General features: G+C 42.9%; 1 protein-coding gene across 1 annotated transcript; it reads right to left on the reverse strand.

Annotated features, from left to right (window-relative positions):
• Positions 1–10,810: 10,810 nt before the first annotated feature.
• Positions 10,811–54,807, reverse strand: Kdr (kinase insert domain receptor). Its single transcript, XM_005080774.4, has 30 exons — positions 54,440–54,807; positions 50,635–50,728; positions 48,515–48,711; positions 45,151–45,281; positions 44,748–44,916; positions 44,057–44,196; positions 43,212–43,389; positions 41,752–41,866; positions 41,502–41,665; positions 39,598–39,754; positions 38,576–38,687; positions 37,597–37,705; positions 36,451–36,792; positions 34,259–34,405; positions 33,443–33,574; positions 30,475–30,581; positions 29,911–30,046; positions 29,452–29,556; positions 27,847–27,960; positions 27,257–27,345; positions 26,557–26,710; positions 24,650–24,747; positions 22,167–22,289; positions 21,908–22,019; positions 21,560–21,659; positions 21,084–21,189; positions 19,596–19,747; positions 14,840–14,939; positions 14,276–14,361; positions 10,811–12,595 (listed from the first exon to the last, which is right to left on the reverse strand). Exons 1-30 carry the CDS (start codon positions 54,504–54,506, stop codon positions 12,400–12,402), a joined length of 4,032 nt encoding a protein of 1,343 aa, XP_005080831.1. The 5' UTR covers positions 54,507–54,807; the 3' UTR covers positions 10,811–12,399.
• Positions 54,808–72,089: the final 17,282 nt, after the last annotated feature.

Genomic DNA, 72,089 nt, shown 5'->3' on the forward strand with positions numbered 1-72,089 from the left:
ATACATTGTATACCTTATCAAAAAAAACCCCAAAAAATGAAAAGCAAAACAAAACAAAAAACAATTTCTTATAATAGATAGAGACCGCTGCAGAAAACCATAATTGATCAAAATGCAGAAAGTAAGTGAGTGTGTGGTGCTTAGTCCCAACTGATACATTTACAGCAAAACCTGCACCTAAGGCTTGGGGAATCACATAAGAAGAGGGAGCAGAAAGATTGAAAGAGTCTGGAGTTTGCTGTGAGATTGTGTCTCCAAGAAATGTCAAGAGAAGCCCACCCATGAATTCTTATCCACATGTTGTCTGAACAAGGATGACTCTAATAGACAAGCTAATATGGTACATAGATATACATGCTGGCAAAAACACCCATACGCATACAATTAAAACATATAAAAAAAGGACTATAAGAATATCTAACCTTTCCTAATTGGCATATAAAACAACGGATTTGTTATCACATGTTCACATGTGTGTGCTGTGTACTTTGCTCGTATTCCATCCTATATTACCCTCTCATGTTCACTCCCCTTTCTCTAGAATATCTCCTCCACTCAGTGTCCCTTCCACTCTCGTGTCTTAGGTTGCATTTTAAAATCTAGATCTTGCATATGAGAGTAAACCATGCTATTTATCTCTCTGAGTCTAGATTATGTTTCTTAACATGATGATCTCCAGTTGCATCCATGTTCCTGTAAATGGCAACATCATTCTTAGCAGAAAGTTTCCACACATTAGTGGTGAACTGCAGGCTTCATGGAATTCCATCCCAAAACCCAAAAGTTTAAGCTCAAAGCGGTGAAGTAACCTATTCAAGACCACACATCTGGTGAGCAGCACACAGTCTTCCTTGGACATTAGATGTTTGTTACAACACGGAGCTGAGTGTCTGTGCTTAGTCACACATGGTGGATTTATCTTATAGATGAGGCTAACTTAAAGATAGTGATTTTGAAGCCAACACAAACTAGTAAGATACTTCATGATACCAGGTCATCTTCACACATACCCTTCATGTGGTTAGTTGATTAATCATTATAGGGTAAGTCAGCTCACCATTTTCCATCAAAAACAAAGATCCCAACCTGGTTGTTCAAGTGGTCTCTGAGTTCTTCAGCAGACTGGATTCCTAGCATGGCGTTGCCTGCTGAGGTTTAAATCTTAACTGCCAGTCTTCACTTGTAACCTACTGATACACATACCTAATGCAAGGGCTCATTGCCAGGATTTAATGAGCTCATACATGAGGCTCAGTACCTGGCACATCACATGGTCAGTGATCAACAATAGTTCTCTGCCTTTGGAACTGCTCAAGTCTGAGTGACTACGTAACTGCTTACATGTCTATGAAATAAACACAATGGAAGTTAAATCCACAATCTACAATTATCCAAAAATTCTGTTATGCCATGATATATATGTCCACTCCAAGTTAATACTAATTAGTTAGTCCATTTATATTTATTTATTTTCTGTGTGCATGAATGTGGGTATGGGTGTGGAGGTCAGTTTGTGAAAGTCAGTTCTCTCCTTCCAACATGTGGCCTGAGGGATGGCATACAAGGTCATCAGCTTCACCTGTTGGGCAATGTTGGCTCCTTTGCTGTCACTTTTCATGTGAGCATTATTATCAAATTCTTTAAGATCTTATTTAGAAATGGATTCTGGCACGACACCTTTATCTTGCTTCTCTCAGCTTTTGCTGGTACAAAAGGCTACAGACACAGATGCTGGGCAGAGAGTTAACTTTTGCTAAAGAATTAGGTGATAAGGAAAAAAAAACATTTGTTGTTTTCTTCTCTGTCTCTTCATAACAGATCCTCAAGGTAATTTGTCCAACTATCAGACAGAACAGATGTAGTATGATCTATAACACTTAGACTAAAGAAAAACTCAAGTTCACTATGGAACCCAGGTGCCTACTGCCTAAAGGACTTCCAAAGTTATGTATACAAAAGTGTATATTATTTGGTGAAATAAATGTATGCCAGAAAAGTTGCATGCTCCCTGAAAATACTTTGAAGCTACCAAGGAGAAACTATTATATGAGACTTTCCCTATTGAATTCCTAGTAAAACTAATGACAACAGTAGATCCTATTTTTTCTGTATTTTGGATTTTCAACTTCTGGAAAGGTTTAAAATGCAAAGCAGTATATGAGTGACAGCTCTGTCTTATCCTAACATCAACAATTCCTACTGTGTTGCAACTCTGCCAACATGGAATTTTTATAGTTTCATCTTACTTTACACATAATGCAAATTTGCAACAGAAGGTGAGCCAGGCAAAAGGAAACCCAATTTTCTCATCCTTCAGGGAGAAATTACTTACCATGTGTTTCCTGACTCTAAAATCAGCTAAGGGCAATTGCAATGACTGAATTACAACCCCTAAGAAAACCCTGAACTCAGTCTAAAATGAGAATAAAGAACAACTGAACCGAAGATGAGACACAAAGATGCACAGAGTTGAAGAATAAAACTGGAATTCTCTGTGGTGCTGTTCATAACCTCTAACCCATGCAACTAAGGAAACAACACAGGCCCTACCTGTAGGATGTCTGTTTATACAGTCAGTCCCCCTACCTGTAGGATATCTGTATGTATAGTCAGTTCCCCTACCTGTAGGATGTCTGTATGTATAGTCAGTTCCCCTACCTGTAGGATGTCTGTATGTATAGTCAGTTCCCCTACCTGTAGGATGTCTGTTTGTATTGTTGGTCTTTGGTAAACACTGTGGAAACCATTCATGAGGGTTATCCCCAGTTATCCTCATGATCAATACTGTGGTGTTAGGGTACTATGGTGGCTAGTTTTCTCAACTTGATGGAATTTAGAATCAACCTCTGGGAAAGATTTAACTAGAGAGGGACACATCTTGAATGAGAGCAGCACCGTCCATGAAGTACCAGACTGAATAAAAAGGAAAAAGTGAGCTGAGTACCAGTGCTCATCTCTCTCTGTTTCCCGACTGCAGATCCAGTGCAGCCAGCTGCCTCGCACTACTGCTTCCACGCCTTCCCCTTCATGATGGCTGTATCATCAAACTCTGAGCCCAAACCCACTTCCTTCCTTAACTTACTACTTCCCAAGTATTTTTTCGCAACAGTACATAAAAAAATTGATACAAGAAGCTGTTACTTTAATGAGTTATTAAATGTTTGCCAGGACTCGGGGATCACCTGCCCTGGGGACTGCAGGCAGCTTGACTGCGGCCCCTACCCCACCTCTGCAGACAAAGCAATACCGAGTCTGCTGATGGCACTGTGCTAAGCCAGCTCCCACCCACCAGGAGAGGAAGTGCCTCAGACCCGCCTGCATCCACCATGAGACCCATCAGAGTGTTAGACCTAGTGGCACCCACCAGAAGAAAATCTTGGACACGTACCGACCAGGAGAGGAAGAGACCCCACTTGTACCCACTGGGAGAGGGATGGGAAAACAACAATATAAGAATGCATTCAACAACAGAAAACCAATATGATACCACCGGAGTCTAGGGGCTGTACACCAGCAAGACATGAACATCCCAACACAGATGAAGCAGAAGAGAATGGCCTTAAAAACAACTTCATGAGGATGACAGAGACCCTAAAAGAAGAAATGAGAAAATCCTTTAAAGAAATGGAAGAAAAGACAAACCAAACATTGCAAGAAACAATTCAAACAGTGCAAGGTTTGAAAGCTGAAATAGAGACAATAAAAAAACACAGTCTGAAGGAATGCTGGAATTAGAAAAGGTAGGTAAATGACCAGGAACTACAAATGCAAGCATAACCAACAGAATACAAGAGTTGGCAGAGAGAGTCTTAGGCATTGAAGATACATTGGAAGAAATAGATTCATCTACCAAAGAAAATCTTAAGTCCAACAAATCCTTAACATAAAATATCCAAGAAATATGGGACACTGTGAAAAGACCAAACCTAAGAATAATAGGTATAGAAGAAAGTGAAGAAATCCAACTCCAAGGTACAGAAAACATATTCAAAAAAATCATAGGGGAAAACATGGCAATGAACATACAAGAAGCCTACAGAACACCAAATAGAGTGGACCACAAAATAACTCCCCTCAGCACATAATAATAAAAACCCCAAACATACAGAATAAAGAAAGACTATTAAGAGCAGCAAAGGAAAAAAGCCAAGTGACATAGAAAGGCAAACCTATCAGAATCACACCTGACTTCTCCATGGAAACTCTGAAAGCCAGAAGGTCCAAGATAGATTTTTCTACAAACACTAAGAGACCACGGATGCCAGCTCAGACTACTATACCCAGCAAAGCTTTCAATCACTATATATGGAGAAAACAAGATATTCCATGACAAAACCAGATTTAAACAATACATATTCACTAATCCAGCCCTAGAAAGTAATTTAAACAGAGATATAACTCCTAATGAAATTGAAGCAATCATCGAAAGTCTCCCAACCAAAAAAAAAAAAAAAACCCAGGCCCAGGTGACTTTAGTGCAGAATTCTACCAGAAATTCAAAGAACAGCTAATACCAATACTCCTCAAGGTGTTCAACACAATAGAAGCAGAAGGTCATTGCCAAACTCTTTTTATGAAGCTACAGTTACCTTGGTACCCAAGTCACACAAAGATACAACTAAGAAAGAGAACTACAGAACAATATCGCTCATGAACATTGATGCAAAAGTACTCGATAAAATACTGGCAAATCAAATCCAAGAACACATCAGAAAAATCATCCACTATGATCAAGTAGGTTTCATCCCAGGGATGTGGGAATCTGGGATGCAGGAATGGTTCAAAATACGAAAATCTATCAATGTAATCCACCATATAAACAAACTGCAAAAGAAAAACCACATGATCATCTCACTAGATGCTGAAAAAACCTTTGACAAAATTCAACACCCCTTCATGCTAAAGGTCCTGGAGAGATCATGGATAACAGGAACATACCTGAGCATAATAAAAGCAATATACAGTAAACCAACAGCCAACATCAAACTAAATGGAGAGAAACTCAATGTGATTCCTCTAAAATCAGGAACAAAACAAGGCTGTCCACTCTCTTCATATTTCTTCAATATTGTACTTGAAGTTCTAGCTAAAGCAATAAGACAACAAAAGGAGATCAAGGGGATACAAATTGGAAAGGAAGAAGTCAAACTTTCACTATTTGCAGATGATATATGATAGTTTACATAAGTGACCCAAGAACTCTACCAGGGAACTCTTACAGTGGTAAATACCTTCAGCAAAGTGACAGGGTACAAGATTAACTCAAAAAATCAGTAGCCTTACTATATACAGACAATAAATGGGCTGAAAAAGAAATCAGAGAAATGTCACCCTTTACAATAGCCACAAAAAAATAAAAAATATCTTGGGGTAATGCTAGCCAAACAAGTGAAAGACCTGTATAGCAAGAACTTTGAATCTTTAAAGAAAGAAATTAAAGAAGATACCAGAAAATGGAAAGATCTCCCATGCTCTTGAATAGGTAGGATCAACATAGTAAAAATGGCAATCTTGCCCAAAGCAATCTACAGATTCAATGCACTCCCTATCAAAATACCTGCACAATTCTTCCCAGACCTTGAAAGAACAATAATCAATTTTATATGAAAAAACAAAAGACCCAGGATAGCCAAAACAACCCTGTACATTAAAGAAACTTCCAGAGGCATTACCATCCCTGACTTCAAGATCTATTAAAGAGCTAAGTCTTGAAAACAGCTTGGTATTGGCACAAAAATAGACAGGTAGACCAATGGAATCGAATTGAAAACCCTGATATTAACACACACATCTAGGAACACTTGATTTTTGACAAAGAAGCTAAAATTATACAATGGAAAAAAGAAAGTATCTTCAAAGTGTGTTGGCACACTGGATGCTGGCATATACCCAAAAGACGGGCATTCATACAAGGACATCTATTCCACTGTATTCATAGCAGCATTATTTGTAATAGCCAGAACATGGAAACAACCTAGATGCCCCTCAAATGAAGGGTGGATAGAGAAAATATGGTACATTTACACAATGGAGTACTAATCAGTGGGGAAAAAAAGCAATGGAATCTTGAAATTTGCAGGCAAATGGATGGCAATAGAAGAAACCATACTGAGTGAGGTAACCCAGTCACAAAATGACAAACATAGTATTTACTCACTCACATATGGATTTTAGACATGGAGCATGGGAGTGCCAGCTTACAATCCCACTGCCAGAGAGTCTGGGAAACAGGCAGACCCGAAGAGAGATATGCATGGTACCCCAGAGAAGGGGAATGGGACAGGATCTCCTGAGTGGATTAGGAGCATGGGGGAAGGGAGAGAGAGCTGGGAGAAAGATGGGGAGAAGAGAAGGGGGAGGGGAGGACATGGGGGAGCAGGAAGGTAGAGTCCGGGGAAGAATAGAGGAGAGAAGAATGAGAGATACCATAATAGAGGGAGCCATTATAGGTTTGAGGAGAGATCTGGCACTAGTGATATTTCCAGAGATCTACAAAGATGACACCAACTGGCAATCTAAGCAACAGTGCAAAGGCTATCTTAAATGCCCTCCCCCCAATAATGAGATTGATGACTACCTTATATGCTATCCTAGAGCCTTCATCCAGTGGCTGATGGAAGCACAGGCAGACACCCACAGCTAAACACTAAACTGAACTCCTGGAACCCAGTTGCAGAGAGGGAGGAGTGATGAGCAAAGGGGTCAAGACCGAGCTGGTGAAACCCACAGAAACAGCTGACCTGAACAAGGGGGAGCTCATGGAACCCAGACTAATGGCTGAGAGGCCAACATGGAACTGATTCAGACCCCTAAATTTGGGTGTCAGTGAGGGGTCCTTGACAATCCATGGGGCCTCAGATAGTTGATCAGTATTTATTCCTGGCATACAAATAGACTTTGGGAGCCCATCCACATGGAGGGATGCTCTCTTAGCCTGAACACATGGGGGAGGGCCTAGGCAGACTTTGGATATAGCCCATAGCCCTCCCTGGGGAGTGGAGTGGGGACTGGGTGGGTACTTGGGAATGTTGGAGAAGGGGAGGGAGAGGGAGCTGGGATTGACAAGTGAAGCAAGCTTGTTTGTAATTTAAATGATAAAAAGGGGGAAAATGTTTGTCAAGATTATCTGGTACACTGTAAGCATTGTATAGATAGAGTTGAATATAAACAAACCAACAAAAGATTACTCATTTTAAGTTTAATATTAAGGACTGAGTTTGGAGCCTCTTTTATTTTGATGAGGATCCTTGTTTTACATCAATATATGCTACAGGATACTATTGATACTGTACCCTGGGAAATATTGTAGGTTATTACTGCTTCTCTTCAATCTAGCCTTGTCTCAGCTTCCCTTTGATCTAGTCTTGTACTTGGGTTTTCATTCCCAGTTATATTTCCTCCATGGAATGTGGAATGTCTTCAATCCCCTTTATCAGGATAAGATATTTTAGCTTAGAGAGAGCTCCACTCTCAGCACTAGGATCCTATTACACTTCTGCTGGCCTAGAAGCTCCGAGGACTCCTGAATTGTGAGTCTGTGCTTCGTAATCTGTGAGCTGCACACAGCCCCAGATTCAACACTCTAAGGATATCTTCAACTGAAAAGTCCTGCCCACCTTCCTGGATTAATTCCCCTACTAGGGTTAATATGCTCTCTTAAGGTTCATGCGTTAAAAACAATGAATAAATAACATCTAATCCCCAAAGTCACATGGTGATGATAATTGGAGGTGAGACCTTCTGAAGCAATTGGAATGAGGTGAAATCATGAAATTTGGGCACTGACAGATTGGCGGGAGGTGGAAGAAATGTGTGGGCTAGGATATTTGCTCTTCCTTGCCTGTGATACACCTCCATTACCTTACCATGCAGCAACAAGGCCATCACCAGAGGGCCACACTTTGGTATTAGGCTTTCCAGCCCTGCATCATGAACAAAGCAAATGCCTCTTGTAAACCATGTCTGTGGTGTTTAGCGCTAGCAACAGAAAATAGATGGGAGGTCCTGTAACATACCATCTACTATAAAAAGGTGGAGCAAAACTAGAGACGAGGCCAGTTTTCTTCTCTACCCTTTCTCCTTGGCGAGGGCTCTAGAATTTGAGAAATCACAGAAATAATGTGTGACATTTTCACCACCGAGTTAACACACCCGATGTTATAAAGTATTTTTATTAAAAAAAAAGAAGTTGGAAGAAAACATTATGATGCATTTTATCTCTCTATTCCTTTATTTTTAAACTTAAAAGAAGTGAAACTGCTAAGGTTGATGTTTTTGAGGTACCGAGAAGTTGGCAGTTCCATGCTAGAGAGAAGAATCTCAGGTATAACTCCATGTCTTCTAAGGACATTTACTTGATGTCCTTAGACAGTTTACTGCAACCTTTGTGTTATCAGTAGTTCTGGCGTGAACACTTTCTCCTAACCCCATGTCCTTATCTCGGAGTCAAGCTTCTCCTGGGTTGGTAATTGTGTGTCTACCACCTCAGCTCCAGAACATCAGAACATCGGGTCAACCCGAATGGGAAAGAACTCTCACTGCTCCTCCCAGATTCCACCACTTTCAAAAATAAACAATTTGATTTCACCTTGCTAATTTCTTTATCATGTAGGAAGATTCTCCAGCTTTTCCCAGAAAAGGGCTTCAAGTCTCAAAAAAAAAATCGTCAAAATTTTGCTTATGTCTACCTCCTTTATGGAAGAGATTCATTTAAAAGTGCAGTGGTTTGTTTTGTCCGTGCGCGTGTGCGTGCATGCGTGTGTGCGTGTGTGCGTGTGTGCGTGTGTGTGTGTGTGTGTGTGTGTGTGTGTGTGTGTGTGCTATGTGTTCAGGTGTCCTCAGAGGTCAGAAGACATCACGTCTCTATCTAGGATCTGAAGTTATCGGCCATGGGTGCTGTGCTATCAGACACTGAGTCCTTTGAAGGATCAGCAAGCACTCTCAGCCGGTCTCCAAGCATGGTTCTACAAAAGTGGAATCTAACCCCTTTTGAGCTGAGCTCACTGTCTATCCAAGAATGTGGACGTGGCCATTACTCCTGCAATGCAGACAGCTGTGGAGGAAAAGTGCCTTTTCCCCAAAGATTTTCTAGGTTTGCAGACAGTTTGCTACCAGAGGATACATGTCCGACTCAGAGGTAGAAAGGAAGATGCTAAGAGAGATGGGAAAGTTGGGTTAAGTTAACTCCTTAGAGGCAGTAGGCTGTGGCTTTTCCTTTTCTCCTCTCTTTTCATAGCAAAGGACAAAAGAGTGTGCATTGCTGGGAAGCCTGGCCAGGAACTGGAAGCCTGAACCTCCCCACAGCTCTCTGTGATGCTGTGGAGCAGTACAGGTGGAATGCGGACTAGAAGGGGACTGGCGGGCAGAGGAACGGAAGTCGAGCAGCAGAGGACATTGGGAGGACGTGAAGGAAGGAGGGCACAAGCCCCCGGGGGTACGGGCAAAGCCTCACTTCAACATATCAGGTGCCTCCAATTAAGACGTGGAACCTAAGACCAAGCAAGAAGCACTCTAAAATGCTACTGCTACTTCTTCAATGCAGGGGCAGGAGAGGAGAGAGAGAGCAGCTAAGCAAGGACATATGGAAGACAGACAGCTAGCGGGGAGGCAGAGGCCACTCCTTGCCTCTGATCATCCTTCACAGAGAAAAGCACTCTTCACCGAGTGCAGAGTTTCACTTGAATCCAGACTCCTGACATCAGAAACATGCCAGGAGCCACCTGGGAGAAGGGAAACCCCTTTACCCCCTAAAGTGAAGAAGGCTCTGTTTTTCTCTGGTCTTTCTGTCCTGACTAGCCTAGGCTCTCATTCCATTCATTTGCTGAAAGAGACCAGAGTATGGGAAGGGAGAGGAACTCCCTGCATGGTCCCAGTTCATGGATCCCAGTCCATGTTGCTGGCTGTTAGGAACACACACATGCACAGCTACTTTCTTCATCATAAAGCTGGGGAGAAGATCTCGGTAAGATGGTAGGAGCTGAAAAGTAATGCAATCAAGATAGCTCTCCAGCTTCAGGGAGGAAGAGTGATAGCTCACAATGGAATTGCCATGTTTGACAATCTGCTTGCCAAATATCACCCAAACTTAGACCTTGTATGAACTTCAGTCATGTATGAAAAGAAAGTAAATGAAAATGTAATCAAAGAGGAAAAAAACAAAAATTTTGGTGTTATTTTAGATTTGAGAAAGAGTGCTTAAGATAAACCAAACAGAAAATCTTATAAGCCATTTAAAAACATGGCCATGTTTGATTAAGTAAATATTTTAAAATCTTATATTTACAAAAACGCATTGATTGAATCCAGGTATGGTGGTGCATGCCTGGAATCCCAGCATTGTGGGGGTGGAGGGAGTAGAATCATAAGTTCTAAACCATCCTTGGCTGCATAAGTCGGGCGATAGCTTGGGCTAAAGACCCTGTCTTCTCAAAACACAAGCAAAGAGCAGCATCCAGCGTTGCTGAAGGTGGAGATATGTACTGGCACTGGGGATTTGTTTGCTCTCTGAATTCGGGTAAAAGTAGTCATTAAAAAGTGTTAACAGTGGCTCACCCTGTCCACTGCACCTCAGCTAGACAGTGGAGCCGGGTGGAGCAGCCGCTTCCTGCCTTCAGCTCTGCCTCACCATCTCCCATCCCTGACTTCTGAGGTTCAAGGGGAGACCATGGAACTACTTGTCTCAGTCCATGTGCTAACAGTGTCAGCAGTGCTCGGGATGTGGCAAGGCTGTGTTTCTGTATGAATCGTGATTGTAATGAACACCAAGTGGGAAGAGGCCACGGAACAGCTGTGATAACACGATACCACCGTGTCTTTTTACTCGGAATACATTTATTGGTTTACAAAGCATTATAAACATTTGATGAAAATACTCTTTGTAAGAATAGAGAACAAGGAAGATTCCACCACACTCACACTGTATCTGGTTCCTCCTCCTCTGTTTGAGATGAGAAAAACGATAGGTATAGCTGCGCATCTCCTGGGAAAGGATTCCGTTGAGTTCCTCAATGTTTTTAATAAAACAACATCAGCTGCTGAGAGCATTATAACCTTTGTCATGCTACATAATACTGATACAAAATGTGAATGGTACAAAGTTCATTACATATAATATACAGTTTTAATATATTACATTTGTTCTACATAACAGACTATAAATATATGTGCCATAGCATGTTTTATAGTCATTGTTCCCAGCTTCTCATACTATGGTACCAAATGAAAAGTAACAGTTTCTTGTTGGAAAACATAAGCACAAGGGCAAAAACCAGTAGACATAGCTTTATATGTTAAGATTCTAAGTGATACAGTAGATGCTATTATAGCCTTGGCTATAAGGCAATTTTGAAATCTGGCTAATGAGTATTTATCTGGAGAGTGAGCAAACCGATTCAGAGTTTCCGCCATAAACAGGCCACAAAGCTAAAGTACTGAGGACTGGGGGGTGACAGTGGGGTGGGGTTGCAGGGACAACAAATGGATACATCCTGTCTGAGCTTTTGCCACCACAACTTGACACAGAACCCACTGCGCTTGGCCTCAGACACTGCCACCAGGGCAGACATGTGGGTATCCATCCAGCAGAAACCCTGAGTTGCACTGTGCACTTCAAGATGAAAGGGAGCCTCTTTTGGTGTTCCGAATTAAGGCGCGGCCTGGGAGATGAGGAGCAAGCTGCATCATTTCCTTCCTGGAGTTAGGCCAGCAGACACGTAAGAGTGCGGAAGGAACTCTCATTAGGAGTAGGAAACAGCCCAGGGAACTCGCCTATAGCCCAACTGCAAAGAGCACGCAACCTTCTAAAACCAGAAACCTTGCCGGCTGCCTTTGCATTTCCTGACAGGCCACATGGCCACCTCCACCAGAGCCAGCACAATGCATCTGCAGGCTCCAGCCGCTCTCCAAGAGAGCTTGCGCCTTCCTTCCTAACAGTCCACATCCCGCACTTAACACTTGGCTCATAGCCCACATCCTCAACAATGCCTTTTAGGTAGACTCAGCCATTAGACATCTCACCCATCTTCAACACACAAAGCATTAACACTGCCCATTGTCACCCAGCTTCACAGAGGTATCCTTCGTCCTGGTATGGCTACTTCTTGGAGGACAGAGCCACTGTTTGAATGTCTTTTGTTTTAACTGGCAGTGAGACACACAGCAGGGCAGAGTATACATAATTTTAAAATGAAAGGGAAAGAGAGTACAGTCAACACATTCTTGGGTCACGGGTCATCTTCTCTGGAGATGCCCTGAGGACTAGCTCCTTGCAGTCTGAGGTCCTTCTGAAATGAAAATCAAATGTGGCTACTTCCGGGTAGTGGAAAGAACAACACTTGAGAATCTAAGCAGCACCTCTCACATGATTTCCAGGACTTGGGGGTAGGGTGGGAGCACCTCCTTTTACACAGGAGGTGAGCACAATGTGGTCCCAGAGTCAGGGCGCACTGCAGCTTCCATCAGCTTTAAAAGTTCTGCCTCCTCGCTGGAGTACACAGTGGTGTCTGTGTCATCTGAGTGGTACCCAGACTGATAGCCGCTGGTCTGGTTGGAGCCTTCCGAGGCCACAGACTCCCTGCTTTTGCTGGGCATCATCCCACTGTGGAAGAAATGGCAACCAGATGAGTTGAAAGGGAGAAGATGGCCCCTTAGCTTTTCACACTCACACAGTCCCCAGCTCCAAGGAGGTGGAATCTTCTCCAGAAACATCAGCCCCTATCTCTCCCTATCAGGTTTACTCAGACAAGGTCTACTTTCAGGTACTAGCATGAGTTAGTAGTTGCAGATAAGTCCTCTTATGCAGGTCCAAGTCTTTCAAGCCTGAGATGAGATAAAAGGAGGTTCTGCTGAGGTATGCAGAGCCTCCAACCAATGGAACAGTTTTACGGCCTTGATGATTGACAAGTTTGTATACAGTGATTGGAGCCAAAGGGTCTCTGTCATGATATTAAAGGAAACTGGGATGGTCTGAAAGTTCATTTGTGTTTTTCCTGTTCGCTCATTTTGAAGACTACATGAATTATGAAAGATTTAATTAATTTGTAGAGAAAAAAAAAGCCTGGAAGAGTGTGTGCAGTCAAGCCAGACATGTCAAAAACTGCTTTTTACTCATCAAAACCACATTCTTTGGACAAGTTGGGGATTCAATCACTCAGCAGCAACTAGAGAATATTTCAATGACATAGTAATCATGTCAAAACTAACAAATGTAGGCTGTGTGGACCGAAAAGTTCAGGGTTTGCCCTTTCAGGGCCTTAGCCTCATTATTCATAATAAAAACCACACAAAAAAGAGTTTATTTATTCTGTGTTAAGATAGGGTTTAAAGCAGGTTCAAAGAACTAGAAATACATTTTTCCCCTTTCAATCCACTCCTCCCTCCCCACACCAAAGCCAATTCGTGTCTCAAACAATGGCATGAAGTTGGCCACTTAGTAGTTCTGGGTAAGTATGGTTGGAATCAATGAAAGAAGCGTATGATTGACGCTCATGATTTCTCACTGGGCCTTAAAAGAAACAGCAAAATTTACTGTTACCATTGTTACTATTGTAAAGGCATTGCTCAAAAAACCCACGGGGATTCCCATCTCATGCAGCAATGCCATTATATGTAGATCAAATCTTTTGTATTCCTACCTAGAATAAACAACCTATCAGCACATAAATAACTGCTTTATTTTATTATTCTCTTAACTATAGACTCTCATAAATTCATATGTTTAAATCAGGTACTCTTATTCAAAGCAACTACACATTCCTGTTGAACCATAGAGAGATGAATGACTCAAGATCAAATTTAACACTTTTCCCACAACTGAAAAGGCAATGATTCAAACAATAATATTTAAGAATATTAAATAAGTGACTATGCATCTACTTACATATCATCTTTCTTGATTACAGATAAAGCCAGCTAAGTTCAGGGTTAGCAATCCTTCAGATTGCAGTTTCTTAACTCTTCAGGATCGTGGTGTCTGCTGATGCTTGGCCAGGGCCACATAAACTACTCATCACACCCATATCAATGTGCCCAGAAGCTCTAGCACCTTCATAAATTTGGTCACTAGAAATTGACCAAACCCTCTAACTCACTTCAGATATTTTTCAGATCTATCAATTTCATTGTTTGGCATATTTCAGTCCTTTATGCTAATTTGGGGTATTAATGCCATCAGCCTCCAAAGACACATAAAGGGAAACATCATATACACTGAATGTCTTTATTATGTCCTTTCAGAAATTCCTATTGAAAGGGTCCTTTGTACTTGGCTGAGTCTTACCCAAAAGATGGAGATAATTTATTCCTGTCTTCCAGGGTTTTCAGCTCTTCGGATGCAAGGACCATCCCACTGTCCGTCTGGCTGTCCTTTTTAGGAGACAATGAGATGACACAGTGATTATACACAGGACCAGCTCCTTTAAACTCATTTTTCAATCCATCTAGCAGACAATATGATTCAATGCCTTGCCAAGGAGGGTTAGGGTATGGCAGCCAGAGACTGTGCAAGCCACAAAGGAAACAACTGCTTCCAGGAAGTGGATTTAGGCCAAGAAAAGACGAGAGATGTGCAGCAACCAAGGATGCTGGGGTCTCCTTCTCTCTGCACAGTGACACCGTGTGCAATTGAGTGAAGTTGAGCATACACTTGGACTATCTTGAACCTTGGTCCAGGTGCTTTCCTGTGGCAAAACCAAAGATCCATCTCCATAATGACCCCATGGCACATACCCTCAAGAAAAGCCTTAATGGGTTTCCAAGGCTCAAACACTTAGGCTAATATTTATCTAGCTAGTATTTCACCCTGAGTATTATTTCTACGACTATTTATAAAAGATGTACTTACATCTGGAATTACTTTTACTTGTGGTTCTTCCAGTGGGATATCTTCAAATGTTTTCACACTCACTGGCCGGCTCTTTCGCTTGCTGTTCTGAAGGTACTGACTGCAAGAGAGCAAATATTTATTTGTGTTTGAGTGGTGGTATATTTGGCTGTTGGATGCCTCAAGTGATACCTAAGTTCATTCTCGTTCAACCACAAGTTTAATAGCAACCTTCAAAACATCCTTTGGAAAGAAGAAAAACAAAATCGTTCTTTGCTAGCACACATGGAAGGTTTAATTTCCTGTTGAGGTCCATTTAAAAGTATAATAGAACTGAGAAGAGTAAGAGAGACCCTGTGACTGTGAATCATGCTCCTGAGGCCCAGTGCTAAACTAAGATCAACGGCAGCTAAGTCAACCGTAGCTACTTACGGCCCTGACTCGATGGGATTCCTCTAGTAAGCCCTGGCTGTATTGTTGCATCCTTTCCATTTTTCTAGCCATCTCCAAAGAAAGCTGTTCTACACAGTGTTGACAGGGCAGTCTGGGCAGAGGAAACACCTTTTATCTCTCTAAAGGATACTGTGCTAGGCAGTAATCTCAAGTCAACTTATTCCTTCTCCATGAAATACAGATCTAGGGCACAGAGAGAGGTGGGCTGGGTCTGACTCAGCCATGTTTCAGTCTCAAGACACTCTGTCTAGTTCTGAGTGTAACATTGAATAAAGAAATAAAAGTCATGGCTCTGATGCTCCATTTTAAACACATATAGGTAATAGCCATTCTTTCCAACTCACAAGGTGATTGGAAAGGTGAATGGCATGGCAAATGTCCAGTTTGCTGTTCCAAGGAAGCACAAAACTCCATCAGCCAGCATTTGTTTTCCTCTTTTGAATTCCAAACACCTTCAAAGAAAGAGACTCGAAAGACGACACATCACTTCTCCCTGGAGGTTGCTCTTCCTTGCCACTTGACATTGGGAGTCAAAAAAATCCTATCCAAACCTCTTACAGCCCAAATGGGGGGCAAGAGAAGTCTTTTTTACAGGAAAGGTTCACGGAGACAATAAACATTCTTCACTCTTGTCCCTTGACAAGCAGCCTGCTGGCACAGTGCACTGATGGGTCAGAGTTGAAGACTGGGAGCTGAGTGCCTCTTCTCTCCCCCAAGAGGTCGTTTCCTCCCGCCACAGAGGGGAGAATGAGGTTCCCAGTGACACCCTCCCTCAGGGGACTCCACAGGAAAGAGGACAGGCAATCTAGGGAACAAGCAAAGCCCATTTCCTACTGACTCCGGTCCTTGAAAGTAGTGACGGTCAAAGACGGCTGGGACCATGACTATTCCCTCAGTCAGGAAGACCTTTGGGGATCTACCCCAGGTCAGGCATTGAGCTGAATACTCTTCAGACATCACCTCATGGTGTCTTCATGGTTACCCCTCCAAAATCCACTGGTCCAACACCACACAACTAGAATCTTAGACTACAGTTGTGAGGGCTACTGAAAATTTTCAAGCATGGGAGTGGCATGATTGCATATGGTTTTTTGGAAAGTTGGCTGCGATTGAGAAGGATACGACCAGAGGCAGGAAAGCCAGTTAGAAGACTTCATGCTTATCTAGCAGGAAAGCAGGGAATCTGATTAAAGAAAGGGGATGCAAATGAGGTTTGAAGCAGTGCCTGAATTCCATAGATATCTGAGGGGGGAACCCAGCAGAGTGACAAGGTGTGGATAGCATGTATCTTCCTTAGAAGACTCAGACCCTTGAATTCTGAGCCCAGTGATTTAAAAAACAGTATGGTCCTACAAATGACAAAGTATTTCCCAAGATCTCCTTGCATCTGCCCCCCACAGTCTCCCACACAGATCTCCCATTATCTCCTTCCTGGAGATGAAGAAGCCAAGGCTCGATGAGAAAATGGCAGATGAAGGCTGGAACCAGGACTCACACTCAGTTTGCAGGCTCTGAAACCCACATGGGGTTGCTTTCCCTCACTCTATTCCGAACGACTCCCTTGGAGTATCAGGATGGACAAGAAAGAAGAGAGTCAAAGACGTGGTGCTCAAATCTTCATTAAACGCCTACTGTGTTCACATCACTGTCCTGGTCCCCACCTGTGCACTGACCTTGGGTGGAGTCAGTATGGAATGCTGAGTAGATGAAAGGAAGAAAAAGAATAGTCCCATTTCAAGTCGTCTAACGTGAAGGCCAAATCAAGGAAAGGTTAGACAGCCAGCAGGCTCTCCTGGACATCAATCCACCATGGGTATTCAATTACCACTAGCAATTAATCAGAGTGAAGAAAACAGTGTGTCCTGAAGCCTCGCTCTGGGAGAGAGCTGCAAAGTAATCTCTGTTAAACTGCTTGGAATGGGAGGTGAAACTCCCAGAGAAAATGACAAAGCAACCACAGTTGGTGCCCACACGGCCCTCCAAGAGAGACGAGCCCAGGGAATATGGGTTTTCTTGTGGGAAGTATGCACACTCGAGGCCAGAGAGGATCCATGGGGAAAACTGAAGACAAAGCTAAGTCTAGTCGTAAGTGGCCCACCCCGCCCACACTTCTCTGCCCCTTCTCCACATTACTGTTGAACAAATATTTTAAAAATAGTTTTAAGGGGCAACAAATCAAGAGGCTGTCTCTCACAGCGATATCCCTGGCCAGCTCTATTTATAATATAGAGTTGAAGAGCATAAGGGAGAAACAAAGCCAGAAAGACTCGGCTTTTCTGCTTGTCTGGAAGCATGGAAATAGACAGCACAGGCCCTGGAGGTGCCCCAGCCTCGGGGTGCTTTCCCCAGAGAAGCTGAGCAACACGCGAGTCCTTCACTGCCGCTACCGCGTGTGTGAGCACTCACACCCCTACCTCCATCGCCTTTGCTCAGATCACAGCAAGGTGATGGAGGACTTTGTTGTTCAGAAAAGGAAAAATAGGGGAGTTGAGAGGCGATGCAAACAAAAGCTCCCAATTTCTGTTTAATTTTTCTGTATATGGGTAGCTGAAAGAGAGCCTAGTCTGGGAAGACTCCTTCAAAACTCAGAGGCAGAACATCTGAGCCAAGCCTGGCTGGGCTAAAAGCATCGTGTCACACTGGCCCACACTCCTGGGGATAAGAGTTAGCAAGCACTTTTCTTAGACCCAGCCTCACACTGGTACTCCTTTCACCCAAACAGGATTTCATCTCCTGTTTATCACATTCCAAGAACCTAGCAAGTCAAATGGTCCAGTCCTGAACTCTCCTCTGCCACAGGACACGAGGAGGACAGTGAGCCATCAAATGACTCTCTGACTAAGAAGAAGGCAACACAGCATAGTGGCAACAATGGCCAAGCTAAAATGGACTAGGACGTTGCATACATGGGAATATGGGGGCTTCACTTCAGGATTCTTCATCTCTGAGAACCTCTCCTTGGAAGGAGACAAAATGGCCCTAAGTCTGGAATCAGATGAGGTGGATTCATCTCCAAGGCAGGACAGGAAGCAGCTCTCTTAACCGCTGTCCTTTATGAAGTGCCTTCAAGTGCCAGGCACTTAGAAATACATCATAGCTTGCAATCCTCCAATCGGCCATTCACAAACCGTGACCATGCCTTCCTTCACAAATAAACTAGGTTGGAGGAGGGGGTAAATATGCTACACAGCTGCTAAAAAGCAGACGCAGGCATCATATCTGGTTTTACCAAGCTTTCATATCTACATCTTTAATCACAATATTTTGCCCTGCCTCAGGTGGTAGAGCTAAGACCTGTGGTCAGCATCCAACCTAGATGATAGTTTCCTTCTTGCCTAAATCTAGAGTTCTCTCATGACAGAAATCTGATAATATACAGAAAAATTCTTCAGGAAATCCTCACTGCTCTTGTTATAAGAGGAATGGTAGCTTGCTGGTTGATATCTAATCAAGTCTCTCAGTCTCTCTCTCTCTCTCTCTCTCTCTCTCTCTCTCTCTCTCTCTCTCTCTCTCTCTCTCTCTCTCTCTTGCGCCTCCTTAGCCTCCTTGCAGCATGACAACCAGGCCACTGCCTCCCACAGGAGACAGCTGCCCATTCCTCCTGCAGCTTGGGCAACACTCAGGAAGGCACGCTGCACCAGTGCTGTCAGGGGGTCTGCTTGCAGAAGGGCAATACTCAAAGTAAAGTGAAGTTGTCTTGGTCTTAAGAAAACCAACGCTAACATCATCGTATTGTGGAAACCCCATGAGCATTTTCCTCAGGCCCAGGTATTAGGCTGCAGAACCCTGCACAGACCAAGCCTGGACTGCATAGCATTTGTTCTAAGTAAACCCAGGCGCCCCGTTAGGTAAATACAATGCTGAAACCCAGACAGGGGACAAACTTCTGTAGTGTACAGCCCCATTCAGGACACAGCCTGTAGCATGCTGTGTCCTCACCAGAGAGCCCTCAGTGTGTTTCCTATTTGCACAGAATTCTTCCTTCCTGAGTCTTTCCTAAGCCATTTAATTCACCTTAATGAAAGGGTACACGGGGACGATTTTAATACAGATGTCTCTGTACCATGGCTCTCTTTTTTCTCTGAAGATTAACAAACTGTGGCATTTTAGTTATTTGCTCCCACAAGGCTTAGGATTCTTAAAGGCAGAGCTGTGCCAGCAATATGGGACACAGATGGGAGGTGGATCAACCCTCCAGACCCTCTTTGGGTAGCATTGCCCTGGTTAGCTAGAAGTAGCAAGTGCAGCCTAACCAAATGTCTTCCTCCCACCCCCACCCCCTGAGGCAGCCTTGAAGTCCCACTAGGAGATGCAGGCCATATACCTGATTCCTGCTGTGTTGTCATAATGGAATTTGGGGTCACACACTTCCTCTTCCTCCATACAGGAAACAGGTGAGGTGGGCAGGGAGAGTCCAGAATCCTCTTCCATGCTCAATGTCTCTGCCATTGGAAGAACAATGTAGTCTTTGCCGTCCTGAAACAATAAACACAGCATGCTATTGTTATGGCTGCTATCCTTCAAGGGCCTTTTCATGAGAAACAAAGGGCAGGGGGGCGTCTTGGCTGTGTGCGCCACTTTCATATCTGAGCACAAGACTTCAAGAGTGCGTTGGAAAAGGGTTGAACGAAACAAAAAGGCACTTGAAAGGGATGTGTGGAAGAAGGCTAATAAAGGGACTAAGTAAAAACCGGATTAGTGAAGGGACAAGAGGCCACGGTTGCCATGAAGGCCAAGCAGGCAATGCTGTGGACGAATGTGAGAGCCCAGAGCCCAGGAATCAATTCTCCACAAAGACCTCCACAGGAGCCGGACTTTCAAAGCAGACTGCCTCCAGTCAAGCCTCCACATTCCAAAGCAGTGGAAAAATCAGAAGGCAGTGAGGAGAAAAGCAATAAACAGCAGGAGCGCAGGGATTCTGGGTAATGCAGTCTGAAGAGAAAGAAACGACAAGATGATCCAATACACTTAAATGCTTGCAAGGTTTGTTGGTGAAAATAGACGGCACCCGCAAGTGTTCAGAAGGAAGAAGAAAGCAAGTGGCCCCACTGGGATAAGGGACAGTGAGCACCAAAAAAATCTCTCTAACAACAACAAAAAGAGGGACACAATTCCACTGTGGAACTGTCCCGACAGCTTGACATTTTACCAAGAGGGGCCAAAGTCACAGTTTTGCATAATTTGCACGTTTGTTTTGTTTTGGCCTCGCCTGAAGTATTGACTAAAAATTACTTGAAATTCCATCCATTTCTGATAATCAGTAAGTCAGTCAGATTTGTTTTTGTTGTTGGTGGTGGTTTTGTTTTGTTTGCTTCTTTTAATTTTTGAGGTAGCCTTGCTTTGCTGCCAAGGCTGACCTCAGACTTGTGATTTTCTTGCCTCAGCCTTAAGAATTCTGGGATTACAGATTTATACCGTCACACTCAGAAGATTTTTTTAAACTTTAGAAGAACATTTGAAGACAAAACACAGAAACAAGTGTGTGAGGAACTACAAGATGACTCAGTGGGTAAAGGCATCATCAAGCAAGCCTTGTAACTTGCGTTCGATCCCCTGGACATGCAAGGTAGAGAGAACAGGTTCCTGCAACTTACAAACAGACTAGACTTGTCTATTCCCAAACTATGAATTAGGATCCTATCAGTCAAAAGAGCAATGGTGGCTTTTAGGAAGCATTCCTGCCCAGAACTGAAAGACAGAGGCTCCCTTGTCAGTGACAAAGAGGATAGCATGGTGCCTTGTGAATGTTCAGGCAATAGAGTATTATACCACAGATCCTCCACCTGAGAGCTCTTTGTAGAGGGTTACCAACCTGCTGAGCATTCGCTTGCAGGAGATTTCCCAAATGTTCCACCAGCTCTGAAAACGAGGGTCTCTGATTGGGGTCCTCATGCCAGCAGTCCAGCATGGTTTGGTACCTGGACAAGCAAGACAATGGCTTTATTAAACATGCCATTCTTCTAAGAGCGAATGGTCAAAGTAATACTCCAGTGGGAAGCATTTGTAAAGAGCCTAGCAAGAGCTGAAATGCTAACTAGAGATAGAAAACTGTAGGACATCCAACTATCTGTAAACTAGTCTTCTTTATCACACCATTAATAAAAGCTTTCTGGTGTAGATAATACGGTAATGTGATGACGGTACTTGAGGTAACCAAGGAAGGCATCGAAGAAAAGAGCCGAGCACAAACTAGGCCATGACGCAGATGCTCACAATGGAAGGCCCTCTGGCCTTCTTAGCGGGAAGAATTTGTGAGAAAACAAAGCAGCATGTTTTTCAGAGTCTTACATTTCTGGGGTGGTGTAGTCAGGGGCCCTCATTCTAGTTCCTTCTTTCAGTCTCCTACAAAAGTCTTCATCAATCTTGACCCCAGGATATGGGGAAGCACCTAGAATAAGGCAGCAAGGAGCACTGTGAGCTTTGAATTCGTCATAAAAAACCCTTAAGCCTGATTCTTGTACATCCTTGTATTCTACAGAGCTTTTCTTCTTTTGGATTTTTACCATATGAATCTAAGAAATTCTACTTGATGGAAGGCAAAATACAGGGGAGGAAAGGACTTACAGGGCTTGTCAACTATTAGCATCTTCAATCCTGAACCCCCACCCAGGAGAGGGTCAAAGAGAAGTGACTTACCTAAGGAAAATATTTCCCAGAGCAAAACGCCAAAAGACCACACGTCGCTCTGAATTGTGTATACTCTGTCAAAAATTGTTTCTGGGGCCATCCATTTCAAAGGAAGTCGGGCCTAAGTGGATGATAGATAGCAAGGCATCAGAACCCAAATTGACAGCTTTCTGAAGAAAAAAAATGCTTCCCTCGCTTCTAAACACAGATCTGCAAAGTCTGAATTCTTCACCTGAATAGACCATGAAGCTCATCTATGGATACTTACATCCCCTTTTCTGACATAATCCGGGTCTTTATAAATATCCCGGGCCAAGCCGAAGTCACAGATCTTCACCACATTCTTCTCTGATAGGAGAATATTCCGTGCTGCCAGGTCCCTATGGATACACTGTGGAAAGAACAGTGTGTGTGATAAGTCTCCACACAGCTAATCTCTTTTTCATCTGTGGTGACCTCATGTTTAAAAAAAATTCAACATCAGAGAACCAACCGATTAACAAGGACTGGGGTGTTTTATACCAACAGGTCAGGAAAAGGACCTGTGTGTTTCATTGAGACACATCTGCTTATTCCATAAACAGTCCTGTCCTTTGGAGTTTAGATGATTAAGTTACAGTCTGATGATGGACGGAGTTTAAAAAACGTGCCTCTGATCACACCCACAAATCCTTTGGCTTGGCACCCCCTGAGGCTTAAACTGGGTTATTCTAAGGAGATCCCAGAATAGATTTGTTTGGAATGGATGTGTAGAAAACAGAAGCAAGGGTTCTTCTCATTGGTTGGGTGTACTTGGTGGGCTATCTACTTTGTTTGTCACTGAAGCTGGGCTGGATCTGGAGGCTGTACACAGTGGTACTCATCCTACTTCAAAGTATTTGATATTACAGTAAAGGTCAGTCCAGGCAAGGCTAGCCATCACATCACGAGAGGACTAGATTCTGTAGGGCACTGGAAAGTGCCCCAGAGCCCAGCTTTAAGCCTTGGGATCTTCAGTTCCTGTCCTCTAACTTGACCTGACATTCAGCTATGAAGCGGCTATGTCACCCTGTGATCAGCCAAGTGCCTAAGCACTGCCGGAGAGGGACTAAGAGCCTCAAATAACTTTAGACAAGAATGAAAGGCTCCCATGAGAGCCCCGGATCAGCACAGGAGTGACCATGGGAGCTGGGAATCACTGCCTCTACCCTAGTCAGCACCTACGGCATTCTCCCCTGCACCAAAATATTCAGGGTCAAGTTGCCTAGCGTGAGTCAACAAAACTGTAAAAGCCACAAAGGAGACAGCACCCCTACTACTCAAGCAAAGAGCTTCCTTTTTCAGCTGGAGATTTCATAAATATATATATTTATAAAATGTATATATTCACAACAAAACCACCTGGTGATTACAGGAGAAAAAGAAAGGATTCTAGCTGACCACTCTCCAGTCACTATATTAATTCTCCCTTATAGTTGCCAAAATTACTTGGTCCAAGAACAAGCTCTGGCCTTTACAAAAATAGCAACCCTTAAAAAGAACTCAAAGCCCTTCTCTTTGAGATGATGCTGTAGGACCTTGGTTATCCCCTTCTCTTTGGGAAATAAGAGTATGAGAAATATTCAGAAGAATTATCTAATATCCCATGGTTCTGGAAGCTGTTAAGAAACTTTAAACTTCAGTGGAGAGAGGGCTAAGGGACCTTACAATGATAAGGAAAACAAAAGAAATATTAAAACCTTTTGTTCCCCTAGGGACCTGAAGCAAATATACTTCGCCCACTGAGAGCTTTTCCTGAATATAATGTGAACCTTTCTTACCGAATATGAGACTACACATCTCCCCCTTCCCAAGGTCACCAAGTGGTGTTTACAACCTTTGGGATATTTGTCACTTGTCACGTCCCACCTCAGCCTTTGTTTGGCCTACTTTCTAATTTTAGCTGTTTTAATCGTCCCCATCTGAAGCCTGGCCTTCCTGGCTTCTAATTACACAAATAACAAATAACATTTTGATGGATGGTGATGAATGTAAAATAAATTAAAAATAGACCCCACTACACCAAGATATCTACAAGACTCCACTCCTCACCTCTTTGAGGCTCAAATGCCATATCCTTAGTAAAAGCTTCCTCATTTAGCTTGTATAACATTGTAATATACACATGTAAGCATGTGCACATACAAACACAGCATTTCCGTTCATTCTGAAAGTCTTTCCTGCTTTACTTTATCCCACAACATCTATTCCTACTTAACCTTCCTTATATGTTATTTGTTTATTGGTTGTTTTATCGTCACCAGCGTTGTAAGCACCAGAAAGCTGCAGAGCTGTCCTGGTTGGTTCACCACGATGGCACTTAGAAGTCTACCTAGTCAGCTGGGCTGTGGTGGCATGCCTTTAATCCCAGCACTTGGGAGGCAGAGGCAGGCAGATCTCTGTGAGTTCAAAGCCAGCCTGGTCTATAGAGTGAGTTTCAGGACAGCCAGGAATATACAGAGAAACCCTGTCTTGAAGAGAAGGAAAGAAAAGAAAAGAATTAAAAAACAAAAAAAAATCTAGCACTTAGTAGTTGGTCAATGAGTATTAGTCAAATGAATTAACTTCATGAAACCTCTAGCCACCTTTTATTAGCAGAAGCACAGCCTCCCCGGGGGAACACACTTAAGAATCCTAAAAGTGGTGCATGACTTTCCAAACAGAACAAGCGGATGTCTCATTTCTAAGCCTGTGATCTGAAGAGAAAGCTTCCTCCCCCTTGACCTGTCATACCTTCCTCGATGCCAAGAACTCCATGCCCTTAGCCACTTGGAAACTGTAGCAGATGAGGTGCTCCAAGGTCAGAAAGTCCTTGTACAAGTCCTCAGCAGCTGTGAAGAGGCAAGAGGACACGGTTGAGTATTCCCACCAGTCAGTAGCCCTGCTCTAAGTCAGCCAGAGTGGTAGCTTCAAGACAATTTCAGGAGACAGAAGCAGAGCACCTGCCCATTTGCTAAACCCCAAGTTATTAACCTTCATCTTACTCCTTGGGGAAAAGGGTGCTTTCTCCATTTTATTCAAATTGAGCCACTAAACCCAGAAGGGAGAATAGAGATGAGATCAGTAGAGACTGCAGGAAGAGAAAGAAGACCTTTTAAATTCTACTATCTCAAGCTGTTGTTTTTCCCCAATGAATTCAGAGGGAAAAACAATAGCTCATATTAAGAACTCTAAAAATAAAACAACAATATTGAGGGTCATCAAATCTTTTCTCTCCGGGCTTTTGTCTCCTGGGATAAAGACCAAAGTTCAAACTACAGACTACAATAGATAACTAAAAATACCAGAAAGAGATTTATTTCTCTCACTTTCAAACTTAGGGCATGCAGTAAGCACATTAAGTCTGGCCTGTAGAGGAGACTTTCCTCTAAGACTAGGAGTGAGTGACAACAACATGAAAGAGATGAATTTACGTAAGTTGGTAGTATTTATTACAGCGCAACTGGTAGACATAAACACTGAGCCACTCGTGGGTATTTTGAAATGCTCTCCTAACTTAGATCAGATAAGATATGGCTACTGTCTCTTTCCTGGACACGAGACCAAAGTAAACACAAACTCAGTTGCCATATAGCCTTGTTACTACTAAGAAGGTTAAGACTTCTTCCTCGATGACTTCTAATTCAATATGGCTAGGAACAGTGAAGCCCTCTTCATTTTCCAGATAAATACATAGAGGCAAAGTCCAAGCCTGCAATTCCAAGCCATTTACACCTCAACCCTTACCCATAACTCCTTGTGTTTCTAGCTCACTGGCTACCATGTGTGAGCAAAAGGGTACACGGCCCACTTAGTCGCATACCTTATAACAGCAGGCCTAGATAACTTTCCTATGCCCCTCTAGCCCAAGCCCTAGCCACCAAACACCTATATAGCTTCCAAGAGAAAGAAGTCAGATTAATATCTATCAGTTGGCTTATGGCAGGGGAAGCAGAAGTGGGGTTGGGTTTGTCTAAACTCACACTCCCAAGAGCACCAGGCCTCAGGCATCCCCATCACTTTGACCACACAGCTGTGTCCGCTCCTTCTGATTGAAGCAGACATATAGTGTGTCCTGGAGCTGATTGAAGCATTGGAGGTGAGGCTTAGATCCAGCTCCACCCAAACGTACCACTAAAATATCATCAAGACCATCAAGCATGGCTAAAAGGGGAATGTGAGAAGCCAGTGGGAGTGGAGTGAAAACAGCAGGTATGTCCTAACCCATTTTGGAGAAGGTCAGGTAGAGATAACTGAGGGGCCCTCTGCGTGCTCCTGAATCTCACTGCCTACCGGGTCTGAACCACTTATGGCAATGAAGGCTAGCCAAACATCAAAAAGCTCCCTTCCCCTTTCTGAACATAGCACTCAACCTCAACTGCCAATAAATTCTGATCCAGTATTGAACCAGAGTGTTGAGTTGATTGCTAGTGACAGTTTAGCGCACTGAGTTACCTAGACGTCTCAGGATAACCCTGCTTTGCCTCCCAAGGGAGTTCACTGTCTACTTAGGGATTTCATACTTTAGTTAAGTTTGACCGGATTCTACCTAGGAATTTAGATTTCTTTCATACATGAAACTTCCCCCCATGGCCGAGTATCTTGTCATCGTCTCTTTCTACAGGAGGGTGTGCATTAGGCACAGGCAGCAAGGCAGGTACCTTCTTCTTCCTCTACATCACTGAGGGATTTCTCCTCAACAAATCCAGAGCTGGCAGAGCTCTGACTGCTGGTGATGCTGTCCAAGCGGCGTTTCAAATCCACAGAGAGCTCTCCAACGTAGTCTTTCCCCTGGCGGAACCGTGCCCCTTTGCTCTGGAAAAGAAAGGAATGTGTAAATTCCTCGAATACAGAATGGGTCTCTAATGCATTGCAAGGTCACAAACAGTCGAGATTATTAAAAGCAAACAAGAAAGACAACTCTAGGATTAAAGTCTCTGAGTTGAAATGTGGTGTGAGTTTTAACAGCGTTCCTTCTTTAACACCAAGCTCCTTGTCTTCAGTGTCAAGTGCTAAGGGTTTTGTCTCCAGGACTACTTGGACACACTTCCATTAGTGTCCTCTTTACAGAGGGACATACCCTCACGGAGCCAAATATGACTGAGGTGACAGACTATCTAGAGACAATGCTCCCTCTGCCCTACTCTTTCCATAATCAAATCTAGCACCATCATAATGAGTCAGGAGATTAAAGTCCTAAAAATAAAGTGTGAGAAGCATACAACCCCCAGAAGATAAAAGCGGACATTAAGACAACCAGGGAAACGTGCAAAGAATTGCAACTAAAAGACACATGTGAGTCAATTTACATTTTGCTCTGCTTTCTGTATGACCACGCTCAGGTAGACAACAACGGCATACCTTATAGGGAACAAATTCATTTCTCTTGCCCCGTAAGTAAGTTGATAGGTTTCCAAACTTGCAGAATTCCACAATCACCATGAGAGGCCCTGCAAATAACACAGTGAGTTAAGAAAGGAAAATGCATTTCACGAACAATTCTCACTATGTGTTTAGCATACTGATAAGCCCAAAACAGCCCTAGAAGAAGGCTACATATAACATTTTCCTTGAACAGGGTGGCAGACATTATCTGACACCAATCCTTCCTATTATAATTTTTCTTTTTCAAAAAGATGATTCTACACGAATAATCCAAATATCAGCAATCAGCTCAGATGACTACGGGAGGGGAGGAAAAGGAGATGAGGCGAGTTTCTTTCCTTTCAAGGTCTGGGGGATGTTCCTTTTTCCCATCTAACAAACCGCCTCCCCATGATGAGACCATTCTTTAATTCAAATGATGCTGCAGGATCATTTGATTATAGTGTCCACTACATGTCTATGAATTGTAGTGCATTTAGGGTTCTTCAAAGTATTGCTTCCTTCAAATGCCAATGGAGGGAGAGCTGTGAGTCACACTGGCAGGCAGAGTTGTAGCAGCTACTTACCTCCCGGCTTGGTGCAGGCACCTAGAAGGTTGACCACATTGAGATGGTGGCCAATGTGGATGAGGATCTTGAGTTCAGACATGAGGGCTCGGTGCTCACTGTGTGTGGCTCCCTCTACCAATTCAGAACAAAGACAGAAACTGTTAACTATGGCCATTGCCACTGGAAGATGGGTGCACTTAACCGCACAACTTGCTCTCCGGGTAGAGAGCAGCTATAGCTAACGGAGCAAAGAGTGTGTTCCGAAAAGTCAAATGCAAACTCGGTTTTCTAATGAGAAAGCAAGGCTTTACTTTAAGAAAACCCTGAATGATTGGTATTTAAAGGAATCTAAGGTGAGTTTCTTATAAAGTTGGAAATATATTTGCAGTGGGATCACAGTTAGACTCTCTATACAAAACTGGAATTTTCTATTCAGGCTTAATAGGCTGCTTAGGGCATAATCACTTCAATGACTCCTCATAGGGAAGGGTCCCATACATTAAATATTCTCAGATCTAGAGACCGGTGATTGATTGGGTGGGTAAAGGTGCTTGCCACTGAGCATAACAGCCTTGAGTTCGAACCCTGGGCCCTTAGAACCAACATGGTGGAAAGAGAGAGCTGACTCTTGCAAGTTGTCATCTCTCTCTCTCTCTCTCTCTCTCTCTCTCTCTCTCTCCATTCCTCCATCCCTTCCCCCTCTCCACAAACACACAAACACACACACACACACACACATTCCACCATGCACACACACACATAAATGAATGTGACAAATTTGTTCTGGTCCATACTAATATTCCAATTGATCTGCACCAAATAAATAAGTTAACAGGACCAGCATACAAGCAAAGCTGCTTGCACATGAGCTTAGTGGGGCTAAGACTGCATTTGATGCTGTATGGACAGCTATACTTCTCTCTCACTCACAGCTATGGGCTTCACCTCAGGGCCTGATGACCCATCTTTACACACACACACACCTACCTTCAGCCTAGAGATAGAAAATGCAAATGGAGGAAGAGGGCTTTGAAAGGCACAAGACCTACTGGCAAAGGCCAAGCAGCAGCAGCTCCCTCCATGGAAGCAGGCACAAATGGGGCAGAAACTTTCCCTACATCGCCTTTCCTCACCAGAATATCCAGCCTATAGCTCCATTACTAGCCAAGCAGCAGCAGCTCCCTCCATGGAAGCAGTCACAAATGGGGCAGAAACTTTCCCTACATCGCCTTTCCTCACCAGAATATCCAGACTGTAGCTCCATTACTAGGAAAAGATGCTGATTCTAAAATCCTCTTCTGTCTGCGTAGCTACTCTTACTTTGCAAAACACCTTCACAAACTAAGTGGAGTTCTTTGGCATGTTCTACATGCTACATCATAATACATTGAGATAGTTTCCCCCCCATATAACCAGGACGACTAAACAGAATTGTACAAGTTGATCCTTGCTCCCTGGTCATGTGCCCTTGCATGACACCTTTAAGGAGGGAACTGTTTCCAGTTTGTGCAAAGGCATTAGAAGTCAGGGGCCTTCTGGCCCACCTATGCACAGAACCACCGATGCAAGCCTTATACCATGCTTACTGAGGGAGCCACATCACAATGCCATTTTGATTTTTACCTTTCAACATTTTGACGGCCACTGTTTTGCAAGTTGCTGTCTTGTCAATTCCAAAGGCATCTGCCTCAATCACTTGGCCAAAGGCACCACGGCCAAGAGGCTTCCCTAGAATCAATGATAATGGCAATTACAAAAGTTGATTGTTATGTCACACTATCAGAGGACTCTGTGAAGATTCTAATTGGTTAAGGTGATGTTGTATTCCATTTAGACCCATAGCCCGCTTTACTTTCTCCTTCTGGCTTTTCCCTTCACCCTCCAGAATGTCCTGCTTTGAATGATTGTATGGCTTCCTTACTGCTAGAAGGCTATATGGATGAATACCCAAAGTCAAGAGATAGAATTAATATTTATGAATCAGAATACATCATCTGAATAGACTAAACATGTCATTGTCTTAAAGGAGAGTCAGGTGGACTGCTAAAGCCAAAATCAAGTTAATCCCAGTTGACAACTCACCTAGTTTCAGTCGGTCCCTGGGGAATTCCCATTTGCTAGCATCATAAGGCAATCGTTCACAACGCTCATCCAAAGGCAGTTCGTCTGGATCCATGACAATGGACAAGTAACCCGTCTTCAGTTCCCCTTCATTGGCCTAGAAAGCACAAACCCTTCCACTCACACACAGATCCTGTTGTTTGGTTGTTGTTTTGTATACTTGTTGTTGTTTAATAGGAGATCCATTCATGGTGTCTCATTTTCCAATAAGACTCATGAAGTTTGAGAGAAGTCCTATTATAACCCTACTTTTAGTGCTTCTTTAGTTTCCAAAATGAGTTCAGAATAAAGTTTCTAAATCTTAATTACAGTGGACATTCCAAACCCTTTACCCCTCTAGTGGCTTCCATCAATTAATGCCCATAGTTCAGCCAAAGAAAATGGACAAGAATGCAATTGTATTGAAGTAAAAATGTGTCCATTGAGCCAATAACAATGGGAAGAAGCAGCTGAAAGAAGCCCAGTCAGGTTCCATTAATCACAAAAACCAACATGCAAGGGACAGGACAGACATTATGTTGTTACCCGCTTAACGGTCCGTAGAACGATGACAAGAAGTAGCCAGAAGAACATGGCAATCACCGCAGTGCCCACGAGAATAATGACTTCCAAGTTGGTCTTTTCCTGGGCACCTGGAAGACACACATTTGAGTGATCAGCAACTGGAAGTCCATAGCCTTTGCAGAAGGTGATAAAACTATGACGTGGGAGGCAGGACCTCAGGCTCATCCACTTTCAAGACCTCTACAGTCCAGCAGCCACAGACTCCTTATGTTGGACAGAGTCCCCAGCATCTCAAAGAACATGAAAACAACCGGCAATGAGATTCTCAATGAACTATAGGTGTACAAATGGCTTAAGAGATGCATATAGGATGTGTTTGGCGAGAGACCTCTTTTGAGCAAAAAACAAGTTACTTCTATTTGTGGGTAACACAGTCTGGTTTTGTGCTGATGGACAATGTTTTCTCTTGTGTGGCATGGGAAAGGTGATTGTTTGGAAAACTCTACAAGTAAATAAGGGAATCCCTTTACCAGACAGCTGCTGTGGTCACACACCTACTATGAATTTGTTGCTTTAAATACGTCACCCTCCTTGGCTTTTTCGGTATTCACATTGAGGGAGTACGATTTGAAGGATTAAGCTACTTGTTTGAGAGACACACGAAGTTGGTGGGTTGTTCAAGGGTTATACCAGGTCCATCCAAATAGAGCTGACCAATATTTCACCCTGCCTCTATGTGGCAGAAGTGTGAAAAGGACCAGAGAGAAGAAGGGGATAAAAGGAGAGAGAAAGAGGGGAGAGGGAGGGAGAGAGAGGGAGGGAGGGAGGGAGAGAGAGAGGGAGGGAGAGAGAGACAGAGACAGACAGAGAGAGAGACAGAGAGAGGGAGGGAGGGAGGGAGGGAGAGAGAGAGAGACAGAGACAGACAGAGAGACAGAGACAGAGAGAGGGAGGGAGGGAGGGAGAGAGAGAGGGAGGGAGAGAGAGACAGAGACAGACAGAGAGACAGAGACAGAGAGAGGGAGGGAGAAAGAGAGAGGGAGGGAGAGAGAGAAAGAGAGAGAGAGAAAGAGAGAGAGGGAGGGAGGGAGGGAGGGAGAGAGAGAGAGAGAGAGAAGGAGAGAGAGAGAGAGAGAAGGAGAGAGAGAGAGAGAGAGAGCAAGAGCGCTGGCATAAGGGCACTGATGTGATATGTGAAAGGAGAGGAGAAAGGCAAAGCTAAGCAGGCCACAGAGAGCTGCAGACTGCTCTCCAGAGTGTGTTCCAGGAGAATTACAGGCAGAAGGCTCTTAGCACCAAATGATTAGGAGGGAGGTGATTAGGACACAATTATCACTTGGGGTCTCTGTCTCTCAACTCACACTGTGCAGTATGAGTTGAAATGAGCCGGGAGCTGGCTGGGGGGAGGGCATGGGGGGCCAGAAGCCAGAAGACAAGCAATTAATTAGTTGGTGAAACAAGAGCTACCAGTTGGGAAACAAGCTCTGAGTGCATCTGTAAGTGGATTTGGTTTCTCTGAGGTTCCCAGGGAAAGAATTTTCTATCTGTGTGCAAAGATTTAGAAGCCTATTCACATGACACAGAAGAAAGGTCAAAGGTTCAACTGTCTCTATCAGTTTATGTATGAGTACTCTCATAGTAACATCTGAAAGCTGAACATTTTGCTATTGTTCCCAGGTGAGTCTCCACAATACCCATGCCACTGTGCCCACTTAGGTGGGGTAATAACCTAATGCAGAAGGCTAATGGAGGGAGGTAGAGTTCCAGAGAGAACTGATGGGTGCACCCCCTTGGGATGAGCACTAAGATACGACTGTCTTTGGAGATGATGGAACTACCATGCCATTGGCATCTCCACTTGCAGCTGCAGTTCGTGGAATCCTAACATTCTTACATATGTGAGAACATGATGGTAGCTCTAGATGCAGTATTCGACAACATCAGATTGACAGATTAAAGGGACCAACACCTAGACTTTAGAGTCTGCCACACCTACCTCCCTAACCTCCCTCAGTCATCACCCTGCACATCACTCCTTCAGTCACACAATACAGTTGCATTGTTCTCTTAGTAGGTTACAAAAGAAAAAAGAGGACTCAGGCATGCTCTTCATAAGTTGAAATATTCTGTCATAGGATGCTGGCTGAGAAAAAAGCAGTTTTCACATCAATCCTGCACACATACGTGTATACATACGTGTACACACACGCACACACACACACACACGGCAGAAGGAAAGAGGTTTCCTTTCATTTTTCAATAATAACCCTCAATTTCCCACGTCACAAAAGCAATCATCTATTGTTTATGAGTGAATCTTGTCTCAGCTCTAGTGAAAATTCTGAACCCTTGTCACTAATTGAATAGCAATGTCACCACCAAATCTAATTTTTCCCAAGTAGATATCTTTAAGTTAACTTGGCCATTCAAACAAACTGAGAACAAGGGACAGGAGGCTATTCATTGCTCCTGGCTAAAAGCTTTCTCACAGTGAGAGCCGCGTGGATAGAAAATGTGGTACAGGCTGACGCACACCTCCAATTTTGCTTTCTGGTTAAAAGAACACAAACCCATTGAAGACAGAGTGTGAAGAACAGGTGGAGAATCTCCAACTCAGAACTCCCAGAGGACCAAGATCAGAAATTTTGTGAGTGCTAGTCCCTTACGTCAAGTGACAAGGCACAGTCAAATGGCAGATGCACTGAAAATACTATGTAAAATTACCTTCTGGCCATGTGTATAACGTTTACATGACACCTAAATGGGTTTCATGCTTGTATGTAGGTCCCCTCCGCAAAATATCTATTAAACATATGAAAAATTGTACAACCTAGGCTATACGTGTTCCTAAATATTTTAGATATGAGCCACTTAACCACCATGAAGAGCATAGTCACCTACATGCCACCCTACTCAAAGTATTTGAGTCAATGAACAACTCAGACTAATCCCAAAACATCATCTGTTGGGTCTATGACATCCCACTGACCTTCTATTATGAAAAGTGTCTCTGCTCTTACACATCCAAGGACATTGCAGGCTTGACAAGTGTAGAGGCCTTCATCCTCCTTCCTCACCCTTCGGATAGTGAGGTTCCGGTTCCCATCTTTCAGTACGATGCCTAAAAGAGGACGGAATTGATTGTTTTGTTTCTGATGATGCGATCTGTGCTTGATAAAGACAATTTTTAGAGTACTTGCTGCTGCCCTTCATCTCTGACTATTATTCAACTCTAAAGAGGTGTATGGGATTGACTCCTGTCTTCCATGGGATCCTCATATGAAATCAACAGGGCTCCAAATATGCTGTTTCTGGTTCTGAATGAGCCAGATAGACCCTTTACCCAAATACCATTTTGTGTGTTTGTGTGTACATGTGTGAGTGTTGGGGGGGGCATGTGCATAGAGGCCAGAGGTCAATGTTGGGTATCTTCTTTATTATTTTCTACCTTCTTTTTTTGAGACAGGGTCTCTCCCTAAATTTGGAACTCAATGATTAGCTAGACAGGCTGGCAAATGGGCTCCAAGGATGCAGTTATTTTCCACCCTGCCTTCCACACACACACCCTGCCCCTTAGCACTGGTATTACAGAAGGATGCTGAGTCTAGTTTCCTATATGGGTTTTAGGGATGTGAATGCAGGTCCTCAAGCTTGTGTGGTAAACATTTCTCTGACTGAGCTGTCTCCCCAGTCCCATAAATACTGCTTTCTGTCAACTTTGAAACAAACCAAGAAATGAGAGCAGTCTTACACAGCATCCTTGAAAAAAATTCTACCACTGGAGAAATAGACAAGTTTCACTCACCTGAATCTTCCACGAGTGTCTCATTGTCTTTGAACCACGTAATGAGTGGAGTAGGGTTTCCAGATGCTGGGCAAGCAACTTCAATGGTTTCGCCAATCGTTGTCGTCTGATTCTCTAGGTTGCCCGTGATCATGGGTGCCATACGCTCTATGAACATTAAAAGGAATCCATAGAGCCCATGCTTCCAACTATGAGAACACCATTAGTGTCCTGTGCCTATTGAACAGCCTAAACTTAAGAAGCAGTGGCCCGTTGATGAAGCGAGCTGAAACTGCCCAGATAGCGACCATTGCTGGAGGAGTGAAATATAATAAAGAAGTGCAGTTCTGACAGGCCATGACAGCCTTTAAATGTTCAAAATAACCACCCCACATGCAAATCACAATTCAGGAATCTTTGGGGAGTATTTTCATATTATATGTTTCTTCCCCCCTACAATCACACAAGGATTTCCCCAAGGGAAACTCCTCAGCAAGGTTGTAGCCACTAAGAGCACATGTTTTCACTTGGGAAGGGCAAAACTTCAGCACAAGTACCTAAGGAGTGACTTATATTTATTGGATGACTTTGCATCATTTCTAATATTTACTATCAGTCATATATGATGAAAGCCAGTCCATTAGCCCTATTTTTAGGTGAAGTGATTGCAGTTCGGGGATCTAGGTATCTCACCCAAAGCCCTGTAACTAAGTAAACAGTTCTGTTAATAATAGAATTTTGTGAGCCTGAAAATCCAGTGTATTTTCCACTAAAACCCAAACAACAAACAACAATATCGTATGAAAAGTCAAGGACCCATGGGCATTTGTTTACATGCACAGCAAGACAGGAGCTTTGCCCTCCTCCTGTAAGTCATCCGACTGCTGTGGAAAGATCTTATCCAAATCAAAGGAGCATCAAAAAGAATTACATTGAAAGAATCTACTTCAACACTTAGCAAAATGTGATCATCTTCTAGAGTGCATTACATCAGAGTTTAAACAAATGTCCTGGGCTCTGATCTGTTTCTAAGAATAGGCTTTGGTAAACAGAACAAGTATTCTTATAGCAGCACACCTACTGACTGTAATCCTGCACTTCCTGGTCATGGTTAAGCCAAGAGCCTCCTTCACATTTCTTTCTAAAGTCTTCCACAGCTGGACCAGTCACTAATGTCACATAATGTAACTGGTCCTATGCGCCATCGGTGTGATTTCCAGGGTCTTGGGAATGACTTGACTCAAAAACAGCTTTCCTTATGTCCCCAAGTCTTCATAACATAAAGTATTACACTGGTGTCTATTTGGAGGGACCTTCAGAAATAAGCCAAAGCACTCAACAAAATGATGTTGGTATAAAATTTTGATGTAGGTACATTAAGTTTCTCTGCTTTGCACTATAAAAGGGAGAAGAACCTTGAAGTGCACAGCAACGAAAGGAGGAAATGAAAGGAAAGGGAAGAAAGGGAAGCCCCTAAGTTCACCTGATCTCCTCAGAGACTGAACGAGATTGTTCAGGTTCTGTGTAAAGTACAAAGTTAGACAAAACATAGAGTACATCCCCATAGGGAATGCAAAAGGCTTTCTAATCAAAGATTTATGTTACTGAACTTCAGCTACCCTAGACCACGTGGGATACCACATAAGTACAGGCAACGAGTGTAGCACGCTTTCCATAGAATCTTCTAGATCTTAAACTCACCCCTTCATCACACTGTTTGTGAAGCAGGTATCACACTGAGCACCTAGTATATGCCACTGTGTTCTACAGTTAAAGCTACAACCTAGTATATGCCACTGTGTTCTATGGCTAAAGTTTCAGTAAGCAAGTCCTGATAAATTGGAGGCCTCACAATGCGTTTGCTTGTCATCTCATCCTGTCCATCCTTCTAGGTCCACATTATGAGTTTCTGGCACTCTTTGCTCACAGCATTACACAAACATTCTGATTTAAATCATTGAATGTCCAAAGATGCCAGAGGAACTTCCTGGATCAAGCTAATCCCTTGCAGTGACTTCATCCATCATAAAGGTTACGAAGAGCGGAGCTGTCTTCTAATTTTAATGCATCGCCTCAGCACTATTAGCTTTATTCTGCTTCTAGGGATGAACTAGCCTACTACGAAAGCTACCAGAGTCCTGTACTATTGGCACAGCATCCCAACACACTGCTTTCAAAGCATTGCAACTCATCACCCAGAAATGCCTCCATACCTAGGATGACGAGCTGTTTGACTAGGCAATGTCTTTTCTTGGTCTTCCTGTCTTGAGCAGAGCAGACATAGTCTCCTTGGTCCTGCAGGGATGCATTCTGGAATGCTGCAATCAAGACGTCACTTGTGCTATTTGAAAACAAGGTGGCATTCAGTTTCCAAAGAGCATCCAAATTCTTGCACACTGGCGTGAGTGGTTCACCCATGTGGACTGATGTTGCCTGTGAGCCAAGCTTGTACCAAGTGAGATTCTCAAATATATTTCTATCAGCAATGCACAAGAGAGACACACTCTCCTGCTCGGTTGGCTGGGTAGTGGGTTGCACAGCAATTTCCGGACCCCCTGAAATGCAAAGCCATAGTTAGAGGATGGTGACTTGAGTTGGTGCATGACACCACTGTTTTCTTGTTACTGTGAAGAACTTAGAGACAGGTCTTGCCATCCCCAGACATTACTACAAGGACAAAGCCAAGCAAAACAATTCATTCCCCAAAATTCAACATTTGGAAATGTGAATTAATTTTTCCCAAGTATTTACTGCACTCCACTTTGAGTTCTGGACATGGTTTTCAAATTGAAAAAATAAAAACCCAAAGCAAAGCATTTATAATCATCATGTAGACACTTTAACAATGCCTTCTTGTTAATGCATGACAGTAAAACTACATTTAACTCAAGTAATTATCTCAGGATGAAATATTTGAGCCAGTACAGTCAGCTCAAGTTTACACACCAAACCAGGCTGCATAGACAAAATCAGGAGCTTTGGAAGGCACAGTACGTGTGCTCATGCCATTCCTCTCCCTCCAAAAGCCTCAGCCTCATTGCTGCTCTATAACAATCCACAGATAACATCATGAACCCCAGCGAGTCATGAGTCACACTAACTGGTGAGCAAGACAAGTCACACACAAGCTGGGGGCTTACAGCTTGTAAAAGCATTCTCAGACCAGTGGCAGCGCATGAACACTCATGCAAGCCCAGGGACTACCTGAGCAGTTTTAACTTCTGTTACCTTCAAGTCCTAACTGCACACCACACTACTCACACAAACCACAAGGACAACAGAGGACCTCACAGTTTAGCATGCACATTCTAAGGGACAGAGCCCCCTCCCCACACACACCCTCCAGAGAGTTTACTCACTGATCACATGGAAGGAAATCACTCTTTCGCCTTGTCCAGCTTTGTTGACAGCTTCACATTTGTACAACGCTGACACATTGGCAGCTTGGATGACCAGAGTACTTACAGTCTGTGAACACACAAGTCACAGGGCATGAACAATGCAGGCTGAGTACACACACTCACTCACACAAACACACACACACACGCACACGCACACACGCATGCACACACGTACACACACACACACAGCCTGAGACTAAATTCATCAGCCCCCACACCTGCTAAAACCTGCCTTTGCTATTCACACTACACGTTGCCCACCTTCCAAAGTAAACAGCTCTAACTTGGCAGTTGTACCTGGGATGCAGACATGCTTTGGAAATCCTTAAGGATTTTCTTTAATGGGTATTCTGCACACTTTTCATTTTTCATGTGCTCAGAATCAGAATTCCCTTTTGACAGGTGTATACACTGAATGGCATTGAATGATTTGCTTCTCTTCAATGAACTGTTAGTAAGCTATGTGTTTTTTCTTCTCTTTTTAAGTTAATAGGTATTAATTGTACAAAACAACAGGCTTCATTATGACATTTTTTACTTAATACACTTAGATTATATTCTTTCCCAATTACCCTATCTGTTCCCCCCTTCTCTTCCCAAGTAGCCCTCTCTATCTGTCTTTTTCAATCAATTTATATGAGAGAAAAACATATTTGCACCTCTAAGTCTGGCTTACTTTAACACAATGATCCGTTTTTCTGCAAATAGCAACCATTTGTTCTTCTTTAAAGATGAAGGCACCTACGTGTGTGTGTGTATGTGTAAAGCTCACACTTTCTTTATCTACCTAGGCTGATTTTATAGCTTAGCTATTATGGATGGTATCACACAGACTCTTTGATTAATAACCTCCAATATACCTTTATATGTTATTGTATGTCTTCTATGCATAAGTGAGAACTAGAAAGATATTCAAAATCAAGAACTTCAGACTCACTTTATTTTTTCCTTCAATTAGGGCATATTGGTTTTTGGTGACTTCGATCTTATTTCCCCCCTGGAAATCCTCCACGTGTCTCCATTCTTTGCAAGTATATGGGTTTGTTTGGCTGTACAACGGAGAAAGCATAGCATGTCATGATTTGACTTCTCTTTCATTCGAATCAATAGGACAGGAAAGGGTCAGACCTTGGCTATCAGACTCTCAGTGATAACTTTCAAGACAGGCTAACACTTCACAGGACTTGGCGCCAATTAAAAATAGATGTCAACAACAGTGGAACGGTCCAAGGTGGTTGACTGAGGATACAGGAGGGAAGCAGCTATTCTGGGAACACATCTCCATTCATAAATTGGATCGACAAGACAATTCAAGTTAATTCAGTTCAAAGGAAGGTAAGGAAACATTGAAAGCTACTGGGCTTCTCAAAGTCATCTCTCTGGGACTGTGGCTTTTGTTTAGGAAATGACCAGCAGCTGAGGGAGAAACCAGTGTTTGCTATTTCAAAAACAACAACAGGAAATGGGATGCTTGGGATGGTAGGTTGAAGGTGGTGGCTGTTGTTTTCCCTAAGGATGTCTGCGCTTGTGGTCGAACTTGATAAGCTGGACCTAAGGCTCTTGAGGCCTGGGCTAGGTTTATCACTGCCTCCCATCCATCAGCACTTCCTCTGAGAGATGAACCTTCCCATAGATAAAGAGGAGCAATGTGGTACTCTCCAGCTCACAGATAGGAGGAGATTCAAAGACTGGCAATTAGCAAACTAAGCAAACAGTGCTCATTTGGAGAGGTGGACATCAGGGCTAACTAAGAAGAACGCTGACTCTCACAGTGGGATGCCCCAACCTAGGGCGTCTGTTAAAACTCAAGCCACAGAGGAAAAAAGGAGAGTTCAAGTACCATTCAAAGGGTAACATCTTTAGAGATAGCCTTGTAGGTTTAGATGGAATCATGGCATTGTCAATTGGCAAGAAGGAATACAAGATGGGAAGCAAATCAGAACGCACAGCTCTGCTCACCTGGGCTTGTAGGAGCATGCTTCTTCTAGCTGCCAGTACCAGCGGATGTGGTGCAGGGGAGGGTTAGCATAGACTGTGCATGTCAATGTCTGCATGGTACCATACTGGTAGAAATCCATGGGAGAAATCAAGGCTTTCTCACCGATCTGGGGTGGGACTGGACACAGAAAAGACAGTCTGTGAATTGTTTGATTGCTATGAGGAACAAGGAGAGGATTTCAGTCACCAGATCTGCCCTTCGTACTCAGATGGTTTCACCTCTGCTTGCTTTCCCAAAGGAACAGCTAGACTTGGAACCTGGATTCTCATGCTATCATAAAACTGAAAACCAGTAAGCTGAGTGACTTTAAGCTAACTCCACACGCCCATGCCTCACTCACTCACTCTACATTAAAAATGTTCTTGTTCATGTCCTCCAGCCTCGCAAGAAATAGAGTGGGAAGCTACAGAGAGACAATCATTGAGCCAACACAGCAAATGTATTTCTTGTGCACTCGGTCTTGTTGAGGTTCTTCCCAATGAGTTTCAGTCCTCATAACTGTGGCTATGGCCCTCACTCTACACATGAGGAGAAACAAGGCAAACATTAAAAGACTTGTCCAAGGCCATCAGTTAATATGTGGCAAAATCCAGGACAAAGGTAGACATTCCAGCTTCTGAACAGAAGCCAGACTTCACATTTTTGTTTATTGCACACGGTGAGGGAAACGTTAAGGTTCACTGTATGTGGTGACTACATGAAGCAGAGTGATGGGGATGCTCACTGTCTCTCTGTCTTTGTGGTCCAGTCATTTTCTTCTAACTGTGTGTATCACCCTTTGTGGTCCAGTCATTTTCTTCTAACTGTGTGTATCACCCTTTGTGGTCCAGTCATTTTCTTCTAACTGTGTGTATCACCCTTGTCTTCCTCCCCTCTCTTGAATCCCCTTTGCCCATGCTGCTTCTAAGCAACCATCCCAAAAGCGGTTATCTTTAAAACACTCCCTAAAGAAAAAGGAAATGAAGCCATGCTCAGCAGACACACAGAGGAGGATCAAGACATGTGGGAAGCACATTGCTGTTGTGAGACAAGATCTTGACGTTTTAATGTGTGGTGCCAGTAGGGAGCATGAAGAATTACACTAGAAGCATTTCTCCAACTGCGTTTGGAGCAAAATATTAATGCAGTCACTGAGGGAGGAAAAGTGCTCTAGTCAAATAAGTTAGTTAAATCCCTGTCTCTCTCATTGAAGAGCAATATTCGTTAGCATAGTGAAGATTCTAAGAAGTCCTATAAGGAAAAAAAAAAACAAGTTGGCAGTAATGGTGGTACTTCTACACTCACTTAATCATAACACCTTCCTGCCCCCACCCCAAATAACTATAACGTTCACTTTGGGAATGTAAGTTTAAATCCTCCTTAAGTCAAAAACTTAGAATCTTTCCTGGACAGACTCAGGATATGTCCCCTGAGTGGACAGCAAGTCAGCCAATGGCGTTAGTCTCCACAGGGTTCCTGTGTGGAGTTCTGCCATGTGTCTGGAGTGAAGAAGATAAAGCTTCAGACTAAAATGCCACACATAACACAAGGAGAGTCTACCAAATCTTCACTCGATGTGTAGTTCTGTGGACAGGAGCAATGTGAGCTCACAAACCTTAGAGTGACCCCAAAGGCCACCTTGCATGTGACCGCCAACAGCACATTTATATGACTTGTCAAGGAAGCATGCCCAGAATATCCCATCATACTACATCTCATTTCAGATTCACCTTCCTGGGTCATTTTTCATTTTTTAAGCATTGGCCCAATTAATGATGTGGGTGATGCAACAGGAAACAGAAGAAGGATGCCTAGGGAATGTAGGAAGATTCATTCTCTCTCTTCCTAGTAAATTTTAGGCAGAGGAGGCATTGAATGAACTCACCATTCACGACCAGGGAAACCACATGGCTCTGTTTCTCCATTGAAATGGGATTGGTGAGGACGATTGTGTAGTTTCCTGCATCTCGTTCACTCACTTCCATGATTATGAGTTCATCGCCCACTATCATTGTGTAATTGGACTCAATGGGTCTTCCATTTCTGTACCTGAGGAAGTCAGTCCCAGGAATCAGTACAACGGGAGGATTTTATCTCACGCAGACCAATGCTTTGCTTTGCTTTTCAGTAGTTACCATTTGATATCAGGAGCCGGGTAACTCAGGTGCTTGACAGGGATTCGGACTGGGCTGCCCACCCTTGCTTCCACCAAAGATTCCATACTGCTATCAAAAGCAATAAAAGGTTTTGCTAGAAGAAAACAAAAGCAATGGTTCTCATGAATGCCAGTTTACTGAAAATGCCCTTTTGGTTTGGATTTTTAGTCAAGTGAAAAGTTAGATGGTGGGGTACAGGTATAAACTGCCATTCTGAGGGTCTCCACACTGTTTATAGCAGCCACATTCCAGCTCCCCTCTTGCCTTTGTCAGAGTCCTCTCCTCACTATGCTCTCTCCCACGAGCCTTATACTTCCATCCTTCCACACAGCCTTCTCTAAGTCCCCCACGGACCAGCAGGCACACCTTACCCTCTTCTCCCATAACGCCCGCTACTATACTCCAGCTGTTGGCTGTCACAACACTCCCTCCTCAGACCTCTCTCTTTCTCTGCCTCCTCTTCTATCCAATCTCAGATTTAAAGCATCTGTCATATACAAAAACTTTCGACCCCTGCCCTGACTTCTCTGAGTTCCAAGTTTACGTATCAAACATCTGGATGTTTAATGGGCATCTCCAAAGGAACTCACTCAATGCTGTTCTCCAAATCCCATCCCACCTGGCCCCCTTCACTTAGTATCACCAGTTCCACTACTTGTGTTAAAGCTCAGGCCATCTCTTTATGCTAAAGCCGTTACCACAGTCAACACATCGGCCAGCAAGTCTAGTTGACTATGCCTTCAAAATAGATCCAGGTCCTCATGTCTTCTACTTCCTCCACAGATACCCCTGTCCAAGTCCTCTTGCCGTCTCTCACCTGGATTTGAACAATCAGCCCCTAACAGTTCTTCCCTCTTCTGCCTTTACTTCCTTAAAGTAACACAGTGGTAGATCACTTGCCTAACATGCGCAAGATCCTGACATCACAAAACAAACTATTCCACGTAAGCTGCGAAGTAACCCTGTAAAAGTATAAGCTAGAGCTGTAGCAAAAATAAATTATCTAAACTGAGACAGCTTTGTAAAAGAGGGCATAATTGAGAATTTGGGTGATTTACCTAAAGCCACAGAAAAAGCAACTGAATCTGGGTTTCCCCAATTTGAGGGGCGCTTGCTTCTTTAAATAAGCCCTTAGCCTCCCTTACTGAAATCTTTAACAGCATACCATCACACATACTAGAACTCTACTTCTAATAGTAATTATAATCCCAGAAACTGCTCTAACAAATAATGCCTAGTGAGCACTTACCATGTGTCATTTCAAAGTTGAGGTTTTGAACACAAGTCCCTGACTCCAAAGTTAAGCTGTTGACCTCTAGGTCTTGTGTCCTCATTAACAAGAACTTAAAAGTATCTTGCAATAAACAAGGTAACCTAAATTGATGTAAGTCATCTCACTCTCCCAGGCACAGTATATTAGCAAGAAAATGGTCGCTTACTATGAATTTGGACATATGTGCTGTTTCTCTTGGTCATTCGCCCACTAAACGCTGTGCAGATGTATAGTCCTTGGTCATTCCGTGTCACACTGTCGATTATCAAGGTGCTCAAAAATTTCTTTGTCACGGTTCCAGGAAGGGGTTTCAGGTCCCGGTTTATAATCTTCTTATGCTGATGCTGAGAAACAAAAAGATTGTAGTGAATGTTCACAGCCCAGCTGAACACTAACCATCCAATAGCTCCTAGAGACCCACAGAATCAAGTCCTGTCCCTTGATGAGAACTAATACTAATAACTGAGACTTTAAACACCACACCGACAACATATACATTGGGATTCAGGATAATTGAGTAGACATTGAAATACTTGGAACTGAGGAGGAACTTTGAAGACTTTAGCTAATGAGAATGAGATGTGTGGAGTGTAGATACAAATACAATTGTTTAAAGAGAAATGTAACTCAGATCACCTCTTAAAGGGAAAAACAGATCAAGGGCTTCAGAGAACAGAGAAATAATGCAATGTCAAAAGATTAATAATCTAGTGGAGACGAATATGCACAGATCAACTGCAGCAGGGTGGGTTGAGTTTTCTAGCAAGGTATCTTTTCATGGTTCCTATATATTCTGCCATACTCCTATAATACAGTGTGGGTGCACTGGTGTGTGTGTGTGTGTGTGTGTGTGTGAGAGAGAGAGAGAGAGAGAGAGAGAGAGAGAGAGAGAGATGTTTTAAAGCCTTTATAATTTATCTGACCAGAGGGAACCCTATATCTCTTAAGCAAACCTCATTAGGGCTTATTATCAAAGAATTTGGAGGCCTGGCTCTGAGCTGTTTGTGTTACCTTTGAAGAAGGGAACTGCCAGTTGATATCAAGTCCCACGTTGAGCTCAGTTCTTGCTGTACAGTTTAAGACAAGCTTCTCTCCCGCAGATAGCTCGACTCTATGAGGGGGGCTCAGGGTCACATCATAAATCCTATATCCTGGAGCAAGTAAATGATAAAAACAGAAAGTAAGATGGAAAAGACATCCAGAACTTGGAGCACATCTTTTAAAGTGGTGCGAAGTGTGTGACGTCGCTTCTTTTGGGGAGGACTCACTGCTTCTTGATGGCTTTTAGGGAAAAGGGTTTATGGTGATTTATAAATCACTATCTTCAGCGTTTTCAAAAATATTGTAACCTGGTGAATAATAAGACCTAGGCTAACGGGGCCACTTGAGTAAATTGCTGAACTTTCCATAAGATACAATTAAAAGAACTGGTGCCAAGCGGTGATCTGAATATTGCATTTTTCATAACATGAGCTCTTGTGGTGACACTTTTTTATTCTTGGTCTTGCCCCCACCCCCATTGCAATGGTTTGTCTGATAGAGAAGAGCATCTATAAGGAATTGACCAGCCCCATATCCTGAGCTAATATCTTTTTCCACACCCCTTGACCTTCACCCTACACCTTCCTCTCCAGGATCTTCATCTAGAAAGCCACTCTTCATTAGATGGTATTAATGGCACAGAAAGAAAACAGCCACTTACCTACAACCACAACTATGTACATGATAGACTGGTAGGTTTCATCATTGATCTTTGCCTCGCAGAAGACCATGCCGGCATAGCTGATCATGTAACTGGGGATAGTAAAGCCTTTCTCACTGTCCCAGGAGATTCTGTTTCCATCCGGAACAAACCTCTTTTCTGGATATCTCTAGATAGCAACAAGAAACAGTGACTATTTAACATGGTGCTGTTGGAACTTGATGACCCCTGAAGGCTACATCTTACTTTAAGAACATAGGTTGGTTTTATTTATTGTGCTGCTGGCTCTCCCTAAGGACCTATACAGTTCACTACTGACATGCTATTGGAAGCAGGAAGTGCATCTGCAAAGAGGCTTACAGCCCTGGAAACTTAGGAAGTGACTAGAAAAGAGGCAACTCACTGCACAGAGTGACACGTTGAGGCTTGAAATTGACCCTCGGCACGGAATCACCACAGTTTTGTTCTTATTCTCGGTGATGTACACAATGTCATGCTGATCACTCACAGAGGCGATGAATGGTGACCTATAATCTGGAAGAAAAGTGAAGTCTCCCAGTGAGCTATTAGCAGGACAGTTGGTATTCTTAGGTCCATGAACCCTAACTGAATGAGTGAATGATTGTCATTGACAACTTTCATGAGCAAAGATGCCCATAGGTTAATCTGCATGTAGATAATGGCTCCAAAGGTATGGACAAGGAAGGGAGAGAAGCACACACACACACACACATACACACACACACTCTCTCTCTCACTCACACACACTCACACACTCTCACTCAAACACACAGAGACAGAGAGAGAGAGACAAACACACACACACACACACACACACACACACACAGAGAGACAGAAAGAGAGAGAGAATCTGAATGAAAACTCCAAAAATGAGCTTAATTTCTCCACATGGAACATTAACAAGTAGAATCTATTTTAGATTCTACACTTTAATAAAATATTATTATTTTATGAAATAAACATTTTAAATTTGATTCCATACACTGAAACGTTGAGTTTTACGATGCTAAATATTCATTTCCTTCAGTAGGCAAATAATATAAATGCCCTGAAAAGAAACTGAAATCTTTAAACTAAGAGCAAACAATTAGATGATTCAGTAATTCAAGAGAAAGATTTCTATAATACCTTAAGACTGTGAGCACTGAAGATAAGACTCTTTATGCAATGATGTTTAATAGCCACTACATCCAGTTCAAGATTTAAGACTTATTAATATATCTCTGACAATGAATATTTGGAAAGCCATAATGCCAAAAAGATTGAGCCAAAAGACAGAGTCATTTTGATATCCTTCAGAGAGTATTCACACAGCATTAATACATGACTGGGGATTTACTCCATTCCCCAGAGACAGAGGACATGGTCTGGAGTCACCACTTGAAATCTCAGAGATAACATCCCAGCACCTACCCCCCACCCACCCCACACAAATCTGACCAAGACTTTCCAGAGGTGAAGAAAGAGTTAATGAAGCCAAAGGGAAGAAGAGTAGCTAATTCCATTCAACAGCAAAAATCTGATTTCCTCCCCAGCTGGAAAGCATAGAAATGCAGCTAGCTTCGCCCCCCACATGCCATAGCCATTATCTTATGAGGCCAAGGCCAGCTTCCTGGCTCCATCCACTGCTAGATGGGTCAGAGGACAGAGGAAGTGAGGTGGGGACCAGAGGGGGACATTAAGGACCTACCCATAGGGAATAATGCATTCAAAGCTTTCTTTCCTGTTATTCAACTTCATGACCAAACTCATGGATAATTCAGCTTAGAATGCTAAACTGAGGCAGGAGCAGAATTTCATGATGTATCCAAAGGCACCAAGTATACCGGCAAACAGTGCTAGAGACCACCGCTTGTTGCTATTGCCTACCTCCACGCACATGTTAATGGACTATTATTACACAACTTGCTTCATTCAGAGCCTGGAGAAGCTAAATTAACCTCTTGACTTAAGACTAAAATTATTTGGTAAATCGGTTCTATCTCAGTATCCCTAAAGAGGAAATAAACAAAGGAGCATTAAACAACCACACATCCTCTCAAAATAAAATATTTATTGTAACTCAAGAAACGACTTTTTACATGTCTCCAGGTTTCCTGACTCAGGGAGAAGGAAGTAACGAGATATTGTGGGAGAGGCTCATCTTGTAGCATTTCCAGACAGGCTGAGAGCAGGAAATCCTTGCAATCTTCTGAGAGAGCCACATCTCCCAAGACTGCCAGATCAAAAGGAGCCAGACATTCCCCAAGGTCTGCTTCCCTCGGCTCTGCAGAGTGAGGAGGAGGGCACAGACCTCCATCTTAGACTTTGCTTACCCTGGGCGAAAAGAATGCCCAAACTACTGAGCAGCCCCAGAGTACCGCGTGTCATTTTGACAGCCTTCCATAGACTATCCCTACTGAAATAGAAGGTCACATCTGTAAGGGTGCTGTCCTGATAAAGAGCCTTTCTGTCTGTTAATAGTGACTTCCAGAAAAAAATCCATCCTTCTCAGAAAGAAATGCAGCACAGTATGCCCATGTCAAATATAATGCAACCCAGACTTGGAGAGATGGTCCAGCAGTTGGGAGCACTGGCTGCTCCTGCAGAGCATTTACACTCAATTCCCATCATCCCAAGGTGGCTCAGAGCCATATGTAACTCCAGTTCCCATGGGGGTCTAATGCCCTCTTTTGAGTACACAGTACACATACATACATGCAAAACTCTCATTCACAAAAATAAAAACAAATAAATCTCTCTATATAATGCAACCTTTACATTCCTGAGAAGTGCATGATATTACAGGCGTCTCATAAGTGAAGACGGGTTTTTCACAAGAAAAGGTGGTGTGCCGTTTTTAAAATATAAAAGAGATCATAATTCATGCTCTAAATATCAAATACATGTTGCATGGTACTCTTTATTACAAAGATGCTAAGTTACACACCTTGCTTACAGAGCTAAAGTAACCCTTTGATGTGAGACAAAAGCTAAGCTAATGCTTTGATGCAAAATGAAAGGTGTTTTGTAAGTCAGTCCTAAACCATTAGCCTTCAAGGTGAAGTATACAAAGGAAGCTCACACAGCTACCCATCTCCTCAAAATAAATTCCTCGATCTAACTATCAAGCAACTTTTCATGTCCCTAGGCTGCATCTTCCTGGAGTCGATTGCAAACTTCAAGCCCTCCCAGAGCACACGAGCAAAGACAAGAAAAGCAGTCTTCCAAGGGTTCTTTGGAGGTGGTGTTGTGCTTTGCACATGGGTATGTGGGTTTTTTTAATAAAGTGTGAATCTGGAAAGGAAAGATCTTATGGGGGAGGGGGAAAAACACAACCTCCAAAGTCCTTGGCTATTTTGCTATGCATTCCTGCAAAAACCTCCTCCCTGCTACAGATAACCTATCTCACCACAGAAACTTCTCTATAATTCACCTCCAATCTCCCTCCATTTCTAAGATCTTAGGATCTCGAACATGAGGAGGTATTTTATGTGTCCCTACAGCCCATGGTGGGTCACAGAGAATCTCAGAGCACCATAGAGAAGGGACCAGGACTGACCTAACTAAAGACAAATGCAGCTCAGACCAAAGCCCAGACTGTCAGTGAGTCCCTTCTCAAAGGAAGCCTGAGAGAGAAGTTTTTATATTCTTTTTGTCAAACAGCCTTTCCATTAAGACGCCTGTTGGATTCAACTTTTCTTGTGCCTGTTGTGTTTTAGACCTAATAAGTGGATGTGAGAAGTACATTCTTGCCCACTGCTTACCTTGAACATGGACATAAGTGATGGAGGCCATGTCAACATCCCGATAGAAGCACTTGTAGGCTCCAGTATCATTTGCCACCACCTTTGGAATGGTGAGTGTCTTGCAGAAGACACTGTCACTGCACTCAGTCACTGACACCCTTTCCTCAGAACCACGATGATTATTGGGCCAACGCCAATCCAGGTCCCTCTGTCCCCTGAAAAAAGTATTTCAGGAAGGTATTAATGTGACACCCCGTGGCATAAGGCCCTGACTAAGAGAACGAACTGAAGGTTTGATTCTCACATGCATATAAAATGCTCAACAGGCACTTAAAGGCTGACAGACACTGATGATAGACAGTCTGCATGGACATGCCACCAAAGATCACACACTCTATTTCAGAAATCACCCACAGGGTCATGTGTTTTCTGCTAGTTCACACATTCATTCTTTCAGTAAATGTTTTTTAAGTATATATAGCTAATGAGCATAATTAAGGACAAAAACCAGTGCTTTGAGGGACCAAAGATATGATGCTCAGTGCTAGAGCACTTGCCCAGTGTATACCAAGAAGAAATAGATCAGTGTCTTTATGGAAGTTCACTCTAACTGGGGGAGAGAAAACTAGGACGTACGAGTCATTGTATAAAATGTGTTGATTATAAGAAGCAACAAACAGGGAGGAACGTGGCCAAGCTGGCCCTATGCACATGACGAGGGACAGCATTTCAAGCAGAAAAGGTAAATGTGAGGGACAGAGCTCAGTGCACATCTGGAGTGGTGGGGAAACAGCAGGGAAGCCAGCATCATCTCGTAGGTGTGGGGGAGGAAGAAGAGAGGGCACCGAGAGAAGAGGCTCATGGTACATCCTCGTCAGGGAAAAGTTAAATAGACAATACTTTTACTGCCTCATCTCCACAAGGCAAGTGGAAGGTAGTCAATATGAATTAAAAAATGAGGCCCACTGAGCCTTCATTCAAAAAGCTTGAAACTCCCATGAACGACATCACAGTATTGACTGTGCCTGTTCACTCCAGGGTTCGCTCAGAACACAAGAAATGTTTCTCAAGATTCTTTTAAAGGGAAGAGGACCTTTGCAGATCTTAAGTGGCCTTTGTGTCTGAGACTAGGTAGAGGGGAAAGTCTTTGGAAATGCCGTGACTTATCAAAGATAAACAGCTCCTGCTATGGCTTTCTGTTTTCGTTTCCCCCAAAGGCTGGGTATTGGTGACTTTGCAGACCTTAGATAAGAGGCCCTAGTGTCTCTCCACATGCAACAATCTAAAACAGACCTGAGTTATGCTGTGGACCACTTGGTATTCTTCAAATAGGACGCAACGGCCACAAGCTGCCAGGACTATTTGTGGCATCAAGCACTCTTAGATGGCATCATTGCCTGGATCTATCACCATTTCTACCAAAACCACACTGGTCTGCAGAGACCTCTGGGACATTCATGAATGAGCATCATATCCACCTATACCTCCTCTAGGTTTCCTTTCTTGCCTCTTGGTTGAAAAGCAAAATTCAAAGGCCTTCTCTTGTCCAAGTTCTGTTTCCCTGACTATCCAGCATCGGCAGCATGGCTTCTTGCTGGCAAGAGGGAAAGAGGTCCTGGATATCAAGCCAGAATATGAAGTTCATGTTTTGAGAAGGACATATGGTCAGGAATATTGTTGGATAGAGATTAAATTTCTACTACAGACAGAATTTCATTTGTAGAATACAGTTCTTATAAAAGGCTAAGATGCTGTTCAAAAGTCATTCAGACTGACATGAACATGGCTCAGACTTCAACTCTATTTCACAAGGATAAGCCCTTAACTTTACCTGATTCATCAATAGTCATGAATGTCTATCACATGTCAGTTTTTGGCGTGCATGCTTGTGTGTATGCATGTGTGAGTTTGCATTTGTATAAAATGCTTGTACGTGTTGAAAAGGCCCAGCAAAACAGTACAAAAGTTTGAAGAGTCCCTTCTCATTGTTTCGCTATTGCATGAGTTCTTAGAAGCCTCATGACTTATAAACAATTACAACAATACTATTATAATTCTGCAGTAATGGAAATTGTTGTGACCTCAGTTAACAATGAGTCCTTTCACACAGGAAATCTGCATCTACAATGAACCCTTACCTGCAAGTAATCTGAAGGGTTGTATTTACCAAAATTGTAAGTACGTCTTTTTGTGTGCTGAGCTTGGGTGGATGGAGGGAATCATCCGGCAAACCTAGAAACAAATTAGATAAGAGTCGGGCCCAATAGGAAACACCATCAACAATGCACACTCCAAGTTTTTAAAGGCCTCTTCAGCAATTCATCATATAAAAGTGGAATCTGCTTTGCCCCATTCCCAGTAAAAGTTCACAAGCTCTGTCATAACAGGAAGAATGGGCAGATGGTCACAAACCAACACAACAGTTCTGCAATTCAGAGCGCTAGGGTGGAGTTCCTGTTTTCCTGCACTGCCAACTTCAAGGTCTTACAAAAGGATATGGGACATTGAAACCCGGTGAGCCACCATCTGATGATCTCAGGCCCTTGGGAAAGCATAGGATGCACACATCTGACTAAATTGCTGATTAATGAAAACTCCCCGGACAGACAGCTATACAGCTCATCTCCATACCCCCTAAAGGGGCAGGAGGCACTGTTACCTTTGTCCCATTGTCTTTTATCATGCTGTATAGCAGATTTCCTTTGGTAACTGAGCTGAGGTAGTGGCTCCTAAAGACGGCATGTTTAAATGAAGGAAAAGGAATTGAGGAAGAGAATCATCTCTCAAGTTCATGCATACATGCATATTAATATACTTTTTCTCTGAGCAAAACTTAAAATCAGCTACAAAGGGGGGGTCTCAACTGATTAATTAATTAATCAAAGCTCCGAGCTCATCTTGACACAAAGCTCCAGACACAAGATGCATGTTACCTAAAGAATTAAAATGCAGAAAAACATCAAGAGAGATACACGTCTCTATAGGTCACATCACAGCAAGATAACTGACTAGGTGTCAGTCACCCAAATGTAAAGTGTTACCAGGCATGTTAAAAGTGTGAGAAAAAGAGGAGTTGCCCGCCATGCTAAGGGACATCAAAATCTTCCAGCTCTCAGGGTGAAAAGCAACTGACCTGCCTAGCCTGGTGGTGCACACCAGGAAGCCCAGCACACAAATGAACCAAACAAGAGAACTGTAAGTTTGAGGCTAGCCTGGGTCACATAGTGAGACTGTCTCAAAAGAAAAAAAAATAACTAATACCAGGCAGCTACCCAGACTTTCTAATTCACACAAGCTAAGAACAGATGACTCGTAGGGCCTCGGCTGGCATTGACCTTGTTGGGCAAATAAGTGAACGTGAACAAATACGGGGCTATGTGAATGAAGAGAGTATGAGCAAACAGCCAGGGCAAATAGCCAGTGCTTTGACACTGTGGCCCCTGTGTGAACAACTGGAGTCAGGTGGCTAGCTAACAGCACGGGTTCTCACACAACCTACGCAGATGAGAAGAGCAACCTTCAGCTGCACCACCCCAAATAACCCACCCTAATCAGATGAGCACATGTGGCTGATATAACTATAGATTTACTGACTGATGACATCTTTTCAATCATTGGAAATGAAATGACATGAATAAGCCTCAGAAGCTAGTTGACATCACCAAGTGACTGTGTTTGGGCAGTGGTTCTGAACTTTATGTGGTGTTTGGTTATTCCTAGGTCTGCAAATATACATTTTAGTGGTATTTAGAGTGACTATGTCACAGGTGCTCTGTGGGGCAGCCTGAGACAGCTACAGAACTAGGTAGGCATGTTCAATCAATCATTGTAACACTTTTCAGTATGAAAGAAGTCATTGCCCTTAACATGGGCAAGCAATTAAAATGTTCATAAACATGTCTTCCAATGATGGAATGCTACTTGGTTTGAGAAGTGAAAAATACAAACAATTTGTTTGATAAATAGATTTTAAACGTAACTGAGAAACATTAGCCCAAAAACAATAACTGGATACGACTCATGTGATGAGCCAAATGAAAAAGAAGCCATTGGTTGGGCAGATGTGTAAAGGAAAATGTAGTAGTAAATAACTAGCCATTCATTAAGTTGTGTGCACTCCACCTCCACAGCAAATGACTTCTATTCTTCAGTGCTTGGACGCGAACCCAGGCCCTCCGTGCTCCACCTCTGATCTACATGCCAAGGCCACTGAGAGCCTCTTGACTGTCTTTGTACTAAAGTACAGCCAGAGATTATCTTAAACTGCAGGCACATTAGCTACATTCATCTTTAAGAGACGTCCCATTCGCAAGAAGCCATATATAACACCACGCTATTCTAGGGATGCTCCACAATCAAACCTAGTCAACAAGGTTATCAATAATAACTGAAGAGTTACATCCATGACTAACACTCCCCGCACCCATTAAACTTCATTCATTTTCATTGGCAAGTTTGGGTCCTCTCCCTTAGAAAGCTCATTCTGACTGTAAGAGGTACATATGCTACTACACAATAAAAGCCTTTTATGTTCAAATCCCATAACCAACACTAATTAATTTGTGCACTGTTATCCTTCCTGCTCGAAGACAAGAAGGAAAAACAACAGCGCTTCTGTCTCTAGACTTCGATGGCACCAATTATAGTCCAATCCAATTAAGCAAGTCACACACTCCAAAAGGGCAACCTCCATTTTATTCAGGGAACCAGGCTACTGTTAAACTGCTGCTCTAGGAACACCCCAGGCTTCAAAGCAACTCACTTCTTTGTGGGACACAGCGCAAGCACATGTTCCAGACTATCTTTCTCTTCCCAGAAGAGGGGGAGTGGGCATTTGTCTGGGACAAATGAACAACCATGATGGAGCTGGTCTGGTGAACAGAGTCATTATGAAGAAAACTTAATAACTGTAGACAGATGATCTTAGTACTGTATGACAGTGCCAGTGTTTTTAAGGCATGCAGTTCTCTTCTGATAAAAGGAATATTTTTACAGGATTGACTTTTTTGTCTGACTCTTCCTCCATTCTCCAACGGTAGAGATTGGGAAATCTGCAAACTGGCTACAAAAAGGAAATGGAAGAGAAATAGAGGAGGGGACAAGAGGGAAGAGAAAGGAAGGGAAGGGGAGAGGAGAGGAGAGAAGAGAGAGAAGAGAAGAGAAGAGAAGAGAAGAGAAGAGAAGAGAAGAGAAGAGAAGAGAAGAGAAGCTGTTGCACCAAAAGCCGAACGAAGAAGAGAGTAATTATAAGCGACATGAAAAGTGGCTCTATAACTAAGTGCCAAACCTGAGAGATTTCTGAAACTCGGTTTTATGTGAGATTACCCCAGGGCCAAACGTTTTGGAGTATTAGGTGGATAGTTACTTTAAGACACCTGGAGTAGCTGTCACAGAAGGGGGGGGGGCACCTTTTCTTCCTGAGAGGAAGTGGCATTCTCCACCAAAGAAAGTTGGAGGAGCAAAGTTGCCCTAGGAAGAGACCTCACCTCTCACCTCTCACCTCACCTAGAGGGAACTAAAGGGAAGCAGTGCAGAGGGCGGGTTCCCTGCTGCACTCCGCGGAGGTAGCACGGAGGGCAGGATGCCACGCAGGGCGCCCGGCTTGCGCTTGCTTCCAGGCGTTTTACTGCCTGTTCTTGCCTGTGGGGGCATCTCCTGCCCTTGCTGGGAGCGCCTTCCCACTCCAGCCTCCCTAGAGCCCGAAGCTGTGTCAGGTACGCACAACTGGCTCCAACTGAAGCCCGGGGGAGATTAGAGCTCTGGGAACCATCGACTGGTTGGGTCGTTTCGGACTAGTCTTTGAACCTGTTTCCCCGATGATAATGAAAGAACACCAAAGAGTAGGTCGCTAGTTCTCTCCGAGTTAGGTCCTCTTCTCTCGCATCCCCGCTCTCCGCCCGCACCCTACTTCGTCGCTTTACTTTCAGAAAGTGGGCTCCTTACCCACAGAGGCGGCCCGGGTCTCCACGCAGAGCCACAGAGCGACAGCTAGCAGCGCCTTGCTCTCCATCCTGCACCTCGCGCTGGGCACAGAGCCCAGTTCTTAGGCACAGACTCTTTCTCGGTCCCTGGCCCGCAAAGAAGTCCAAGAGGCGATACGCGCCCTGCAGCGCAGGACCGCGGAGATCGCGGGGCAAGGGCACCCGGACTCCGGCCGCAACTGCAGGGGATTCTGCGGACACCAGCAAGCCAGGTTATCCCGGCTGCGGGAAGCAATCTGAACTTTCTATCGTGCCAGGTAGCGCCCCCGCGCAATCTAAGGAAACAGCCTACTGCTACTCTTTCGGGGTCCCGAGGACTCAGTGCAGACCGCGAGCGCAGGCTAAACTCTAGGGCATGGGGGCGGGACCTTTTCTGGGAGGGGCGGGACTCCCCGCGTCCGGCCACGCCCCCCACTGGATACCAGGTTTGGATTTCCCGGTTTCCCACGCCCACTCCCCCACTAGCCCGGAACTGTGCCTGGCGGCAAGTCGCACTCCGGAGAAAATCTGGACGCAGTTTGATTTCTAGTGGAAGTAAAATGTAGCCAGTAACGGGTTCTAAGACACTGTCCCCACAACCTGAGAAGCATCACCAGAAGCACAAGGCCCACTACGCCCTTCTTAGATGCCTCCAAGTGCAGAACTCAATATGCTGCTGCCGCTGAGCTGCCCAAGGGACCAAGAACCCGCAGCAGGTTGGAGCATATGAATACTAGACCCGGTTGTATTTAGGGCACCAACTTGGAGCGAGTTGACCAGAACTTGGGAATTTTGCTTTACAGTGCTTTGGCCAGCTGAGCCATAGATTTAAAATTCTGAAAGCTTTAATGAGGCGCTTATCCAGGTTGCCAATGCCCATACTGTTTTCTCCTCCATCTGGCAACTTCAATTCTGATGCTACCTGCCTAGCTCTAGAAGACATCGGTTAGGGACTCCTGCCTGGTTCTGTCCAAAAAACCTACAGCGCAAGATCTAGGGAGCTGAAGGTGACCAGGGCTCCGGGCACAGTGATGAGCACCGGCCCTTCTGTGACTGCTAGAGTAGTTTGGTCCTCCCGGTTCCATGACCTCTAGAGTGACTTTGGCCAGACCTTTTTCAGAGCTGACCTTTCAACCAAGAAACTCTTGAGCGAAAGGGCAAGGGGCATTTCTCTAACGGAGCATCACTGAAGGAGCAAAGGGACAAACGGTCCCTGGGTGAACAGACTTCCTACATTCTCCATCTATGGAGATTTCAAGTGGTGGCTAAGGAGGAACTGTGGTTCCTTCATGTCCAGTTTTCTTTCCATTCCTTCCACACCTGGGAAATGACAACAAGTACCCTGTAAGGTCTTTTACCCCTGACAATAACCAAATGCTTTTGTAATGACACTTTAAAGGACAGTCCTTTAGCAGAATAAAGAGAGAAGACTGTTACTTCTATATCTAATCCAAACCACATGAATGTAGCATTAATGCACATTAGTGCACAATCAATGTAACAAGAAGCTTTCCTTTTTTAAAGAGGGGAGAAACAGAGGCACCCCTTCTTCACAAATGCGCTTTAGCCAGAAGAATGGTGCTAGAAACAGGTGTCAAGCTCCAGAGGTTTTTTGTTTGTTTGTTTGTTTTTCATTGTTGTTTGGCTTGTTTTCGTTTTTTATTTTCTTCCCACGTTCACAGTAAAAAAAATGTTTCAACACAGTGAATCTATGAGGTGAAATTATGCTAGAAAAACATGGAGATGCTTAGCGTGGCCATCTTGCTTTGGTGGAGGCATGCACATTCTATGCACATTTAGATTGGTGTGCACTGCATTTTCTTCTCATAAATGGAATATGAAGGCTGTTTGGAGCCTTCACTGTTTTCACTTTCCAGTGAGAGCATTCTGAGGTTCTGGCTCCTTCTTCTTAAAGGTGTTCCACTGTGTAGGCAGGCTTTTATCTGAGAGGTATTTATTTGTGAACAACGTAGAAAATTCTCTTTCTGGAGAGTAAACCAAACAAACTAAAACAAACCTCAGAAAATGTTCCAGGAGTGTCTGTGTCAGATTTGGGTAAAGGGAGCAAAGATGGATCCTGACTTGGACAAGGTGGGTTTTCTCCATCATGGTCTCCAAACAAGGCTTCTCTTTCTTATTTACAATTCTGGACACTTCCTCTTCCATGTTTTACTTAGAAGATAGTGTCTCCTCTAATACAAAGCAGAACAGCAGGCCCATGGTAATAGCCCCCTTAGAAGTCTTAGAGGAAATGGTGCATCTCTGTGGAACCCAATTTTCACAGAATCAAAGTGAAATCAGCTGAACATATCCCCTCCCCCACACACTGAGAAATGTTTCACATTTGTTAGAAGAAAGGGAAAAGGGGACAGGTTCTCTTTTTGTAAGGAAAGAAAGAAAAGAAGAAAACAGAAGGAAGGATAGGGGGATGGTTGTTGATGAAGTTGCTGTGCGAACATGAAAACCTGAGTTATACCTTCCAGACTCATGTTTAAAAAGTCAGGTGTGGTGGTAGGGTTGTTAAACCCAGTGCTGAGGGAGCAGAGATACGAGGAACTCTGAGCTCCCCCACCCCTATCCCTTACCCCTCACTACAGTCCCCCAAGCCTAGATGAATCAGCTAGTGACCCTCAGGCCAGTGAGAGACACTGTGAAAAATAATATTCAAAGTCCACCTGTGGCAGGATGAGCCACCCTATCAACATCGGGTCTCTGCACATCTTGAGTGGATATGAAGGTACATACAATCACACACACACACACACACACACACACACACACACACACACACACTTGTTCAGTAACACTCCCAATTTGGGTACAGACACAGATCCACAGTAAGAAATGTCAGAAGCAGTACCCAGAAAGATCACACTATATAAATTCCAACATTTAGGAAGTGCTTGCTGCAAAGTAGGTGGGAGAGAAGAAATATTTGCTTCTTACATATTTTTTAAATCACTTTCACAACTAAAATGGGACGAGCTATTCTTTTCTCGTGGCTGCTGTGGTTTTAAACAATGCCACTAGTCAATTACATATTTGCATGATACTTCCTTATGTTTACTTCGTTTAGCTGGTTTCCCATGTTTTTGTGTGCTGGGACTTAGCAGAGCACATGACTACCTTGCCAGATGTTGGCTCAGTTTATAACCCATCTATGCTCATAACTATTGTACTTTGCAAGCTCTCGAGCATTGTTTTATTCTCATTATCAGTCTTTCTTTCTGATCCCTGGTTTATTTTACTCCGTGTGTGGCTTACTTTTAAAGCATACATTTTGTATTCGAGGAAAGGAAGGCTCAGCTACCTGAAATTCAGGCTTGCCTTACAAATTTCATCAGAGTTCAATTCTACTCATAATATCTTATAGTGTAATAAGTATTTTAAGGACATTCCATCTTTTTTGTGAGACAGATAAAACGACTCTTCATCACTTGCTACCTGTAAAACAAAAATATTGGTACTAGGGATATATGCATCCATGTGCCTACCACTAGACATTTTCCTATAGTTACTTGGAACCTATTCAGAAAGAAAAAAGATAAATTAGAAATTTTAAAGTAGAGATGGAGAGATGGCTCAACATTAAGGATGCTTGCTGCTCTTCTACGAGACCTGAGTTTGGTTCCCAGCACCCACACCAGGCAGCTCACAGCCCGTGTGAAGCTACAACTCTACAACTTCAGGGATTTTGTTGCCCTGGTTTCCATAGGAAAACACATACATGCTCACACACACACACACACACACACACACACACACGTGTGCGCACAAATAATAAAAAAGTTACCTAAAAGCCGGGCGTTGGTGGCGCATGCCTTTAATCCCAGCACTCGGGAGGCAGAGGCAGGCGGATCTCTGTGAGTTCGAGGCCAGGCTTGACCGACAGCCTCCAAAACAGAGAAACCCTGTCTCGTAAAAAAAAAAAGTTACCTAAATAAAGCATTATAAAAGATACAGGAAACTTAAATAACTGAAAATCCACATAGCACCAGAGAAGAAGGCCAGAAAATATAAAAGTAGCTAGCATTTGCCAGATATGAAAAAAAGCAGTCCATTCTTGCCTCATCCTTAAGACAACCCATGCGGGTAGCAAGCACCACTAGCAGTCTTGGGAGGAAGAGGAGAAATGATTTCTGATGTAAGAGCATGTCCCCCTCCCTTCTTAAAGGGGTGCAAAAGAAAAAAGTGTCACATCTAGCATCTAGTGTGTTTTTCCTTTTTATTTCAAATAGTTGTTGTAGATTTATTTGTTTTTATGTGTGGAGTATTTTGCCTTCATGTATGTATGCACACCACATACATACATGACCTCTGCTGTTTTCAGAAGTCAGGAGAGGGTGTTGGATCCCCTAGAGCTAGAGCTAGAGATGTCAGTCACAACATGGATGCTGGACACTGAACCCAGGGCCTCTGTAAGAAAAAGTGTTCTTAACAACCATCTCTCCAGCTCCATCAAATATATTTTCTCACTATTAATGATGACAAAAGTCAAGATACTGTGCATTTAACAAAGCAAATACATTCAGCAACGCTATTTATGTGGCAGGCATTTCCTTCATTTATCTTATTTACTGCTCAAACAAACTGATTAGAAAATGTACTATGTAATCTCATAGGATGGGGGAAGGCATTTAGAAAGTTTAAGTAGCTTTCCAGTATTTCACCATTCTAAGTTAGGAATAAGATTTTTTAAAATAACTGTTAAGCATCCAAGACCTTTAAGCTCATAGTTTATTACAGATGACTTATCCACCCAAGGATAAGGCTAAGTGAATTGAATCAATGCCTCCAGCTTCCTCTTACGTCCCTATAAGCGTTTTTTGTTGCTGTAATAAAGTACCATGACCAAGGAAACCTATAGAGAACACTTTATTTGAACTTACTGTTCCAGAGGATTAAGAGTCTATCATGGTGGACAGGCAAGGCAGCAGGAGCAGGAATATGAGAGCTCACCATGTCAAACTCAAGCAGGAAGCAGAGAGAGACTGAGGCAGGAGGTGAGGCGTTATAATCTCAAAACCCCACCCCTTCCTCCGGCAAGGCTGCATCTCCTAACTGTGGACCAAGCATTAAATATCTGAGCCTATGGGAGACTTCATGTCCAACCCACTACATTTCCCTTAAATGATCCATTTTCCTAGAATGACAGTGAGCTCAAAGTGATTAAGGGAGGAAATGAGATGCTGAACCAAGAAAAAAGGCAAATCATCAGGCTGCCTCCACCCAGGGAAACAGACTCATGTTAGCTCTCCCTCTTCTACTTAAACTTCAAATCACCAGTCTGCTCTACTAATGGAGGAGCAGTCTCTAGCAAACTCTGTGAATTTCTTTTCTACCTTAAAAAAATGTCCTCCTGAACATCTTTTAATACCCAGCTGATATATGAGATCCAAGTAATGTGTTTTCTTTCTTCCTTTCTTTCATTCATTCTTTCTGTCTGTCTTTCCCTCTTTCCTTTCTTCTTTCTTTCTTTCTCTTTCTTTCCTTCCCTCCCTCTTCCTTCTTCTTCTTTTACACTTTATCATTTTACTTCATATGGATCAATCACTTGCTTGCATGTATGTCTGTGGTCCAAGTGTGTACTTGGTGCTCACAGAGATCAGAAGAGGTCATCAGGTTCCCTGGAGCTGGAATTACAGGTGTTTGTGAGTACTGTGAACTGAACCTGGGCTCTCTGGAAGAGCAGCCATTGCTCCTAATGGTTGAGTCCAGCTATCTTCCTGGAACTTTCCCATAAAATCAACCAAGGAAGCAATTAAATTAAAAAAAGATGACTATTAATATACAATAAAAGTGGTAATGGGCATAATGATGAATGTTAATAAAATCTACTTTTGTATGTTATGAAACCTATCATGAATGTCTGATTAAACAGAGATTTTATAAAGATACTATGGGATTTGGGCTAGCAAGATGACTCAACCAATAAAAACAACAAATTAAGCCTGAATACCTGAGTTTGTTCCCAGGGACCCATGTGGTGGAAGGAGAGAACTAACAAGTTGACCCTGACAACCACCTGTGTACAGGGCCATATGCATGTATGGACGCATAAATAAAATAAGAAAATGGGAGGGGTGGCTGGTGACATGTCAGCAGTTAAGAGCACTCATTGCCCTTGAGAGGACCCAGGTTCAGTTCCTGATATCCACAAGGTGTCTCATGACTCCAGTTCCATTTCATACGTCCACATGTAGAAGATAGTCATATGTAATAATCAACCATGTACTGAATTTATACTTTCTCTTAGACAATTTGAGAGAGACTATTCTATTAGTCACAGACCCAGTGAATGACTTTCCCTTTCCTAAACATCTTGCATTTGTGACAGTGCAGCTGTAGGTTTGAGCAAATTTTCTCTCTCAATAGCAGACACTAGGTCAGATTCATCCCGAATTACCAGTACCCAAAACCTCTTGCTGCATTAGTGACACTGAGACCGTATTTTTTTTCTCACATCCATTTCTGCTGCCCTTTGTTTCTCCTTTGTCTCCTACCACTCAAAGTCATGTCTCTGGTGCAACACAATCGTCTTCAATGACAACAACCTTTTAATGGCTATGAAACTATTCAATATCAATGAAGATTCTGAGTCTGTGGAATTAGGGGGGATTGAAAGGCATTTTTATTTTAAATGAGGAAAGACAGCGTTATAATATTTGTATGGACTGCATAAGAAATATGATTTGAATCTCAGGTCTCTGCCGTTTGCAGAGTGCACCCATTTTCTAGTGTATTATTCATTTTCCTTCTTAAAGCTTATCAGGTCTTCAAAGGACTAAATGAACCCAGAGATATCTTCTGTATTCTAGAGCAATAACCAGTTATTACCTTTACCCAGAATGTCCTCAACATTCTCCATCTCACTGTCAGCTGTAAGGACAGGATTTGCCAGATACTCATTGCTCATATCCCTTATGAGAAGGTTATACACACTTCCAGATTAATTGCATGCTGTGATTTGAATGTGAAATGTGCCCCCTTAGGCTCATGCGTTTGAACACTTGCTCCTCAGCTGATGGCACTATTTGGGAACACTGTAGAGCCTTTAGGAGGTGGAGCCTCACTAAAGAAAGTGGATCACTAGCTGTGAGCCTTGAAGCTCTACCGCCCTGTCCCAGTTCCTAGTCTTTGCTTCCTGAAGCAATGTGGGCACCCAGTGTCATGCTCCTGCTGCAGTGACTTCCTTGCTATGAAGGACTCTATCTCCTTGGAGCTATAAGCCACAATAAACCCTTTCTCCCATAAGTTCATGCAGGGATGTGTAAAAATGCCATGTAAAGGTCACACAGGGATGTGTAAAGTAATTAAGACATTCTATTAGCTTGCAACTGTGTTCACATTTTTACAGAATAAAGACAATATTTTGCAATAATGTTGCTTCCTTAACATTGACTGCTACTCAATGGCAGCAGCAAGTTTTTTGTTCCTTGTTTATAAATTTAGTCTCCAGAGTTTCCAAATGTTGGAACACAGTACCTTGAGGCACAAATAAGAATTCTCTTTGAGCAGTGTTTCTGAACATTCATTTTTAACAAATCACTGCCTTCATGAACATGATAAGCCAAACGATTCATCGAGGAATGCCTCACAGAAATGCTCAAAGAAAGTGAAAAACACAACTTTGCATGTACTTGATAATCAGCCAGAAATAGGTCAGGCTGATGAACGGCCCCAGGGAGTCATTTCACGCATCTGACTACATAACATAAGTAGAAATTCCAGATGTAGAGTGCACAAGCCCAGTACGAAAGTGCCACATCGAAAGTACTGGACTGGAGAAATGGTCTTCGGGGAGCACGCTACCTTCACCACTACATTTCCTCCACCTATGGAAACTTGCTTCTCCTGAAAACTTCTTACTGCCTTAGGAAGGTTCTGAAGAAGAGGTCATCCTTCAGTCTCTCTCTTCAGATAAAGCCGCTTCTCTCCGTCTTCACACAGCCCAGCGTACCTTTGAATTCATCTCATTGTCTATCTGCCTGAGAGCTGCGTCTTAGGTTGAGGCCCCGCACATGCGCCTATCCAGTCAGTGCCCCTTGCTGACTTTGGCTCTATAGCTCAACCGTAAGGACAGAAATCACCCGATCCATCCTGCTCAACCGCCTTAGGCTCTTCTAGGACTTTCTCAGGGATCACATTCCAGTGTCTTGATCCTCATTATGCAGATAACCTGCAAGCTAAACTGGCCAACTCTGTGTTCTCCCGTAGATACAGGTTCTAGTCTCCCATCCTTTCTGGACATCCTCCTGGGTATATATCCCACTAGCTGCTTAAACCCAGAATGTCCGAAGCAGAACTCTGTTTTTTTCCACCTTTGCTTTCTCCTTCAGACTTCTCCAGGCTTGCTGAGAAAGCAGTTTTACCTACAGAGGTGTCCAACCAACCCTAACTTAACTATTGGTCGTTGTTTTGAGACAGGGTCTCGCTATGTAGTTCTGGTTATTCTGGAACTCGCTCTGCAGACCTGGCTGGCCTCGAACTCACAAAGATCCGCCTCTGCCTCTTCCTCTGCCTTCGGAGTGCAGGGATTAAAGGCGTGTGCCACCATACTCAGCCCTAGCTTACCTTTTAACAGCAAAATAATGGTGATTTATCTATACAGACACCAGAAACTTAGACTTGAAAAGTTATTATTCGAGCACTAGATACATTGTTTCTGGTTTTATATTAATGCATTATATAGCTGTTGTTTTGTTTCATTTTAAGTGTATTCAGTTATTTATGATTTATTAGATGATCTGTTTATTAATGCTAATCCAAAGCTTCCATATTCTGGCTATATGTCAATATTTCTTAGGCCGGAGAACAGTAAAAATACCTGTTCCTGATACCTTTTTACATTTAAATGAAAATCTCAAGAAGAAAGTCAGCTGAAGAGGTTTGTTTCTTTGCTTTCTAATACAATTCTATGACATCACATACAATTCTTTTTCCTGAGAACAAAAATGATCCTTCTAAAACTTGGGTGTGGAAACACAAGCCTTGCGGGACTGTTTTATTCATTGGTGATAGAAGCTGAGGGAGTATCCTAACAAGTAGCAAAAATATGTCAGGCGTTTTAAAAATAAGAACAAAATCATTTATGCTTTGAATTAGACAAAATTATTGATTCTTTTAAATAGTGTCTGCCTACTGAAAATCTATCTGATGTGAGTTCTAAGCGAACTTGAATGTGTCTGCTGTGACTCAGGGTAGATCTCCCAAGAAAATCCCTTGCAATCGGGTTTGAAAGCATCCTCAAATACTTCACATTCCTACACAGTATTTGACAGCACAAAATGTTCCCAGATACCACTAAAAAATGTTAAGGAAGTACAAGCTGGAAATCAACAGTCTGGAAACACCAATGCATTCTTGATAGAAAATTACAGCTTCCCTCAACACAGGAGACAAGGCTTCGGTGGTTATGAAAGTAACTCTTCAGCTTTTTTTTCCTGCTATGTTTCTTATTAAATTCTGTTATGACAGAAAGAACTGCTTGAGAGACTGTGTGGGAGGCAGACACTAAAACTGAGTCTCGAGAAAGATAAATCATGGAAATTGGTTTCTCTGATCCACAGACATCTCTGAACACAGTGTAATATGTGCGGTGTTTCACCCTTTCGGGCCCTTAACCTCCAGAGTCAAATGCCAATAAAGTGGGGGCAATATCCACTGATAGGTAGTTAAGAGTCTTCAGGGTATAAAATAAGTTCAAACTATGAACATCAGTAAAATTCACCATGAGCTTGCATTTGAAAATATGTAATGCCTATGTTTGCTTCTGGATAGATATCTAACGGTTATTTATATTACCCATCCCAATCTAAGTAGCTACTGTTAGAGTGAATATGTACCCACCCCACTCTAACAGTGGGTATTCTTCAGTGAAAAAATGTAGCCTGCTTAAAATTTCTTCAAGAATCTCTTAATACTTTCAGTACATATAAGAATAGGAAGAAAATCAAACATGAAATATAATTATCCCTAAAAGAGATGAGAAAGTAGAAAGAATTTTGCTCATCTATACTGTTTTATATTATTTAAGTATTTTATGATAATTTAAAATATAATATACCAAACTTGTGCTAATAAATTTTGGATTTTTAAAAAGACATGATAGGCCATCTGGTTCCCCCTGGAGGTGCCTCTATGAACCTCTCATTTTCACAAGGGGGTGAGGGAGTATAAAGTGACAAATTTGCCTGTCCTCTGCAGGTGTGTTTGACCAACCCCCCGTGGATTTAATGGTGACAAAGCATAATCATGACCACAAAGAAGTCCCAAATTGTCTAAGCCAGCTCTCCACCTCCTATCCCTCCCTCCCTTCCTTCCTTCTTTCCTTCCTTCCTTTCTCTTCCTTCCTTCTTTCCTTAATCTTCCTTCCTTCCTTTCTCTTCCTTCCTTTCTCTTCCTTCCTTTCTTTTTTTAAAGATGTTTCTTCCAATATTACCTTGGCTCACCTAAAATGCTCTATGAAGACCAGGCTTGCCTGGAACTGACAAAGACCCTCCTGTCGCTGCTTCCCAAGTGCTAGTATTAAAGCTGTGTGTCAGCCCACCTGGCCCAAACTAATGCATTTCTAAAGCTAGAACATGATGCTCTTGCTGCTAAAAATCATTTCTTATGTAGTTCTCATCTTTTCCTCACAAGAGCGCTGTGGGGCTCAGGACTTCAAGCATCTTTGACAGAAGCAATGCTAATCGGTGGAAGAGACAGAATTTCAGTCTGCATTTTCCTGCATCCACAAGCCTGCATCCATTTTATTTAAGTGGAAATAAAATGCACGGAATGACTGGGAAATCCAAACACTAGCTGGTTACTTGTCAGAGTTGGTGATATCCTTGCCTACATAATTCTTTGTAAAACTCTTGTCATTATCTAAGTCCTCTTGAGATTTCACACAGTCAATATCCACGTCTGCCAATCTCCTTGAGATACATTTTTCTCCGTCTTGGACTTCTACTGGAACTGATGCAGAACAATAGCCTCAAGTTTCCTAGGAATTCTATCACTGGTTGAATGATCCTCTGAGGAAATTTCAGCTGTTTCTGCTACACTCTCTGCCTCCATTGTCCAATATTTCCCAGAATTTAAACCCCCCACCGGCAGCCTATCCGACGTTGTAGTCCTTTTACTAACAATCTCTTCAATATTCTTTATGATTTCCTTAACTCACTCCTCAAAGTCGTGGCCTCTACTGAACACCCCATTAGAAGGCCACACCAACAAGCAAAAATACTTGCTCTTAAAGCGTCTCACTTGTGGGTCCCAAAGCCCATGCTAGCTCTCTATTCCTCATTAACAAATTACTCCCAGAGTCAGTGGCTTCAACAGCAAGCATGTGTTCTCTTGGCATTTCTGTGGAACCGTTGTGTAGGGCAGTTCTTTGGGTGGCCCTGGCTTGGGGGGTCACTTATGGATTAGGCTGCTGTCAGCAAATGATGCACAATCGCGTCTGAACACATTTCTAGTGTGGCTCACTTACACGGATACCAGCAGGGCCCCATCCCCACTGACTGTTAGGAGTGTCCATTGAGCTACTCATGACCTCATGACCTGAGAGTCGGCTTCCCTACAGCAAGTGACCCACCACACCAAGGTAGAAGCTGCTTGCAGCCTAGAATGTCTTGTCCACAATATTCACAAGCCTGTCTTCTTCAGAGTAGGAGAACACTGATAGCAGGGTGGGGACTGAAGCCATAGGTGACCACCTTACAGCCACCTGCACATTTTCTTATTAGTGTCTTATGGTTTTCCACATCCAAATGTTGACCACGCTCTGAGAGATTCATTCTGAGGTTTTTTGTCGTTTGGTGCCATCATAAAGAGTTCTATTTTTATAAACTTCACTTTCTAATTGTTCTGTATTATGATTTAGACATATAATGAAGTCTTATGTCCTTGCATCTGTGCTTTTGATAAATTCATATATCGATTCTAGTTGGGTGGTTTTGTAGATTTGTTGAGATTTTGCTATATAGATAGTCATGTTGTCAGAAATAAGAAAAACTTTTATTCCTTCCCAATTTGTATGTCTTTTAATTGTTGATTTGTTGCATGTTTACCACTTGGAGGTGATGGGACCTGGGAGAATGAAACCAAAAAATAAGGCAGACTAAAGATTCATACAATGGCCAATTTTATTCAAAGCATCAGGCAATTTATACTCTGAGGGTTAAGAGTCACAAGAGTAAAGTGTCCAATCACAAGGACAAGCCTCGCTTTTCCATAGAGGCATAGAAACAAATAACATTATCCAGTTGCGATGAGTAATCTGAAGTAAACTCCTGCCCGCAACACCTGGAAGGGGCACGAAAGCATAATCCAAGAATAATTCTGTGTCTTGAAGAAACGGAGAACAAAGACTCTTTTTTTCCCCACAGCTCTCAAAATTCCCTTCACAGGACTCCATTCTTGGACTGTGTCCTGACAGTTGTGTAAGCTCTTTTTCCAGAATGTTGAATACTAGCAATAGGAATGTATATCCTTGAGAGAAGTCACACGGCCTCTCTTCATAAAGTGTGCATTTAGAGGTTTTCATAGATTTTTTAAAATTATTTTTGGTTTTCTGAGACAGGGTTCCTCTGTGTAGCCCTGGCTGTCCTGGGACTCACTCTGTAGACCAGGCTGGCCTTGAGCTCACACAGATCTGTTTGCCTCGGCCTCCATAGTGGTGGAATTAAAGGTGTGCGCCCCCACCGCCTGGCTTCATAAATGCTTTTTACTAGACTGAGAAAATTCACTCCTAGTCCTCATTTATCAGGAGTTATGAAATCTCAATTTTACCAAATGCTTTTTCTGCACCTATTAATATAACCGTAAACACTTACTTGCTTTTACTCACTGTTATATTACATCTGTTAGTATTTTAATAACATAACATTATCTTCCTGTTCTAAGTCACACTTAGATGTGATATGGTCTGTTTTCTACACAGGGATATATTTGACTTGTCAACATTTTATTGAATATTTTTTAATTTGTGTTTCTGTGTATAAAGGATGTCGTAGTTTGTTTTCTTTCTGTTACTGTGATAAAACACCATGACCACAAGTAACTTGGGGAGGAAAGGATTTTTTGTTTTTTGTTTTTTGTTTTGTTTTGTTTTGTTTTGTTTTGGCTTCAGGGTTACAGTCCATCATCATTGGAAACCAGGGCAGGAACTCCGGGTGGGAAACCGCAGGAAAGAACTGAAACAGACCATGAAGACATCCTTCTTTCTGGTTTGCTCTCCACGGCTTATTCGGCCAGATTTTCCTTTACCACCCAGGACCTGCCCAGGGGAGGCACGCACCCGATAGGCGGGGCACTCCCACATCAGTCATTAGTCCAGGAAGTACTCTGCAGGCAGTCAGATGAAAGCATGTCGTCAACTGAGGTTCCTATTTCCAGATAATCTAGCTTGTGTCAAATTGACAAAACCGACCAAGACAAGCAGCATGGGTGTTCGAATATTTGCATGTATATATGAAAGTACTGATGTGTCACACAACACGTGGAGGTCACAAAAACTTCCTCGGGTATCCGTCCTCACCTTTCACTTTGTCTGGGACAGAGTTTCTTGTTGCTCATCGCTGTGTGTGCCAAGCTATGGCCCACAGTCCTCTGGGGTTCGTGGTTCTCAGTCTCCCGTATCACCCCTGCAGAGCACCGGGGTTACAGACGCACACTGCAATGGCCAATCTCACCTGGGTTCTGAGGACCAGATCTCAAGTCCTGCTTCCAGAACAAGAGCTTTACCCACTGAGCTGCATCCTACTCCTTATTAAGAACTTAAAACCCGAAGCTCCAGTGGCGCAATCGGCTGGCATGAGGTACTTACATGGCTGTTCTGAAAGAATTTAAAATCCATTTTCACAAGGAATAAGCTTCTTTCTGTAGTTTTCTGTCTCTGTTTCTGTTATCGTGGTAATGATAGCCTTACACATTCAGTTGGAGAGTACCCCTCTTCTCTGTTTTCTGATGGCATGCATTTGTAGTGAAATTATACTATTACATTTGCTTCAAATGTAAGAGAAAAGAATATATATGAATATATGCGGCTTAAGACAAACCTGAGTTGATAATTACCCAGGGTAAGTAATAGGTATATAAGGATTACCATTGTTTTCTCTGCTCTTAATGTCTGGAATTTTCAGTTTTAAAATGTCTTACTTAAAAGAACAAACCAGTCTCCTTTGCAGACTCTCTGATGCTTTACAATTAGAACACTGGAAGAGGGAGAAATCCCAAATTTTCTCCAAGGGAAGAAAAAGCAGAAGCTTAGACAGAGTCCAGAAGTCTGTTTTATATTGTGAGCCTGACTTTTGAAAAACTCATAAATCAATGCAGGAAATGGCCACGAAGTGATTTTGTAAGAGTTTAGTTGAGATGTTGACCATGATGGCATTGAGTGATAACTCTGTTTAAGTCCCTGAATGTGAGCTTTTCCCTAAATGGACTCTGGTGCTAGCTTTTCTTTCCAGGTGAATAGAAATTGCCTTCTAGATATATCAGAGAATCATATACTGTGCTAGACCCTGGATCAAGACTTTGTAAATTACTATGAGTGCCCATGTGCAATAATATTTCCATGAATCTAAGAAAAAAGAGTTCAAAAGCCTTTTTGAAAACCATACTGCTCATTAGCATCCAAATGTATATTAGAGAGCAGTTGGGGCCCTAACCCCAAAACTCGGGAGCCAGAGACCAGAAAATTGAAAGTTCAAAGTGAACTCAGCCTCTCTAAAAAGCTCAAGACAGCCCGAGATACCTTATGTCGAAAATCAATGGCTAGAGATGGTAGCATGCTTGCCTAGGATGTCAAGGCCACAGATCCAGGTCCCACTATGAGAGAAGTAGGAAAAGGAGAAATAAAGGTAGGTTGATTATAGCTTCAATTCTTGACTTTTTCTTCAGTGTAGGTTTGATATTATCTGTCATGTGATGCAATAGTTGTCAGACTTCAATGTGCATGAGAATCACTGGAGGGTTTTGGACAACAGGATTTGTTTAGTTGTGTACAACTGGTGTGTATGACTCCACCCTAGAGGAGCCTGATATTACGCATCTGTCAAAACCCTTAATCCAAATGGGCTCTCAGAAGCTAGGGTATTTTAATGTTGCATGTTTAGCCACAATGAGTGTGCCTGTATGGTGGGAAATGATGAGAACGGAGAGACCCATGCTGGTCCAGAGTATGGAGAGTCTTTTATTTCACACTTACTTTTGCTGTGAATCTAAAATTCATCTGCAAATTCATGCGAATGAAGACAGTCAGATTTCATCTTCAGTAGGTTTCTTCTGGATCCTGTATTTCACCGTGTAGAATGGTTGGTAGTACCTGGGGAGTGGTCATGCTGCTACTCATGCAGCCTTAAGAGAACTTCTTTTGTCATATAATGCTCCCAATTTCAGAAATGGCAAGCCTTCTCAAAATTAAAAGCCTGAATTCAACCCAAACAGAATAGTATTTACCCCATAAACTACAGTGACTCTAAATTCTGGGTTATTTATTACAGTCAACTTGGTTTTGGCACTTACCATGTGCCAGGACTGCTGCCAGCCTCGAAGGATGTGAGGATGTGGACTGGGGCATTGTCCTGGCCATTGTGGATTTTATATTCCGATGTCCTATTTTAAGTTTGTTGTGGAAATTTTTAAAACTTATTTTCAATTCCAATCTAAGCTCTTTCACTTACAAAATAATTAGTTAAAACTCCTTAGAAATAAGTTGGCAGCTGGGTTCTCCTTGAATTAATAAAACATTGCAGGGTGTTTGTTGTTGTTTATCTGTCTGATGATCTGTGACATGACCCAAACCACCTCGAGTTTCTATCAGAAGGCACCTATGTAGCAACTTGTTCATCCATAACACCCGTATAACAGCTGAAGAGAGACCCCTCAAGAACTGAGGTGACTTTTCTAAACTTACAGTAAGCACCACGCTTGCACTAAGCCAAGTTGCAGGTGTCTTCATATAGTGCTTGCTCATAGCATCAGACTTTACGACTTAAATTCCAAGATTAAGGGACATTACGAATCCTCATATTAGAGGATTTCCCAAAGTTCAATGGAGTTTCACCAGTAAGTTAGATTATGGATTTTTGTGAACTTTGTCAAAATCAGCAAGGAAAAATTGAAGGTCTGGGGATGGTGAAATAATAACTTCCTATAGGTCCCCACCATCACTGTCTTAGAACACTGACTCTTCTCAGGAAGTCTGTAAGCTGTCTGCAGTTGCCATCTCCATTTTAAGCATGAGAAACCGAGGCACACGAAGTATGTTCAGGGAGACATGGAGTCTGCATTCAGTTCCACCTAATGGACTGGATCCCCCAGATGTAACCAAGCTCTTATAGGAGGAAGGTTTAAGTCGGTAATGCTTTATAGTTATTAGTAACAGAAGATTTAAGTTTGCAGAGTTCTTCAGAGAACTGAGTCATTCCTAGATGGCTTAGCAAGTCTCACTGGAGCAGTTGAGGATAGAAGGATATTTTAAATTCTTCTATGCCTGTTAAAAATCTGCTTAACAATGTGGTCTTTGTACCAAGTCAAATATTAAATAAAAATTGTTCTTTCAGCAACTGGATTCATGAGTGGGTCACTAAGCTTCATTTTTGCGTAAGGTAAGCAAGCAAAGTACACACACAGAGCCAGGCACGTACATATGTACACACGTGCTCGAACACACTCATTCAAAGCCATGGATAAACAAATAGCACCGTATACCCCAGGGAATTATTTGCAACTATTTTTGGTCAAACTGGTTTCACTTGGCAAACTGTAACTCCCTACAGGTGGCACCTATTCTGTGTGAGGTGTTTCCTTTTCCCACAACCGAGACGCTGGCATAATACACCTCATTGCCCTTCTCAACATCTGTCTGTACTTGTGTGCCAGCTAAGGCCACCTGACCTATGAAGGAAGCAAACAAAAGTTCATGGTCACTGCCCACCAAAACGTCATGTGCTTATCTACCCAGACCCTGGAAACACAGCTTGGGAAATTCACTAAAATGTAATGATGTGAAAACAGGCATACAAAGATGCTTGCCTATGCAAAACTGGATAATTGAACACTTAAAAACCTGACACAGTCTTACTATCTACCAATTGAGAGGAGTTAAACACGGGAAAAGCAAGCCAGCAAGCGTCTTGGATGACCCCAGTTGGTTAAGGCCAAAAGGACACCATTACCCACGTATGTAGCTCAGGCACAAAGCATCTCCAAGAGGCAACACGAGAAAGTGTTAATGATGTTGGGATCTGTGACTTTCATTTTTCATTGTGCTATTTTTCCAAGCTAGTGGAAAATTTTAAGTACGTATTACACTGATAACTTAAGAACACAGTTCAGGTTGGACGTGTCTATATGTGTAGTTTTCACATTGGGCAGGGGTTTTGAATTCTCTGTTTTATTGGCAGTCCCAGAGACTCAAAATGAGTCTATTATTGAAAGGTTCATAAAAAATAAATGTAGAATGGTCATTGTGCACTGATTATTTTCATTTACTGTTATGTAGCCATTGCCTCACAGGAGATCAAATTTTCCTCAAGCAAAAGATGGATGGCTATTTTACTTTTGATGCTAACAAATAGTTCACGGGCTCAGAATCTTCAGTTGGTAAACTGAAGCAGTCACACAACTCATGGCAGTGTTTA

Source organism: Mesocricetus auratus, unplaced genomic scaffold, assembly GCF_017639785.1.
Source record: "Mesocricetus auratus isolate SY011 unplaced genomic scaffold, BCM_Maur_2.0 Super-Scaffold_100006, whole genome shotgun sequence".
NCBI lineage: Eukaryota > Metazoa > Chordata > Mammalia > Rodentia > Cricetidae > Mesocricetus > Mesocricetus auratus.

What these genes read in the sequence shown, in the direction of transcription:
- Kdr (XM_005080774.4), bottom strand. Translation starts at nt 54,506, where the DNA reads ATGGAGAGCAAGGCGCTGCTAGCTGTCGCTCTGTGGCTCTGCGTGGAG. An exon ending in GGTTTCCCTGGTCGTGAATG is followed by an intron (nt 39,755 to 41,501) that starts GTGAGTTCATTC and finishes TTCTGTGTCCAG; the next exon opens with TCCCACCCCAGATCGGTGAG. An exon ending in GGCCGTCAAAATGTTGAAAG is followed by an intron (nt 27,961 to 29,451) that starts GTAAAAATCAAA and finishes CTGAATTGGTAG; the next exon opens with AGGGAGCCACACACAGTGAG.